At 50.7% G+C, this 70521-nt stretch overlaps 2 protein-coding genes across 7 annotated transcripts; one reads left to right on the top strand and one right to left on the bottom strand.

The window, feature by feature from the left end:
- The first annotated feature begins 12486 nt into the window (after nucleotides 1-12486).
- On the top strand, nucleotides 12487-36453 carry ZNF787 (zinc finger protein 787). 6 transcript variants are annotated; one of them, XM_073796289.1, is made up of 5 exons: nucleotides 12487-12652; nucleotides 26342-26430; nucleotides 27762-27859; nucleotides 34043-34375; nucleotides 34685-36453. In XM_073796289.1, the coding sequence occupies exons 4-5, from the start codon at nucleotides 34372-34374 to the stop codon at nucleotides 35758-35760; spliced, it is 1080 nt and encodes a 359-aa protein (XP_073652390.1). In that variant the 5' UTR covers nucleotides 12487-12652; nucleotides 26342-26430; nucleotides 27762-27859; nucleotides 34043-34371; the 3' UTR covers nucleotides 35761-36453. The 6 variants fall into 6 exon arrangements, with proteins under 6 accessions (XP_073652390.1, XP_033701867.1, XP_033701863.1 ...); XM_073796290.1 differs by lacking the exon at nucleotides 12487-12652 and adding an exon at nucleotides 19442-24351; XM_033845976.2 differs by lacking the exon at nucleotides 34043-34375 and having other exon boundaries at nucleotides 12489-12652.
- A 3437-nt stretch (nucleotides 36454-39890) lies between these two features.
- NLRP5 (NLR family pyrin domain containing 5) lies at nucleotides 39891-68994 on the bottom strand. The gene is made up of 11 exons (XM_004326224.4): nucleotides 68706-68994; nucleotides 65762-65839; nucleotides 60745-62341; nucleotides 59556-59723; nucleotides 55897-56061; nucleotides 53990-54160; nucleotides 51300-51470; nucleotides 48599-48769; nucleotides 45933-46100; nucleotides 42602-42772; nucleotides 39891-40535 (listed from the first exon to the last, which is right to left on the bottom strand). Exons 1-11 carry the CDS (start codon nucleotides 68992-68994, stop codon nucleotides 40403-40405), a joined length of 3282 nt encoding a protein of 1093 aa, XP_004326272.3. The 3' UTR covers nucleotides 39891-40402.
- Between the last annotated feature and the right edge of the window lie 1527 nt (nucleotides 68995-70521).

Below are 70521 nucleotides of genomic sequence, written 5' to 3'. Positions count from 1 at the left end.
ATACCGCATGCCGAACGGTGCAGCCAAAAACAAAAAAAACTTAAACCCTTGACTCAATCGGACCCTTTCAGACCCAGGATTCCTCTAGCTTATGTGGTGCCTTTGTGCAAATTACAAGAGGGCACCCCGCAGAAGGAGTGCAGGGGCTTGGCAAGCAAATGTTCCTCTAACAGTGGTTCTCAAAGTCCGGTCCCCAAAACAGCTGCAAAGCATCCCTTAGCAGCCCGTTAGAAATGCAAATTCTGGGATTTCACTGGTGGTGCAGTGGATAAGGCTCTGTGCTCCCGATTCAGGGTGCGTGGGTTCTATCCCCGGTCGGGGGAACTAGATCCTACATGCATGCAGCAACTAAGAGTTCGCATGCTGCAACTAAAGATCCCACGTGCCACAACTAAGACCCCAGCGCAGCCTAAATAAATAAATAAGAAATGCAAATTCTCGGCCCCCAACTCAGAACCTCAGGGGGCAGGCCAGCACTTTGTTTTAACAAGCCCTCCAGGGCATTCTTATGCTCCTCACGTGCATCCACGCCTCAGCCACACGCTAGAATAGTAACCACTCCTCAGGGTTCCTGTCGGGATTCACGAGTGAATACATGCAAAGCACTTAGGACACTGCCTGGCAGAGAGTAAGGCGTCAGTCGATAAACATTAGCTATTTTTCACTTTACCTATCATTGAGTCACTAATGAAGGCAAGCCCAACCCGGATGCAAAGTTGACCCCACCCCACCCCCAGCCCACCACCAGGTAACGAACGAAACAGCTTATTTCACCACAGACTATCCTCTACTCATCACTTGTCCGATTCCTGTGTACTGGGCACTTATCATAACGACAGCTCCTGGGCAGGCTCAGAGAATACAGGGGCAGACGGCAAACTGGGTCCATTCCGAGCTTCAGCATCACACAGTGGGTGTGTCCAGGTTCAGAACGCCCCCCAGCACCCCTCCGCGGAGATGCAACACCCTGGGTGGACCAGTTCATCAGTGTCTTCATCCGAGTTGGAAGTGACCTGGCACACAGAGTCCTGTGGGAATGATGAGGGCCCAATAAAGGGCAGTGCTTATTGGCCTAAGCCAATCAGACGCTCCCGTTCTCCTTGCCAGCAATTGGCTGAGGCTCAGGTGTGTGACACCCTCTGACCAATGAGGCATGAAGGCAGGTTTGTGGGGCACCTCAGGGAGAGGTTTCCCCAACTCTCAAACAGGAGGTAAGCAGTCAGAGTGGTCCTGCACTGTCTGGTCTGTGGGTGACACTTTAAGCGGCGGCGGCCGCCATGAGGGGTGACAGTCGGAGATCCCACTTAGGATGGAAGGGAGGAGAGGGGGGAACCTGGTCCTTTTTTCCCCCCCTATTTTTAGTTTTTTGAGGAACCTCCATACTGTTTCTTCATAGTGGCTGAACCAACTGACATTTCCACCAACAGTGTAGGATGGTCCCTTTTCTCCACACGCTCACGGCATTTGTTAAATTGTAGTTTTGATTTGCATTTCTCTAGCAATTAGTGATGATGAGCTTCTCTTCATTTGTTTATTGCCCATTTGTATGTCTTCTTTGGAGAAATGTCTATTTAGATCTCCTGCCCATGAACCTGGTCCTTCTTAGCATGGTTGAATTAACCGACCAGACTCCTCTTTACCATCACATCCCCTCAGGCCTTTTCATGCCAAGCTGTCTGCTCTCGAAAGCAAAGGTGACAAAAGTCACACACACATCCAGGGCCAGTTCCCTGGAATTGCAACCTGTATGGTTGCCCAGGGCCCCACGCTCGGTTTAATGCTCTCCTGTGGCCATCTTCAAATTCTTTTTTTTAAAAACATATTTATTTATTTATTTGGCTGTTCTGGGTCTTAGTTGTGGTATGCGGGATCTAGTTCCCTGACCAGGGATCGAACCCGGGCCCCCCTGCATTGAGAGCATGGAGTTTTAACCACTGGATGACCAAGGAAGTCCCCATCTTCAAATTCTAAATGCTTTTTTTTTTTTTTAACATGAGGCTCTGCATTTTCACTCTTCATTGGGTCCGCAAATTAAGTAGCCATTCATGTAACATCACCTGATGGTTTATGCAGTATCCACACACCACGGCTGCTTCTCCAGCATTAAAGTATACCATAGTTATTGGTGAGGAATAGAATGAAAGAAGGACTCCCTGGATGTCCTCCCTCCATTTCTTCACCTGGTAACATCGTACATCCCTCAGTGATCAATTCAGATGCTGCCTTCTCCAGGAAGTCCTCCCTGACTATGCCCACCGCAATAAACCTGGATGAAGGGCCTCATCTGAGCTTCCACGGTGCCCCTTCTCTCTCCACCTCATGCTTCAACTATGTGTGTGTGTGTGTGTGTGTGTGTGTGTGTGTGTCTGCCCTGCCGACCCTCTGGTGAGGAACTCAATAACACAGACCCAGTTGTTGCCAGCTCCCAGCTTGGGGCCTGCTCCTGAATGAGTAAATAAACATGGGAGGAAAGTGGTTGTCACCCTTCTTCCCAGGCCCGAGGGCGAGAATTCCTTTGGCAGCAAACTTAGCCATACCCTATAGAAGCTCCTCGGCTCCTTTGTAGCACCAATGTAATTATTACTCAAAATAATAATTAACGTTTTCTCTTTGTATGGTGTTTAAAGCAGGGAGATCCTCCAGGGCCGGGAGGGCGTTGGGTTCACGTCTGGGTCTCCAGCCCAGAGCACCCGGGAGGCTCCGGTAACGTTTACTGGATAAACAGGTGATGGATGAGCCTGTGAACAAAGGAGGGGAAGAGTCCTGGGATGAATGGGTGGTGTGTCTGTGTAAGACTGCACCCCCCAGTGAGGGCTCCCGGGGCGGGGGGGCGTGGTGGGGGGCTGGATTTGAGAGTGAATCATCTTCACCACGCCGCAGGTACCAGTCAAGGGTGAACAATGAAATTGTGAATGAATTGCTTAATGATGGGGTCACACTGCCCCCTTTATGTTAGCTCACCGGCACGCTCACCCAGTGAGAAGGCAGAGCAGATCAAAGCATCAGCCCATTTTACAGTCGGGATAAGTGAGGCTCTACGAGGTAAGTGCACTTTCCCCAAGTGACACAGCAGGAGAGAGGCAGGGGTGGGGCTGGACTCAGGCTTTAGGACCAGCAGTGGGTGTGGTGAGCCTCATCTGAGGCCATGGCCCAGCCCAGGGTGGGGGGCAGGTTCTCCACTGGCCTGAATACCCCCTTCCCTGGGCACGCCGACAGTGAGCAGGGCCTACAGTAGGAGGGAGTCAAACAGGCGTTTATTTTCTCACCGTTCTGGAGGCTGGAGGTCCGAGATCAGGGTGTCAGCAGGGCTGGTTTCTTGTGAGTACTGATTTTGGGTACTGGTTGGGGGTAGCACACTTTAGTGAGTCGGCGAGTTCACAGGTATGGAATCCACATGCAGTGAGGATCAACTCTTTCAAAAAATAATTTTTAGTTTCATTTGTCAAGAGAGAATCCCCACAAAAACAGGAAATAACATTCTTGTAAATATGAGATACAGGTCCCTGTGTTAAGCAGCCTTTTCCCAGTGCCACTTATTCTGGGATGCTGACTCCCCAGAGGGGACCACCGGAGAAGCGGGCTGTCTTTGTGAAGGTGAAGGGCCCGACCCTGGACTTAGATTGCCAGGTGGTAATTCTCAGCTCCTCTCTCCGGCGGCACAGGGTAGGAGGGGGGACACGGGGGCGGAGTCAGGGAGATGGGAATGAGAACAGATGCAGAGCCAGCAACCCAAAACATCTCATGTCCTGTGATATTGTCAGGAAAAACTGCCAGACAGAAATAAACGTTTATTTTTAAACGAACTCCTTCAGCAGCAAGAGAGCGTTCCTCATAACCTCATAACCATTTGAATTTATGCTGAACTTTTTATAGCTCCGGGAAACAACTCACCCCCTGAAGAGGAAAGTTTAATGGGTTTTATAGTTTGTTTACACCAACCAACGCCTCCTCCAACTCACATTAACTTTCTCCTGACGTTTTGTAATTGCCAAAGCAGGCTTCCCGTGAACTGAAATCTACAGGATCTTAATATAATTGTCCTATTCCGTAATAAGAATCATAGTATATTTCATAATTAAATGTAGTAAAAGCTCATTAGCTTTATACTTAAGGAGGTCTTTGGGGTTTTGCTTTATTTCTTTCTCTGGTCAACCTTTTTCTCCTTGGGTGTCAAGAGTTTTAGGAAGCGTGTGTATAGTCAATGTAGTCTCACTCGGGGATTTTTTTTAAATGTTTTATTTATTTATTTATTTTTGGCTGCGTTGGGTCTTCGTTGCTGCACGCGGGCTTTCTCTAGCTGCGGAGAGCGCGGGCTACTCTTCGTTGTGGTGCGAGGGCTTCACATTGTGGTGGTTTCTCTTGTTGCCGAGCATGGGCTCTAGGCACGCAGGCTTCAGTAGTTTTGGTGCACAGGCTCAGTAGATGTGGCTCGCGGGCTCTAGAGCGCAGGCTCAGTAGTTGTGGCACTCGGGCTTAGTTGCTCCGCGGCATGCGGGATCTTCCCGGACTACGGATCGAACCTGTGTCCCCTGCATTGGTAGGCGGGTTCTTAACCACTGCGCCACCAGGGAAGTCCCTTAATGTTTTATGATTCTTTTATTATTTTATTATGTTTTGGCCTAGCGTCATGCTGGGATCTTAGTTCTCTGACCAGGGATCGAACCCATGCCCCCTGCATTGGAAGCTGAAGTCCTAACCGCTGGACCACCAGGGAATTCCCCCGTCATTTGGGTATTTTTATTTTTTAACAGATGTAGTTAGAAAAGCCTTTTAATGAGACACACATTTCATTCTCAAAGAAGAAATACACAGTTACGCTTTCACACTTCCTTTACAGAGGGAGTTGCCATGGTCTGAATATCCGCGTCGCCCCAACATTCATGTTGAAATCCTAATGCTTCGCGCCTTGGCACTGGGAGGTGGGGCCCCTCAGAGGTAATTAGGTCATGAGGGTGGTGCCCTCAGATGTGGGGATCAGTGCTTTTATAAAAGCGACCCCAGAGAGCTTGCTAGCCCCTTACACCGTGTGAGGCCACATCGAGAAGGTGCTGGCTATAAACCAGGAAGAGCGGGGCCCTCACCAAGAGGCAATCATGCTGCGGCCTTGATCTTGGACTTGTAGCTTTCAGAACTGTGAACAATAAATTTCTGTTGTTGATAAGCCACCCAGTCTGCTGTGTTCTGTGATAGCAGGCGGAATGTACTGAAACAAGAGTGATACATTTATGTGTGGGTCCATATCTCTGTTTATCTTCCACGTCTAGCACCCGCTTCGTGGGATTATTGTGAGGATTAGTTGAGATCACGTAAGTGAAGAGCACACCAGTGTCCCCCTGGATAAATTTTAGTTGATGTTGTCAACTCCTTGTGTTACCAACCAGGGTTCTAGGCCTACTTAATCAATAGAAACTGATCAGAGGCCAGACAAGAAATTCAGGCAAGGCTTTATTGGGGCCCCTGCTGCAGCAAGGGGGAGCGACAACAAACAACAGGTTCCCTTGCTGGCTGGCTTGCTGGGGGGGGAATGGTGGAAGCTTGTTCCTTATCTGGGTTGAGGGTAGGGGCGTGTCCAGGGGTCAGGCCAGAGGAGTGACTTAGGTGGTTTGCCCACCCCTCTGGTAGTGTTGTGTACAGGGGGCACGCTCAATACCCTGCTTTGGGTCCCAACACCCTGTTTTTGCTCCTGGCTCTTCAGAAATGGCAGTTGGGTTTTTCGGTCTCTTTGTATCTTTTGTCCATAATTCTACCCCAACTGCACTTTCTTGCAGTTATTTTTAGTCCCATACAGTTTGATGTTTGTCCAGGTGTAAGCACTGCAGCACTGCAGCAAAGGGTCCCGGGTCCCAGCCTGTCTCACTTGCACAGTGATGAAGGTAACACGAGGAAATGCCTGTAAAGCACCCAGCACGCCCACCTGTTGCCAGCCCGGACCCTTCCTTGAGACCATCTTTATTCTCCTGGTACCCACTCCGTTGTCTCTGATAACTGCACCCAGTTTTCCTGGGGAGTCGAGTGGGCCATTTCTCCCCCACTCCCCTTCCCCCTGGTTTTGGGGAAGCTGGTTCCATTACCAGCTCTAGGAGTGATCATGTGACTCACCCCCTCCCCGGCCACTGTGATTGGTTCAGGCCACCCAGTCAGATTCAACAAAACAGAATGGAACGTTTGCCAGAACAAGTGAGAGAAAGGCAGGCACCAACTTTCCCACCTAACTTTTAGGGAAGTAAGTGTAGCTTGGAAACTGCTGGAGGCTACCTTGCCACCATGTGGATGCCTAGAGTGAAACAAAAGGGAGGGTAGCAGAGCCAAAAGTTAGATGGCAAGAGACTAGGCCTTGGTGACACTCTTTGAGCTCCTGGATCAAACCATACCTGAAGGTGTCTATATATATGGTTTTTTTGTTTTTTTTTTGTTTTTTTTGTGGTTCACGGGACTCTCACTGTTGTGGCCTCTCCCATTGCGGAGCACAGGCTCTGGACGCGCAGGCTCAGTGGCCATGGCTCACGGGCCCAGCCGCTCCACGTCATGTGGGATCTTCCCAGACCGGGGCACGAACCCGTGTCCCCTGCATCGGCAGACGGACTCTCAACCACTGCGCCACCAGGGAAGCCCCTATATGGGTTTTTTTTGATGTTATACAAGCCAACACAATTTTCTCCTTTTTTTTGCCTTAAATCTGTTTGAACTGTGTTTCAATTTCATGCAACCTGAGCCCTAACTGTCATAGTCCTCCTAGTTTATGATCCGATTCCTGGGGATTGGAATCCTTGAGATTTGTGCAGATTGCATGGAGCAGCCACACACCTGGATCATAGAATTCTAAAGTGTTAGGGCCACAAGGGGCCTTCAAGGAAACCCCAAGCAATGACCAGAGTTTCAGAGCCTGATGGGTGTGGGATCGAATCTCAGTTCTGCCCTTGCTCACTGTGGGTTCTGGACAAAAAGGGGTCATTGTAATAATGGGGATGGCACAGGGAGGTGGTGGCGGGTGGCACAGGGGAGGTACCTAACCTGGTTGAGTCGTGAAGGACGAGAAGGAATCATCGAGACAAAATGAGGGAGGGCAACAGAGGTAGAGGGAACAGCTAGAACAAACATGTAGAAGTGGAGAGATGGCAGCACAGCTGGGAAATTTTCCAGTAGCTCTCTGTGGCTATAGGTTACTGTTCCCTTGGGGGTTGGGGGCGGCTGTCAGATGTGACTCTGGACGAGTGGGCCAGAGCCACACAATGAAGGGTCTTGGAGCTCAGCCAGCTCTGACTTCCTCCGGAGGGCGTTGGGGAGCTGTAGGAGGGCTTCAGACAGGGAAGAAATCGTCATTTCGGGGTGATAGAAAGCTGTTTCTGAGGCTGATATGGGGAGAGGCCGGAGGCAGGGAGGACAGGACAGAGCCAGGGGTGGGATTGTCCCCTCCCTCCCATGCACCCCTCAGCACCTGGGATGCACGGAGTAGGTGTGGAAATCTGGGGACGGCAGTGAAGCAAAGAGGGTGGATGGATGTTGTAGGAGCACCCACCGTGTCCCCTACATGGGGCTGTCAGATTTAGCAAATAAAATTAAAGCATGCACAGTTCCATTTGCATTTCAAATAAATGACAAATAATTTTTTAGAAGTATCAAGACATTTTCTACTAAAACATTTCTCATCCAAATCTGACCGGGCATCCTGTAGTTTATGTGGCACTGGCCCGTTTCAGATTTTCACGTGGGTGAGAATCACTTGAGGATCAGGTTAAAAGGCTGATTCTGCCTCGGTAGGTCAGAGTGGGGCCTGGGATCCTGCACTTCTCAAAGGCTCCCGGGTGGGGCCGATGCTGCAGGTTGGAGACCCGCACTTTGAGGAAGTGTCCACACTACCTTGTGGGGGTGGAGAAGAGGATGACAATGTTAATCGAAACAAAGCCCTCAGCACTGTGTCCAGCCCATGACGAAACCCCAAGAGATGGTTCTCCTCAGCATGATAATTTGAATAGTGTGTGTGTGTCTCTGTGTGTGGTCTTTCTCTGTATCTCAGGGGACTTCTCAGCAGCTGTGCTGCAAACTCTCCACCTCCGGTCTGCCCAGGGCAGCTGCTCCTGTCACTTGGAGGAGAAGATATAATCAGGAGGACGTAGGAAGGGGGTTTGTAAAGGGCTCCAGCATGGGAGTGTTCCTTGAGCCCCTGCACCCAGGAATCCCTCTGGGTACAGCCCTGGGGGTTTACGTATCACTTCATTCAACACTGACCGATGCTTGCAATGCACAGAGTGCTGTGGGGGACTCGGGGCTCTTTTGGTTACAGTGACAGACACTCGAGTGGAATTTGCGGAGGCGACAAAGGGGATTTCCTGGGAGAAACTCACTGGAGGGAAGGCAGAGCTGAACAAACCAACCTCAGGAAGGTTAGGGGGTGTTGGGGGGGCACCTGAACTCAGCTGAGTCATCCTCTCTCTCCCCTCTTGCTTCTCCGTGCAGCTTCATTTTCTCCTCCTGCAGCCTGGCTTCCTGCACACGATGACAAGGCTGCCATCAGCTCCCAAGTCTCCCATACCCCACAGAGATAGACAAAAGCTTTTCTCAATTCCAAAGGGGAAAAATCCCAGGGAAGGCTGCTGATTGGCTGGCCTTGGGTCAGGTGACCACTGCTTGCTTCTTTCTTCGATCTCAGACTCCATTCTCTTCCCAGCCCCCGTGATCTTATCTGGTCCCACGGCTTTCATTTCCATCTAGATGCTGACGAATCCCTGAAGGGGAGCATTGGAACTGTTTTTTGAGCCTAGCATCCAAAAACCCTGAATTAGTTGGGGTGCGGGAAGCTTCCATAACTAGGAAACCCACACTTCTTAATCCATTAGGGCTGCTATACTAAAATACCACAGACTGGGAGGTTTATGAACAACAGAAGTCTATTTCTCACGGTTCCGGAAGCTGGAAGTCCAAGATTAAGGTGCCAGCATGGTTGTGTTCTGGTGAATGCCGTCTTCAGGGGTGTAAATGGTGGGCTTCTTGCTGTGTCCTCACATGGTGGAAGGGGCAAGGGAGCTCTCTGGGTCTCTTTTATAAGGGCACTAGTTACAATTATGAGGGCTCCACCCTCTTGACCAAAGACCCTCACCTTGTCTTGTTCCAAAGACCCTCACCTTCTAATACTATCACCTTAGGGGCTAGGTTTCAACACATGAATTTTGTGGGGACACATATGCAGACCACAACACCATACATTATAATGGTAAATCACAAGCTTTTTTCTCTTAAAACTTTTAATGATTGTAAATACACATAACATAAAACTTACCACCTTAACCATTTTAAAGTGTGCAGTTCAGTAGCATTAAGTACATTCACATTGTTGTGTGACCATCGCCACCATCCATCTCCAGAGCTGTTTTCATCTTGCAAAACTGAAACTCTGTCCCCATTAAACTTTAACTCTCCATTCCCCCTCCCCTAACTCCTGGAAATCTCCATTCTACTTGACCTGTGAACTTGTCTCTGTGAATGTGACTACTCTAAGTACCTCATATAAGTGGAATCATACAGGATTTGTCTTTTTGTGGCTTATTTCACTGAGTATAATATCCTCAAGGCTCATCCATGCCATAGCATGTGTCAGAATAGTCTTCCTTTTTTTAAGGCTGAATAGGGACTTCCCTGGTGGTCCAGGGGTTAAGACTCCTCGCTTTCAGTGCAGGGGGCGTGGATTTGATCCCTGGTCAGGGAACGAAGGTCCCACATGCCACGTGGCAAAAAAAAAAAAGGCTGAATAATATTTCATTATATGTATATACCACATTTTGTTTATTCATTCATCAATGGACACTTAAGTGGTTTCCATCTTTTGGACTAATGCTGCTGTAACATGGGTGTACAAATTAGAGATTTATTTATTTATTGATCATGTAACAATTTGGATGGATATTGGGTATTGGGTGATGGAGATTGTCTCCATGAGATGGTTGTTAAAGGACCCTGAGTTTTGGGGCTACACCATTGCCTAGGGTTTTGTTATCCTCTCTATCCAGCTAACAAGAGGGGAAAGAATATGGAGCAGGCATGCTTGTTTTTTTTTTTTTTTTTTGTCTTGTTTTGTTTTTGCCGTACGCGGGCCTCTCACTGTTGGGGCCCCTCCCGTTGCGGAGCACAGGCTCCGGACGCGCAGGCTCAGCGGCCATGGCTCAAGGGCCCAGCCAGCCGCTCCGCGGCATGTGGGATCTTCCCGAACCGGGGCACGAACTCGTGTCCCCTGCATCAACAGGCGGATTCTCAACCACTGCGCCACCAGGGAAGCCCGGGATGCTTGTTTTTAAGCACCTTGGTGTGCAAATGGCCACTGTCACTTCCATTCCAGTCCTATTGGTGGTAACCGCTCACAAGTCCACACTTAGATGCCAAGAGGACTAGTAAATATAGTCCCTGTATGGGAAGGCATTCCAGGAATAATTCCATACATTGGAAGGGAAGAGCAGGTTTTGTGGTGAATTAGCCATCTCTACTGCAACTCCATCCTGTGTTTGGGAAATAGCTCAATACTATTGCTTTGGCTGTCTTAAGAGAGACTCATAATTACCAATAGTTTAAATCAGATAGAAAGCAATTTCTCTCCTGTAACATCTCAGCCAGCACAGAGCTTCTTTTCCACAAAGCCATCAAGTGTCTATCTTACCCGTTCTAGATTGTTGCTCCACTATCCTCCATTTATGGCTTCCATCTGGTGATGCAAAAGAGCTGCTCTGGATCTTGCCATTGGGTCCTTAATTTAGTCAGCTGTTTCCCCCACCAACCAGAGAAGTTCCGAATGATCTGATTCAGAGGAGCACAAACGTGTGACCTTTCTTATACACAGGTATCGTGGGGGTGAAGTTCATACCCATATAAATAATTTGTATTATTGTTAATGTCATAGCCCTTTCCCTCCATTCTAAGATGCATTCAAAATTTTACCTATGTAGTATTTCTGAAGGTGAGACACAGGCATACCTTACTATTTACACTTAATACAGGACTTTTTTTTTGTTTTTTCCTGAAAGGATATTATTAAATCAACAATGCACATTTTATGATTGATGCTGGCTGAGCCTTGAAGGCATACAGCAACCACAGTAGTAGAAATAATACTACTAGTAAGTAATATTAATCACTACCATTTCCATTGAGAGCTTACTATGAGCCAGGTATTGAATTAAGCAAATGTACACAGATCATCTCGTTAAATTGAGGCTGTGAAAGGTGTTATTCAACAAGCTAATGACTTCCAAGCTTATGACTGTTTTGGTGATGACGATAAGAAAATAATTATAAATAACATCGATAAATCATCTGTTGCTTAGGTGACAGCCAGCCAACTACAGACCCGGGAAAGGACGAGAGGGTCCCAGCCTGCAAGGACACTGTGGTGTAAAGAGGAATTTGAAAAGCATATATTTACTAACAGAAACAGCTAACTAAGCTTACAAAGCACCCTCCTCACAAGAGGGGAGGTGGATCCCTAGCTGCTATGATCAATATTCTGTGACAGATACACTATTGATACTATGTATAAAATAGATAACTAATGAGAACCTACTGTATAGCTCAGGGAACTCTACTCAATGCTCTGTGGTGACCTAAATGGGAAGGAAATCCAAAAAAGAGGGGATATATCTATACGTATAGCTGATTTACTTTGCGGTACAGCAGAAACTAACACAACATTGTAAAGCAACTATACTCCAGCAAAAATTAATTAAAAAAAAATTGTTACAGGAGGTAGTTTGCACAGGCACGGGTCAGTGCAAGAATTTGGAGCCAGACTCCACGGGTTCGAGCCCAGGCTCTGCATTCTCGGTTGTGTGACTTTCGCCAAGAGCCTTGATCTCTCTGTTCCTCGTATCTGCAAAACTGGACTGGGTACTCAATAGGACTTAATGTATCTAAAAGCCCTTGGAGGCAGGCGTGCAATGTTACTTTAGAAAGGAGGACACAGGCTCAAGAGATGGACGTCGACGCCGGGCGGCGCCTGAAGTGCTCAGTCCAGTAAAGAAAGGACCAGCGTGGCAGACGAGGGACCGCTCCGGGCACGCGGGCTCCAACCGCTGAGAGCGGCGTCGGCAGGGAAGGGGTTACAACAATAGAGACGACAGGAGGACCATGGGTGGCATGAGCCGCCCTAGCTGCCGTCCTCACGAACGCCTCCCGTCCCGGGCTAGCGCCGGGAGCCGAATGCGCAGGCGCGAGAGCCCGGCGTGGGGGCGGGGGGCACCTCCCTAGACACCCGGAAGTCTCCGCCTAACGGGCCGAGCCCGGGCCTCCTGTCCTGGAAGGGGGCGGGGCCCGAAGCCCCTCAGAGCGCGGCGCCATAGAGCGTGGACGGAGGACCCTTGTCCTAGACGCATCCGGAAGTGGCTCCCTGGGGCGCCCGCTTCGCACCATTTAGCTGGGGGGGGGGGGGGGGGGTCGGCAGCTAGGGGTTGCCGGGCTCGCCTTCCTAGAGCGGCGAGGACGGGGTGGAGGCTGGAGGTGGGGTGGGAAGGGGAGGGGGGAGCGGCGCGGGCGGAAGCGGCCAGGAAGGTCACTTCCGGCCTGGGCGCCCGTCCCCCTGACCCCAGGGTCTGAGTCGCCGCTGCCGCCGCTGCCACCATCCGCGAGGGAGGAGAGAGGAGGAGGAGTGCGGCGCGGCGGCCCCGGGACCGAGGAGGTGAGGGGAGGGCGCGGGGGCGGGGGGCATGCGCCGGGGGCCGGGTGGGCGCGCGCCTCAGGGCGCCGGGCTGCGGCCGGGGGGGCGGGCGGGGAGGCGGGAGGCGAGCGCGACTGGGCGGGCGAGTGCGCGTGCGCGCCGCTGGGGGGGGGCGTGAGTGGGCGCGCGGCCGGTGACGCGGGGCGGGGCGGGGGCACCGGGAGGGGCTGCGGGGAACGCGCTTGGGGAGTGCGCGTGCGCCGCTCCCAGGAGCGCGCCCGAGGCGGGAGCGCGCGCCGGGCCGGAGGCTCGGGCGAACGCGTCCTCCCTGGCTTCCCTGGCCGGTCGTGGCCGGAAGCGGTGGCGACTCCCGGGGGAAGTTGAGGCCCCGGTGGGGGAGGAGGCCGCGCGGGCCCAGCCTGCCTGACCGGAAACGGCGGCCCCGGGGGGCCCGTCGTGGCCCCGGGCCTGCCCCCATTCCTTCCCCCTTTCAAAGGAACTCGGTCCCGCTGTCGTCCCGGGCGGGCTGCGTGCGGCCTTTGATCCGGCCGATAATTACGGGCTTTCCGGCCGGCGGGAGGCTCATTCATTCGCCCCTGCGCGGGCGGCGGGCAGGAAGCGCGTGCGCCAGAGGGGAAGTGATGGGCCAAGGTCAGGCACCGCGTGGCCCGCGGGGCAGGGCAAGGACGGTGGCCAGGCCCGATGGCCATCCCGAGGCCTCCCGGGCGCCGAACCGCGCCCCTGAACCCCAGCTCCCAGTCTCCGCCGTAAAGGGGGACACCCCAGTTCGTGGAAATGAGTGCCCTTCGGTCCCGCGGGGTCGGGCAAGCTTGGGATGGCGTGATCAGTCGGAAAAGTGAGCCACAGCGAGTGTGGACAGAGGCTGTTACAGAGCCGTTACCAATGCTTGGCACCAAGGACAGGGAGATGAACAAGGTCCCTGAGGGAGCGGGTAGAGACCTGGACAGAGGTCCGTGCCCCTCTCCCCTCTCCACCCCCGTCCTCATCCAGGGGGCCGAGGGAGCCAGGGAAGACACCCCACCCAGCCCAATCCAGAGGGGCAGTCAGCGTTTTAGGAAAGGACTGACTTGGTTTGGGTTTTCCGTGTGGTTCCTGGTGCCCGGCCCTGCGTTGGGCAATGCTGAGGATCCAGCTAGGAGCTGGGTCTGGCCTCGCTTCTGGGGAAGCACAGTTGCTGTTGATCCTGGCTTATCTCCTAAGACTGTAAGCCTCTTTGGCTAAATGCAGCTGGCATTCACCTACCTGTCTCTGCTGTAGTCTCCTTTGTCCTCCTGCCTCAGCCACAGAGAACATTGAGATCAGATTCCTTCTAATGTTATCTCTTGTATTAGCCCTTTTCCTCCTGGAAGTCATCCAGGTCTGACCACCACCCAGCAGAGCTAGAGAACAGGGAGGGCTTAGCACCATGCTGGGCCCAGGAGCAGCACTGTAGTGTGTTAGCCCGGGGCTCTGGGGTCAGACTGACTTGCTTTCAAGTCCTAATTTCACCGTTCATCACCTTTGTGACCTTGCGGCACAAGTAATTTCTCAGTTTCTACTTGAGTGAAACAGGGATAATAATAATAGTATTGATCTTGGCAGGAAGATTCTTAACGCTTTCCTCTTAGAGCCAAAGCAAATCTCATAAAAGTGGGTGTAAAGCATGTGGACAGGCCTCTGGGGCCAGGCATTCCTAGGCCAGGCTCTGGCTCCGTCTCTTCCAGCCCTGTGACCTTGGACATGCCACTTCCCCTTTCCCAGGCTCAGTTTCCTCCTCAGTCCCTTAAGATGGAGAGCACAGTCGACCGTTCGCTGGATAAGCCTGGTCCATCAAAGCTGCTGCCCAGGCCCCGCCCTGTGCTGGGCCCTTGGACACAGCGGTGGTCCTGGTGCAGTGCTCTGCGGTGGGGTGGGAGAGGAGGGTCACTCGGCTGGGCAGCACTTCCTGTCCTGGAGCAGCTCAGAGCCCTGGCGGGGAGGCACGTGCATGGAAGCCCAAGGCTCGGGAATTTGCCAGGATGGCCCTGGGAGGTAGAGGAACCCAGAGGGAGGGCATTCTGGTCAGGGAAGGATGTCTGGGGAGATGGCGTGTTCCGAGTCTTGAAAGACAGAGGAATTGGCCAAGAGGACTCTGGGACTGCGGGGAGGAGGATGGTGAGTTCTGGGCAGGCAGAGGTAATCTTGCTCCATGGCCTCCAGCGACTGCCTGGCTGCCCTGTGCTCTTTGGTGGTCACTCCTGGGCACACAGATCTCTGGGCACCTGTGCTCAGATGAGGCCCATAGCCCCCTAACCCTGGCTGGCTGTCCCACAGTGCTGCTTGAGGTCTCCTGCCTGCCGAGGCACGTGCCGGGCACTGCCCCCAGGGACTCAGCTCTGGCCCTGGCCTCCTGGTGGAGACAGACTGCAGATCTGACGACACTCTGGCTGAGCCCTAGGCAGGCGGCTGGCCCTGTGCCCGGTACTCAGTGTCCTGAGCCCTCGGAGGCCCTGGGATGGGGTGGTCACCCCACTCTGGGGGGGACTGAGTCCCAGGCGCCACGGCAGCACCGGAGCATGGGTCTGTGTGAATCCAGAGCCTGGCCCTTTCCCATGATGCCACCGCCTGCGTCAGCTTCTTTTGGCCAGGCTTGGGGCCTGGGGGAGACAAAGGCTGTTCTGAAGGAGGTCTCTTAGGTGTCATTAGTTGGTTTGGGGACTCGGGGATCCCCTTCCGGTGGGGCAGCTATCGTGAAGATTCGTACAGGCGGGGCCGCTGGCTCAGGGGATTCTGAGACCCAGCCCCTCATTTCAGGTGTGCCTTTCACAGGTGGTGAGGACACGGGCAGTGTGTGCTGAGATGCAGGTGTCAGGAGGCCTCACTAACCTATGAGGCAGGTAGGGGAGTTCTGTTGTCACGCTAGTAGGGTCAGCAGCCCTGTCGTAGGAGCAGAGAGAGCCGTTGCCTCACCCCACTGTACAGCCAGCCAGCAGAGCTTGGGGTGAGGGGCTGGCGGGGAGGGCCCTGGGCTGCTCCTGGGCCTGCCTTGGCGGGCTTTCCCTGGCTCCGTCTGCCTGGTCTCTGGGCTCTCTCATGCCGAATGAGGAGTCCCGTGTGGGCAGCCTGGTAATGAATGTTTCTGGGGACCTAAAGACGCATCAGACGTGGCCCCAGCCTTGAGGCTCAGGGTCAGGCCGGCCAGAAAGTTGTGGCCCCGTGGGGCTCTGTGTGCAGGGTCTGCTGGGAGGTCGCAGTCCTCCAGGGCTGCGTGGGGGACACGCAGGGGTGAGTAAGCCGGGGAGATCCTCCCAGGGACATAGGCTGCATCTGTACTCGTGGAAATAAGGGGAGCAGGTGCCCCTGTCCTCGGTGGAAGGGGAAGAAGTGCCTTGGAGTCTGGCCCACTGGTTTCACCTTGGCCCTTCTGCCCTGTGGCTCTGTGGCGTTGGGTCAGCCAGTGAACTTGTCTGAACTGGGCTTTAGACTCCTGGTTCACACTTACTAGGCAGTACCGGGCACCTGGCTCCTTGTGGAGCGCGTCATCTCGTCTGATCTTGACGCCAAGCCCACGAAGAGGAGACACGGGGTGAAGCAGCTGCCCTAGGCGGTGGGTGGTGAGGCCGATCCCAACCCCGGCAGCCTGCCCTCCTGCCCGGAGAGGACGGCCTCTCGTCTCTTGGTGGTGGTGGGGGATCAAGATTATGTACCTGCTGCACCCTGTGCGCGGTCTGCAGTGTGTAGCCTGTGCTTGATGAGTGCGAGCTGGCCATTTTTTTGAAAAAATTAATTATTTATTTTTGGCTGCATTGGGTCTTTGTTGCTGCGCGCGGGCCTTCTCTAGTTGCGGTGAGCGGAGGTTACTCTTCGTTGTGGTGCGCGGGCTTCTCATTGTGGTGGCTTCTCTTGTTGCAGAGCACAGGCTCTAGGCACACGGGCTTCAGTAGTTGTGCCACGTGGGCTCAATAGTTGTGGCTCACGGGCTCTAGAGTGCAGGCTCAGTAGTTATCGCGCACAGGCTTAGTTGCTCCGCGGCATGTGGGATCTTCCCGGACCAGGGCTTGAACCTGTGTCCCCTGCACTGGCAGGCAGATTCTTAACCACCGCACCACCAGGGAAGTCCTGCGAATTGGTCTTATTTGATAAGAGGGGACAGTTGAGCTGAGGGAAGGGAGAAGTCTGGGAAGGATTTCTGGAGGAGGTGCTGTTTTTGCTGGGCTCTGGTAGCAGATCTACAGGGGGAAGGCGGGTGGGCAAGGTGGAAGGAAGCACCGTGCAGATCGCACAGATTGCCAGGTTGGGAGAGTCCATGCTCACCTGGAGGATGGGGAGTCTGGCCCGTTGGCCTGATTGATGGGTGACAGAACATGAGATGCCCCATAGGTGCAGTTCTGGTTTTTGTTTTTTGTTTTTTGCTTTTGTCCTGAAGAGTATTTTGTTTGTTTAAACAATTTTCAGTTGCTAACCAACATTTAAGAATCAGGAGTGGTCACAAATGTTTCGGAAGCTCTAGAAGCACTAGGTGGTGGCCGGTGGCTGGGACTGGGCAGAGGCTGCAGTGCTCCCCTCTACTCCTGGGTGGGCCTGCGGCCGTAACAGTAGGTCAGGGTTCTAGGAGTTCCAGAAACTTCTGTCTCTCGTGGAGCAGATGGGGAGTGGTGACTGGGGCTGTGCATGTCTACCCTGAGCTCACTCTTTTCTGAGCCAGCCCGGCCCTGCTGGGCCCCTGGGAAGGGCTTCAAAGGACCTGAGAGAGGCCAGGTGTGGGAAATAAAGCAGTGTAATAGACTTAGCAGGAGGCAGCCTAATTGAAGGAAAGGGGGAGGAAGCAGAGAGACAGAAGGAAACTGGAGGGGGAGCCTCAGGACCTCGCTCAACCCTGTGTGTCTAAGCATGCTGGAATCCTTGTAGGGAAGAGTGGTCTGCCCAGCTGGCCCCAGACCAGACAGAAAACATCTAAATGGTCAATCCATGGAGGAAACATGGACAGTTGCCACCCAAAAAGGGGTGCAAGATCCTGATGGCATCACAGAGACATTCCCCCAACATTCAAACCACAGGTCTGACGTGGGGAGGGCTCCCGGATCACCTTGGGGGTCCGGGGGGCCCAGACAGATGCAGAGGAGGGAACAGACTGGGTCTTCAGGCCTGGAGTGAGGGGTGAAGAAGCCTACAGAACAGGGAAGTGAGGAAGGAGCTGGATGGGAGATGTAGGGGTGTGCCTGCAGCCCTGGGGGTACTGGGGGGCACCTACCATCCAGGGAGGGCTGAAGAGGGGCTGAGGGTCCGAGGCGGCCCTGTTGAGTCGGTGGTCTGAGAGCTCCAGCCCACTCACCTGCAGGGAGCTGGCGTGCACAGGAGCGGATGCTGGAGATGAGGAGGGCCATCCCAAACAGTGGTGGGTGGTGGCAGCCTTGGAGGGAAGTAGGCCCTGCGCTGGGATGTCGGCGGGGCTTGTTGGGCTAGGGATTTGACATTTGAGCAGACCCTTGAAAGGTGAGAAGGGGCCAGGCAGGTGGAGGACTGGGCCAGGCTCTCTGGCGGGAAAGAGGAGGCCTGGGCGGGAGGTGGGAGTGAGGGGCTGGAGGAGGAAGTGAGTTTGCAAGGGTGACTGGGGCCGATGGGGCCCTGCAGGACCTGCAGAGGAGTCTGGATTTTGGACTGAGTGCAGCGGACACATGTTGGAGGTGGTTCAGGCAGGGGAGTGATGTGAACTGAGCTACCTGAAAAAAAAAAAGTAACAGTTTCATTGTGATGTAATTCCCATGTTGTACAGTTCACTTACTTAAAGTATACAGTTAACGTATTCACAGGGATGTGCAACCATCACCACGCTGATTTTAGGACTTTCTCATCATCCCCTAAAAGGCTGTGTACCCACTCGTGTCCCCCGGCCCGGAGCCTCTGAGAACCCCTGGTCTGTGTTCTGACTGGATTTGCCTGTCCTGGACTTTTCACGTGAGTGGAATCACACACCACGTGGTCTGTGTCTGCCGAGGTCCATCTGTGACGCAGCACTGGTCAGTGCTTCCTTTTCCTGGCTGAGTAATACTCAAGCTACAGATGGACCACGTTTGTGCGTCCATTCACCCGGTGATGGGGGTTTGGGTTGTCTCCACTTTCTGGCTGTTGTGATTTATGCTTCTGTGAACACGTGTGTATAAATTTGGGGGCGGACATGTTTTCATTTCTCTTGGGTACGTGGCCAGAAGTGGAGTTGCTGGATTATACTGTAATTCTGTGTTTAACCTTTTGAGGAGCTGCTAATCTCTTTTCCACAGTGGCTGCACCATTTCACAGTCTCAGCAGCAATGCACGAGGGTTCCAACTTCTCCACACCCTCTCCAACACTTGTGTTTTCTGTTTTTATTATGTCCGTCCCAGTGGGTGTACAGTGGGGTCCCTCTGTGGTTTTGATGAGCGTTTCCCTGAGGGCTGATGATGTTGAGCATCTTTTCATGTACTTAACAGCATGCTGTCTTTGGAGAAACCTCTCTTCTGATCCTTTGCCCGTTTTTAGTTGCTTATTTGAACTGAGTGCCTTGAAAAGATGAATTGGTCCGTGGTGTGGGGAATGGACTCTGGAGGGGTGTTTGGCAGGAGTGCGGGGGGTGGGGTGGGGGGGTGGGAGTTGGGAGTTGGGAGAGGAGGGTGGTGAGGATGGCAGGCAGGGGAGAGGGAGCGGGGAGGGAGCTCCGGGAAGGGAGGGAGCGTGTGTGCACACGATGGTGCTGCCTACTGCCCCCGGGGTCAAGGCTGAGAAGTAGCCACTGGATTTGGTGACCAGAAGGTTGTGGGAGTGGCGGTTGGAGGATGGCGGGGGAGGAGGTGGGGGTCACAGCTCAGCCCGACAGTGGAGGGAAAGCAGCTGGAGAGGAGAGAGAGGCACGCGGGGTGAGGGGACAAGTGAGTGGGCCCTCGGGAGGGTCTGGGGCGGAGAGCGAGGACGGGGGAGCAGGGAGCCGCCGGCAAGCAGAGCTGGGGGAGGAGGACGAGGTGAGATTGGCAGCAGAAGAAAGAGCTGGGTAATTGGTGGGCAGGCATCCAGAGGAGGTGGGCGGGATCTAATAACAACAATAATAACGATAATTTGTCTTACACTTAATAGCCAGCGCTAATTGAATCGCTCAAGGCCGCAGCAGCGGCGTGCCTTCGTCTCTGCAGAGCGGGGGTCCGAGCAGGGTGAGGCTGGGCCGGTACTGTTGAGCGTTTGGGGGGCCGGGGGAGAGTAGGACCCTCTGCTTTTGGCCTCCGGGGCTATCAGAGTCCACAGTCAGGCTGGCTGCGGGAATTGCCCCTTCTCCCCCAGAGAGCCGCCCGGGTCCTGAGAGCAGCTAGCTTAGGGGCTGCCTGAGGCCCTCAGCTCTGGCCGCTCCCCTCTGAGGTCCTGGGGCAGGACCCCAAGCCCCCCGGATCAGGACAAGAGGGCCCAACAGCTGCGTGAGTGGATGAGCGCATGAGTGACTGGCTGGACGGGGGAGGGAGGGACCTGGGTAGGATGGTTTAGTGAACGCCCTCGGCTCTTCACCAGGATTGCAGTTGGCCCCCCAGCACGCGCTTCCTGACCTCTCACTCAGCTCCAGGGGTACCTGCTGGTCCCTGTTGCACGGGGGCGGCAGCCGAGGCCCAGAGAGGCTGAGCCGCATGTGCAGGGTCACAGAGTGGAGTGGCCGAGGCACCAGGCTCCAGCCTCCGTGCCAGAAGCCAGGGCAGCACCGCCACCGGGGCCTTTTCCGTGGAGACAGAGGAGATGCCGGGGTGTTCTCACCTCGTGGCTGGTTTTCAGTCTCCCTGGTGGGTGGTGTAACCTCCCTCTGCTCAGGGCTGAAACCGAAATGCAGAGCGGACTGTCCCCGAGTCCCCAGGTGTGCCCTGCGCCAGGCACCCCTGACCAGCAGCGCCAGTGGGAGCCCCTGCCGAACCCCCAGAAGTCAGCGAGAGAAGCTCCCTCTTTCTAGGGCCTCGTAGTAGAGTTCTGCCTAGTCAGGGCTTCCTGCCGTGTCTGGAGTACCATGCAGACGCCTGGCTGGGCCTGCACGGCCCTGCTCTGGCCCCTCTGCCTCTAGTGCCTCATCTACTACCCCAGGGCAGGGCTGGCTCCGTCGTTTTCAGGGCCTGGCATGAAATGAAGAGGTGAGCCCCTTGGGCAAAAAGCAAGAAAAAAGCTTTTCCCTTTCTTCCGAGGTCTCTCAGCCTGTCAGGGTGTTTTTAACGTGGTATTTCGTGTCACACTCCCCCAGGTACAGGGTTGCCCTCGGGCAGGCCTGGCTCCTGCCCGGGCCCCCGTAGGACCTCCTGTGCAAAACGCGGATCCCGAGATAAGATTAGCAGTAGTCTCAGGGCGGCGACCACAGAGTATTGACCCCCATGCGCTGGGCTCCCTCACCACTGGTGGCCCTGCTGTGGCCCCTGCAGGCACCCCACCTGCCCCTTCCCGCCCTCCATTCCACCATCCAGGACTCAGCCTCCCTCAGGCCCACCTATCCTGTCCGCGCCAGGCCTTTCCTGTGTGTCTGCTTGGCCTGGGACGCTTTCCCCTAAATCCTGGCATCCGTCATTCCTTCGCATCTGGGTCGGCAAACTCTCCTTAATGAGCCAGAGAGTAAACGTTTGAGGGCTTACAGACCAAGAGGCCATGTTGAGGGTATATGTTGACACCTACATACCAGTTAACATGTGACCATTTAAACCCCATGAGAACCGTTCTTGGTTGGAGGGCAGCTCCCAGGAGGGTCATTGTGTACAGACCCTCCCTTACGTTATCCTGTCTTGGCTCCAGTCTGGCCCATGGAGGGGCCTTTGGCAGTCTGTAGGGGGTGTAGGATTTTCCTCTGCCCTCCTAGGGCTTCCGGCTGGACTGACTAAGGCGGATTAACAGGAGAAAAGCATACGAATTTTATTTCCGTGAGCTTGGGAGCCCTCAGGAGAAAATCGCCGGAGTGCTCCTTATACACCAGGGTGAGCAGGTGCCATGGTGGGGAGTAACCGCGGGACCCGGGGGGATGCAGGAAGGAAGGTCATTTTAGCAGGTCTCTCTCGGGATGTTTCTTCTTCCTGGAGCCGGGAGGGCACTTTCACGTGCCCCCTGCTTTCAGGGGAGAAGGTGCGTTCAGAGCGTCCTTGTTGCACCTGCTGTTTTCCGACTGCCCTGAATTCGGGGTCATCAGTGTGGTAAAGCAGCCTATCAAGGTGGAAGTTCTGCATCTCACGTCCTGGTTCAAGAGTAGCCCCTTCCCCTCCATGCCCAGCCTCACTTTCCTGCTGGCTCTTCCCACCATGGAAATCGGGGTGTTGGTTCCCTCACTGCCTTGTTCTGGGCAGCGTGGCTCCCGGTGCTCAGTAAGCACCTCTGGGTGCAGGGAAATCTCTGGTGCAGGGCTGGCCGCTGTCACCTCCCTGTCCTCCATCCCTTCCCCCAGAGCCTGTGGGTTCCCTGGAAGGAGGATGGAGGCCAGCCCAGGCCTTGTCGCTGCAGGAAGCTGGCCTGAGGTGGACGCTCGAGGCCGGGAAGTCCCTGCTTTATTGACTTATATGTGATTGTTCCAGTGGCAGCACATGATAACCGCCTGGCAAACGAGTTTCAACCCAGAAGCCACAGAGGAGCGGCCTCTGTCCGTCCCACCTCCTCAGCCCCCGAGCCCTTGGCCTCTCTTCCTTTTCTTTCTCTTGTGTGTTTCTGTTGTTGCTGGGGTTTGAATAAGAGGGCCCCGTACGAATTCTTAGCTCTTTTTACTTTTTAATTGAGATATAAGTCGCATGTTGCAAAGTTCGCCCTCGTAAAGTGTACAGTTTAGTGGTTTTTTAATATAGTCACAGAGTTGTGCAACCATCACCACTGTTTCCAGAACATTTTCATCGCTCCAAAAACCCCGTGCCAGTGCGCGATCCCTCCCCATCCCACCCCCAGGCTGGCAGCCGCTTATCTTGGCCTGGACGGTTCGCATCCCGGAGCCGCGCTCTGAGTGGCCTTGTGTGCTGGCGGCTTCCCGGGGCGTTGGAGTTGTCACCCCGTGTTGGCTGTCACGCACAGCACTGCTGTGAATAACACTTAGGAGTGGGGTCCTGGGGTCACACAGTGACTTCGTCATTATCAGGACGTGCCAGGCTCTCTTCACAGCGGCTGCCCCACTGGCACACCCGCCCGCCATGCAGTTTTCACGTTTACCTGTGATCTGAGGGCCCGCACAGTTCTCTCTCCCCAACACCCCGATTTCCCTGTTGTGATACATAGGCCTTGTCACCAGAAAGAAGCCAACCTTTAGTCTTTTCCCCTCGTTACACAAGTAATTATCCATTAATGTAAAAAAAAATTGAGAAGGTGAAGGTAAAGGAGAAGAAAATGTTAAGATGGCTCTTCCTGTTATTGGCGGGGCGGCGGGGGCGGGGCGGCCACTTTACAGCGTTGTTTCAGAGGCTGTGAGATGTCCGTAGACCCGCTTCCCATAGTCTGTGATCTTATTACACTTTCTCCCACCACGGGGCTGGCGGGTTCTTTCCGGTTCTTACCCTGTTCTAAATCTTGCTGTGGCAGACCCTGCAGGAAGCATTTTCCGAGGTTTGGGTTTTCCCCGCAGATTAGTTTATGAAGTGGGCTTCCCCGGGCAGGGGCCGTGAGCTCTGCAGCGGCATCACCTGACTGGGCCCTCGTCACCCGGATTGTGCATGTCGTACCCGGCTCTCGGCCCGCTAGGGGCTGGGGCCCGATGGGCCCGAGGGCCGGTCTGTCCTTCCGGTATGGGTCTCACCACTTCCTGCAGTGGGTCCTAGAAGGGGGGTGGTCGTGGGGGTCGGATTTGGGGTGCACTGCGTTCCGTCCCTCGAACCTCTGCTCTGTTAGTTGGCCTGTCACCCACCCGTTGGCAGCACATGTCTGTGCCTGGCGCTGTCGTGGGGCCCCCGGAGGGTGTCGGCAGGGCCCTGGAGGCCGGGTACATGCCCTGCCCCGTGACCTGCAGCGAGGCCGTGGGCCCGGGAGGGAGGCAGGGCAGCGTCCTCCTTTGTCCCCCGGCTGCCAGGGTCCTGGGAGTCGTCTCAGCCCTGAGTCCTGCACCACCAGCGCTGAGTAACTCCTGGCTGCTGTCCAGGTGCTCCCTGCTGTTGCTGCAGGGGACCCGGGATCGGGCCCCGCTGCGTCCCAGATACAGTGACGGGAAGCTGCCTTGGTTTCGTCATCAACCCTGCCGTGGCCTCCAACCAGAGCTTGTCCGCCTCACCACCGGCCTCACCTCTCCCCACTGGCTCCATTCCCGTGAGCTGCCTGGTTCAGGCTCCCACCTTCTCGTCAGATTTCGGCAATTCTTGCGTGCTTGGGGGTGGTGTCTCCCTCTTCGTGTCCCGACGGTCTGCTCACTGCCGGGTCCAGGGGGTGCTTGGGCAGCTCCGCCCAGAGGTGGCCCAGGCCCCGACAGGCCTCTTTGAGGGGCGTCTCCCTCCCTGGCCTCCTGGCTTGTCTTGCCCTTGGATTGCGCCCCTGCTCTTAAGAGTCCTTGTGACCATTTGTTGAGCGTCAGGATGGCGGAGCGGGTGAGCCACGCGGTCTGTGTCCCTCCTCTGCTCCTGGGCGCTTCCACCTCTGTGCCCTGACCCGGGGTGTGGGGGTGGTGGTCACGTGGGGCACTTGGGCGCAGGTTAACGTAGGGCTGCGTCTGACTGTGGGACCTGGGCCCGCCTTCTCTCCTGGCCCGCGAGCTCTGCGGCAGGCCTGGCCTCTCCGGTTACTGCCCGTCTCCTGGTCTCAGGACTCCGTGAGTGAGCGCTCGGGAGAGCCAGGCCCAGACCCTGAGCGGCAGCTCCGCTGGTTCTGGGCACAGACTTGGAGCCGGGACAGTCTGCCTTCACGTCCCGGCTCTGCCGCCCCTGCCTCGGAATCCTCACGGCTGGGGGCACGGCTGGGGGTGACGGTCGCATCTGCCCAGAGGGTTGCATCAACCACTGAGAACAGTACCTGGGGGCTTGTGAGCGACTGCGTGTGTTTATTACTTAACTAAACAGGCCGGTTAAACAGGCCAGTTCTCTGAGCTTCTGGCAGATGTCAGCAGAGGTTACTGAGGGGCGGGCCATGGAACGGGCTCCTTTCCGTGCCTGGATGGTGGTGAGCCCCTTGTTACTGGGGGATTCAAGAGAAATGGGTCAGGCTTGTTGTGCCAGGGTGTGTGATGCTTGGGGCTGGATGGCTCCGTTCCCAGATGCCAGTTCCCCCAACTGGAGTGGGGGACAGAAGGACTGTGTGGGGAGAGGTTCTCTGAGCTGTGTGCATGCAGACAGACGGGCCTTGGTTTGCACCTGAAGGGGCCTGAACACGAGAGGAGGAACCGAGGCGCCGCCCCGGGTCCCAGTCGGTGTGCCCCTTCTTGTCAGAAGGCCTGCCTGCCTGCCAGCGTCCTGCTGGACAGGGATGTCACACCAAGGAGCAGGGCCCAGAGGGGACCAGAATGCCGTGGCCCCAGTACCAGGCTCCGCTGCCGGGGCTGGGTGCCTGCCCACACCTCCCCGCCCTGCACACTGAGTCCAAGATGCCGGCAGACCCCTGCCGGCTCCACACCTCTGCGCAGCCTGGAGCCCAGGCCTGGCAGCTCCTGCCCTGCCTGCCCTGCCCACCCTGCAGGGGCCAGAGAGGGAAGGGGAGGAATGCTGAGCTGTGCGCCCCGAGGGCCAAGCTCTGCTGTGGCATTGCCCCGGGCAGCGGCGGGGAGTGGAAGTGTGGGCTCTGGAGGCAGGCCACACAGTATGTGAGGGACGTGCACGCCAGTGTCCACAGCAGCCGTGCTCACTTTAGCCAAAGGGGAAACACGCAGGCTCTGTCTGTCACCCAAAGAACAGAGAAACAAACAACACGTGGTCTGTCCCTGCAGGGGAGCATTACTCAGCCGTGAAAACGAAGGAAATTTTGACACGCTGCTCCGTGGGTAAGCCTTGAGAGCGTGCCACTCAGCGAGAGAAGCCAGACGCCAGAGGCCACGTGCTGTGTGATGCCATTCATAAGAAACGTCCAGGGTTAGGGCGAGTGGTGGCCAGGGGCTGGGACCAGAGCGGCCGGCGCTCCTCCCGTGCAGGTCCCCGGAGGGTCCATCGTCGCTGTGTCCAGGCCTGGTGTGGAGTTTTGCTTGGCTGGCCCACGTCTGGAAGCAGACCTCAGACTGTGAGCTGCTCAGACGCTCAGTGCCCGCGTCACCTGTCTCCCTGTCACACACTGTCACGTCTCAGTGGGGTTTGCCTCATCCTGGTCCAGGGAGAGGCCTTAGGACGGGCCTGGCAGGGGAGCCCTTCTGGCCTTGATTGGTGGGATGGGCCCTGGCCTGGAGTGGATTTAGGGTTCCCTTGCTTGGGGTGAGAGCCCCGTCTGTACTTGTCTCGCGTAGACTTCACGACCCATGTGTCGGGCTGTCTTCCATCTTCCTGGTGAGGAAACCGAGTGGGGGGGTGGAGGGGGTCTCTTGCCCTGGCCCCAGCTGGTCAGCGGTGGAGCTGGGATGCTAGCCCCGGCCAGCTGGCCGCAGCCGGAGCACTTCCTCCTCACCCAGGTTGCGTGTGGCCTCGGGCTGGACCCCTGTCCAGTGCGGGAGCAGAGGGCCATCTCTCCCTTGGCCCTTAAGTCCCCGCCGCCACTCACCTCCTGTCTGCTGGGCCTGAGCTGGGCGCTTGGAGCCCACATAGCACCTTTCCCCCCACCCCGGGGCCCTCTGTCCAGTCTGGCGTCCTGTAAACTCTGTCCTCTGTCTCGTCCCCTTCTAACAGGGACCCAGACATGGAGCTGCGGGAAGAGGCGTGGTCTCCGGGGCCGTTGGATTCTGAGGACCAGCAGATGGCCAGCCATGAGAACCCAGGTGAGGCGGCCTTGAGGAGTTCTTCCCAGCTGGTCCCTCACCCTTCCCTGGACCCTCGCTTCCTTTGTCTCCCCTTCCCCTCCCGTGGCTCGGGGCTCACCATCCTTCCTCTGGGGGCTCAGCCAGGCTGCCTCCCGGGCCTGTGTGGAGTCTGCGAGTTCCCTCCCAGCTGGGAGCCCCTGGGGGCTGCCCCCTCCCCTCGCTGGGTGCTCGGCACCGTTTCTAGGTGGCCCCTTGGACCTCCTGGGCGGGATGCTCTTTAGACCAGAGTGGCAGGCCCACATACCGGTGGGCCAGGACGTGGAGAGCTGGGGACAGACTGTGATGTGTGGGGAGCGGCAGGCTCACAGAGCAGGGCCAGTGACCATCCTGAGGGACAGCTGGGTGTCTGGGTTTTTATGGGGCTTGTATCTTTCTGGGGTTTTATCTGTCACTCTTTAAATATTGGCCACATGTTTTGTTTGACAAAGCGTTATTTGGGTTGAATAAAACTCATCTTGGAGCCCTCGGGGACTAGGCTTTGCTTGCTGAGACCCCACCTGGCCCCGCTGGCCCCTTCACGGCCTCACCCCTTGCCCTCTGGTGAAGATGTGCTCCCCGTTTCCTGGGGTTTTCATGCAGGGCACCTGAGAAATAAAGTATGAGCTCTTTTTCATGCTGCTTTTGATGCGTCTTCGTGCGGGCATCCCGTCCTCGTGCGTTTTGGACGGGGTCAGCCAGCATTTCTTGCTGTGAGGGGGCAGAGGGGAGGTGTTTTCAGCATTGTAGGCCTTGTGCCCCTGCAGCGTGGAAGTGAATGGGCGCGACCACCTTATTTATAGAACAGGCTCTGAGGTCGTGATCCCGGTGCCAGCGTGTCATAGTTGTCCAAGAGAGGTTACGAGGGCCTGGGCGGGCTGGGGATAGATTGCATAAAGCACTCGAGCCCCTTCGCCTGATCTAGTTCTAAGATCCACTGAGGGGGTGAGGGAAGCTCCTTGGGCTGGCTCTGGGCAGCCGTGGTTACACAGGAGGAAACAGATTTCAGGGCACATGGCACGTGGGGCGCAGACCCTCCACCACCCAGCAGGAGGGTGCACGGCCCATCCTTCCCCATTTCATGCTGCCGGGCCTGCCCCTTCCTCCTTTCCCTGTCTTTTAGCCTTTTTAAAATTAATTTTACAGTCTGTTTCATGCTGGAAATTGCAAACATCGATAGTGTGGTGATTGCACTTCCCACTGCCTAGCCTTAGCGGTGAGCAGTACTTTGCGGTCTTTTCCCTGGTTGTGCCTGCTTTTTCTTCTGGAGAATTTTAAAGAAAATCCCAGATATTGTATCATTTCACCTACAGATTCTCCAGCAATAACAAACGCTCATCTCACCTGACGAAGCGTTGCCCAGTGTGTGAAGGTGTCCCCAGCTGTCTCCAAAATGCATGTTTGCCTTGAAGTAAGGTGGTTTTAATTTTACACTCCGTCCACTAACTCATTCTCTTGAGGAAACCTCTACAAAGCACAAGTGGGTTCTCATATCCCCTTTGTCCGGCCTGCTGTCCCTGACCCAACCCCGCACTGGAGTCTGTTGCAAGTCTGCTCCGGCCCCTCCCTGCGTGGTACCCCCAACCGCGTGACACCCCTTCGCTCAGCTTGTAAGCCGTGTGGCCCGGATGCCTCCAAGCTGCCGTGCGTCCCCTGGTTCTGGGCCTGCCCTGTTGGGTCCTACCTCTGTGGCAGCCTCCTGTGATGGGACAGGGCCGGACCCCTGCACTGAGACCCCACCCCCACCCCCGGCTGATGCCTGGACGCAGGAGCAGGAGGCTTGGGCTGGCGGTAGCCCCTGTAAGCTGTTTCCCTGTTGGGTCGGGACGAGGGGTCCGTAAGCAGGGCTGTGAGCGCTTCCTGTGTGCCCCGAGCTTGAGGCCAGCCACCTCGGGCAGGCCCTCTCATGGAATCCTCACACCCTTCGAGCTCGGGGTGCTGATCAGAGGGTGCTGGGCAGAGAGAGGCCAGGCCACCGCCCAGGGTGAGGCAGCCGGGAGCCAGTGGAAGGGGCCTGGGGCCTGGACTGTCCATAGGCTGCAGCCAGAGTCTGTTGCGCTGCCTCGCTGGCGCACTGACCCCGACCCACCACCTGCAGGTGCGAGAGCTGTCCAGGCTCGGCCTGGGGCCTTAGCTACAGGGTGTTCAGAAAGAGAAGCCATCCAAAAATGAATAATAAAGAGACATCCCAATTCTGAGGCGGGAAAGAGTCTTCAGCTGGTGTGTTGGAAATCACCCACCAGGGACAGGGTCCCAGCCTCCCGCTCTCACGCCCGCCTCTCACATCTCAGTGCCCTCCAGAATGACCCCGCAGAGTTCACCGCAAATGCCACGTCTGAGCCGGATGACAGCAGACCCACGTAAAAACACAGCAACTCCCTGTGGGCAAAACCCATGTTCCCGGGTCACACTGGCAGCACACCTTAGGTGCAAAGCCCCAAAATACAGCTGGATGGGGACAAGCCAGCAGCCGGGGCAGTGTGGTGTTAGCAGGGGCAGGAGGGGAGGACGCCCCGGGTAGCCCTCGGGGGTTCACCGGAGGACTTGGGGCTGGTCACGCTGCGGCCAGCAACTGAAGCTGGAGGGGTTCTGTCCAGACCAGGAGCAGGGAGCGCGGGGCTGCTGGGGCCCATGGCTTCCTTTACCCAGGTAAAGTGCCCTGCCTGGGCAGGACCCACGCAGAGCAGAGCCCGTCAGGAGGGGGTTCAGGATCGAGTGGGACCCCTGTCATTGGCCACAAGGGAGAAGGGAAGGTCCAGATAAAGTCAGGGGTGGCCGCAGAGCAGGCAGCCCTGCACTCGGAAGAGGGAGCCCTGAGGAGCCAGAAACGCTGTCCAGACTGTAGCCTCCCAGAAGTTCAGGGAGACTGACCACAGAAATGAGCGAAACTGGAAAATGGTGAGTTCAGTCCTCTTGCTTCCACGTGGGCCCCAGGAAGCTATTAGAATAAAAAAGAAGAGGGGCAAATAGTATCTCCACAGACAGGGAGGGTGGTCAGAGATACACCTGCAGACAGGTCAGGATTGTTCAGAGTGGCCAGGAGATGACGGCCCCTGGAAGTGCAAGATCAGAACAGCTCAGCCCAGGGGGCAGAACTCAGCAGAGAATTGGAAACAGAGTCAAATTAATTTCAAAGTGAAGTAGGAGGAATTCGAGACTGAATAAAAATAACACATTGTTCCTTAAGAAAAATCGAAGGTGAAAAAGAGGGCCATTTTAAAATCAAAAAGAAATGAGTAAAGATTAAGGCAGAGTAAAAAAAAAACAGGTACTGAAGTTAGGTAAAGAAAGCCCTTTGAAGAAGAAATCCAAAGGAATATAATGGTAAAAACTACGAGTCCAGAAAACATTCCTGAAATGTCAAAGTTAGGTATTGAAGGAGCAAATCACAGATCTGAGAATATCAACTCGGATGAACAAGACATATTCTATTCAAGTCACTGGGCTTTAAAGGAAGAAGCAAATCCTTTGGGGCATCTAGGCAAAAAGAGCAAATGACTTACAAGGCAAAGTAGATGGGATTGCTGTCAGACTTTGCCAGCAATGCTTTATGCCAGGAGAAAATGGAGTCATATTTATGATTCTCAGGGGAAGAAAAGGTAGAGCCTAAGGATCATATTCAGGAAGACTGCCTTCCACGTTGGAAGGGCGCAGATGACCTCAGCCAGCAGGAGCTGAGGAAACAGGGTTGTCGTGGGGCCTTCCCGAGGAGTGTGCGGGCAAGTGAGCCTTGCGCAGCCGCCGTGGCCAGAGAGATGGGCGCTGAGCCGGGGCAGGCTCCACGAGGGCTCAGGCGGCGGAGGTCTGGCTGTGAAATCAGTGAGGGGAACAGGAATAGTTCACCTGATTTCTCAGGAATGGTACTTGGCAGTGGTGGGGGTGATTCTAACCATTCACGTTAGAATGCTTATCGTGAAGCTGTGTGATGTGGGTTCAGCAAATAAGCAATTATGGGCTAGTCAAGTCCTCTCCTCCCCTAGTGAGGAACAGAGATGCAGACGTCCTAGAAAAGACCGCATAAAAGCCTTTTGGCCTGAATTTGTATGGGAAGTATCAGAAGTCACAGGAATTTTATCTTAAAAAAAAAAAAAGTGAAGATCATTTCCACATTTTGGTTTTGAAATTGTTTCCCACGAAAAGAAACCAGAGTCCCTTGGAGAAACGGCCAGTTGCAGGTTTGGGGTGGGAAGTATGGATGACCCTGTAGCCCCTTGTTAGGCTGGATGGCAGAGAATCTGTCAAAGACCACCTGGGTCCCGTACAGAGGACTCGGAGCTCACTTGAGGCTCCCACGCGCTGAAGATGGCAGGCAGTGCAGCCTACCGGATATATTTAAATCCGTGATCTCCTAATGCTGTTAAGAAAGGAAAGACTATGTGGTTACCTTGGAGGGTGGTAGGGAACCAGTTCGTAACCTGGAAAACTGGGCAGGTAAGGGGAAATGAGATTCATCCTGCCATAACCACATGAAATTTACCACTGGATACCAACCAACAGATGATGTAGAGTCTCTAAAAGCTATTCCAGCTCCTAAACGCAGGAGAAACCACAGGGCAGCCCCATTTTGCACCCCTCGACGAATCAGCAGACCTAAGCGTTGAGCGTCGGTGGCCCTTGATATCACAAAAAGAGAAACACGAGATATCGGGTGCCTTCAGTGAAAGAACAGGATTGCACCTTCAGAATGACTTCAGGGGCCGGCGGGGCTCGGTGAGCCAGCTGCTAACCGGCAGCAGATGCAGGGCACCAGGAGCATGCAGTCAGCAAGGGTCCAACGGGCCTTAGGGCTCCGCTTCTTAAAAGGAAAATCGTAAGGAAAAGCAAGAGATGGAGGAAGTCGTGTCTTACAGGAGACTTAAAGACATACTGAAGTAGGGCTTCCCTGGTGGCGCAGTGGTTGAGAGTCCGCCTGCGGATACAGGGGACGTGGGTTCATGCCCCGGTCCGGGAGGATCCCACATGCCGCAGAGTGGCTGGGCCCGTGAGCCATGGCCGCTGAGCCTGCGCGTCCGGAGCCTGTGCTCCGCGCAACGAGAGAGGCCGCGGCGGTGAGAGGCCCGCATACCGCAAAAAAAAAAAGACATACTGAAAAAGTAACGGACCGAACTGTAATGTCTGGGATGTTGCACTTGGGTGACAACCGTACAGAAATGCAAGGGAACGATTACTGCACAGGTCAGGATGGTGGTTATATTTGGGGTTGAGAGGGGGTGAGCTTGGGAAGGGCACGGAGGGACTCCCGGTGGGTGGCCAAGACCTGTATCTTGACGGGGCATTTGTCTTTCTGCATTGATTGTGGTCAGCTCTGCATTCCGGGCTCTCTGCATGTCGTGTGTTTTAGGGGAAAAAGGTTAACATCCGGTAAAGCCGCAGGTCCTGCCCTTCTCCAGAAGGTACGCTTGGGAGGATCCACCCTGGGGCGGGAAGCTGCGTGGGCGGCAGGACCCCGCCTGGGCCCAGAGCGCAGGAGCCGGAGCTGAGCCCTCCTTCAGCGAGAAGGACCCTGACAGTTGCTGTGGGATGACGGGACCTGAAGCCTGGGACACCCCTCCCCTTCCCTTCGGGAATGGCGATCACTCGTCATTTCTGTGCTTTTGATTGAGTGAGCCCTTTGTGCTGGTCGCTGTCCTCTCCGCTTTCCGGGAATTCTTGCATCCTTTTAAAGATGACGTTTGTGCGGCAGTGAAGTTGCCCCCATGAGGAAGGCGGCCCAGAGGGAAGCCACTGACTTCCAGCCTGACCTGGAGGGGTGCAGACTCAGACTCTGGTGTGCCTGAGAGCCGCCCGCTGCTTGGAGAGCGCCGGTCCCTGCACGCACTCGCAGGGGGGGCCAGGAATCCGAAGGTTGAGAGAGAACCCCAACTCCCGAAATGATTAGACCCTTTTCCATTTAACAGCTTAACACCTGCTTAAAAAGTAGTGAGTGGGGGAAACAGAACGCAGCAGCGGAGAGAAGAGTCACGTAGCCCAAGGCTACAGAGGAAGCCTGCACCCGCTGCACGCACCTCACTGCCCAGCCGGCTCCTCGGGCCTTCTCTCCCTGTTTCTGGACCTGGACGGGTGGTCGGCCCCTCGCCAACCGCCCCCCCCCCAACCCGCATCCAGGGCCCCGGATTGAGTTACAGGTGTTTCACAAGTTCAGATGGGCTGTGTTCAGTTCCTGTCATCATGATTGTAAATACTCTTCATCGCTGAGTCAGGCGGCATATTGTCAAACTTTCTTGACAACTTTGAAAACAAGACGTTTATTTCAATCAAAGGAGTGCAGAATACTTGCTATGGGTCAGGTGGTGCGGCTCATTTCCTGCAAAGAGCAAGTCTCCTTTCCAGCCCAGCCCAGTCCACCCCTGCTGCCCGGACACACTGCTCAGAGGCAGACAGCTCCCCAAGGTTCACTTTTTTATTCTTGAATATCTCCACATAATGTGCTTATGACTCTATTGCTTTTTCTTTCTTTTGGCTGTGCCTGGTGGCTTGCGGGATCTTAGTTCCCTAACCAGGGATCGAACTGGGGCCCGTGGCAGTGGACGCCTGGAGTCCTAACCACTGGATGGCCAGGGAATCCCCATGATGCCACTTCTTGATTTATGTTGACACCAAAGTGGGCCCTGTGTCATCTCTTGAAAAGCGGCCCCCACCCGGCCCAGACTTCCTACCTGGATTTTTTTTTTTTCCTGCTCCATATATGATTCTATATCCCATTACCCTTTCCAGTACAGGCGGTCTTGGGACCCAGACTACCCGTGCAGATACTGCTTTGCTGCTCCCAGGCCGTGTAGCCTTGGGCGGTGGTTCATCTTCCTGGTGCCTTGGTGTTCTCACCTGTAAAGACCCGAGTTCCATGGAGCCCACGTTACAAGACTTAAACGCATGGATGCTTATGAAGTGCATGGGACCACTGTCTCAGGACAGTTGGAGCACTTTGTTCCCGGCCAGGTGCTGGAACACAGGGATCGGGCCGCTGTCCTTGTGGGCTTGCAGGCTAGTGAGAGGGAGAGGGAAAACAATGTTTGGTAGGTTATAATAGGATTCACCTTTGAAAGACACCTTCGCGGTGCACCTAGGGGCGGGGCCAGGGGCGGGAGGGCGGGGCTGTGATCAGGGGGCGGGGCCGGAACCCAGGCACGAGTCCGCGCTCGAGCACGTGCCCCACCTCCATTCTGTAACTCAGGCCCAAGCCGGACAGGGAAGGCAAATGTCGCCAAGGGTGCACACAGAGCAGGCCAAGCGTGCACACACAACAGTCTCGGAGAGCTGGGCAGGCTGCGGGGAGGGGCAGGCTCTCGTCTCTCCCGGGAGGCCGGCCGCTCAGGCCAGGCGCGGCGTAATTGTGTTAGAGGCTTTGTTGGGCAGATGGCCCGTGGTGGTGTCCTCAGTTTGCAGACGCCAGGACCAAGGCCCCACGCTCCTGTATTGTTTGCACTGGGCATACAGTACCTACAAACCCAGGGACCAGGGTGAGGAAGTCTGTAATAGAGGCTGCAGTGTTTGGAGGTTGCACTCCCAGTTAATGGAGGGTCAGGACTTCCATGCGGCCTGTGATCCCATTAACCAGTCCGGTGACCCCTTGCTCTTCTCTCTTCTCCACCCGCAGCCAGGATTATCTTCCGAGAGCCCAGATGTGACACCATCATTTCCCGCTTGTACACCCACAGGGTGCTGCAACCCCTTGTCCCTGGGCAAAGGTGGAAACCGCGCTGCGGCTGCCTTCCGGTCTGGCGGGGACGCACTCTGCTGGCCCCCAGCCTGGGGCCTGGGCTTCGGGAGGCATTATTTACTAGGAGCCTTCCCTAGACCTCCATCCCGTACCCCCGTTGGTTTCTGTTGTTTCCTTTAGCAGACATTTCTGGCATCCCTACTAAGTCCCGGGCATTGTTCTAGATGCTGGGGAAACGGCCGTGAAGGAAGGAAGAGTCCTAAGGGATGGGTAATGAATGTTTAGTAAAATGCCGGGGCGTGTTCGATGCCCTGAGGACAGACACTAGGAGGGGTGAGGGGAAGGGGACCGATGGGAGGGACGTCTGACCAGGGCCGGGTCCGTGAGGAGGGCTCCGCACTGGCAGGGCCCAATTGCCCTCTGAGGGAGGTTCTGCCACCGCCCCCGTTACAGGGAAGCCTGGGAGGGCGCACAGGTGAGCGAGGTTCCCGGGGGCACGCAGAGCAGCAGGTGGAGGGGCCCCAGGCCGCCCTCGCACGTAGCCTCTCTGACTCCCTCCTCTCCCCTCTTGCCTTCCAGTGGACATCCTCATCATGGATGACGACGACGTCCCCAGCTGGCCCCCAACCAAGCTGTCCCCGCCCCAGTCGGCGCCCCCGGCTGGTCCCCCGCCCCGGCCGCGGCCGCCCGCCCCCTACATCTGCAACGAATGCGGCAAGAGCTTCAGCCACTGGTCCAAGCTGACGCGGCACCAGCGCACGCACACGGGCGAGCGGCCCAATGCCTGCAGCGACTGCGGCAAGACCTTCTCGCAGAGCTCGCACCTGGTGCAGCACCGGCGCATCCACACGGGCGAGAAGCCCTACGCCTGCTCCGAGTGCGGCAAGCGCTTCAGCTGGAGCTCCAACCTCATGCAGCACCAGCGCATCCACACGGGGGAGAAGCCCTACGCCTGCCCCGACTGCGGCCGCAGCTTCACGCAGAGCAAGAGCCTGGCCAAGCACCGGCGCTCGCACAGCGGCCTCAAGCCCTTCGTGTGCCCGCGCTGCGGCCGCGGCTTCAGCCAGCCCAAGAGCCTGGCGCGCCACCTGCGGCTGCACCCGGAGCTGTCGGGGCCTGGCGTGGCGGCCAAGGTGCTGGCGGCCAGCGTGCGCCGGGCCAAGGCACCCGAGGAGGCGGCGGCGGCGGACGGCGAGATCGCCATCCCGGTGGGCGACGGCGAGGGGATCATCGTGGTGGGCGCGCCGGGCGAGGGGGCCGCGGCGGCCGCAGCCATGGCGGGCACGGGGACCAAGGCGCCGGGACCCCGCTCGCGGCGCGCCCCGGCCCCCAAGCCGTACGTGTGCGTGGAGTGCGGGAAGGGCTTCGGGCACGGGGCCGGGCTCCTGGCCCACCAGCGCGCCCAGCACGGGGACGGGCTCGGGGCGGCGGGGGGAGAGGAGCCCGCGCACATCTGCGTGGAGTGCGGCGAGGGCTTCGTGCAGGGCGCGGCGCTGCGGAGACACAAGAAGGTCCACGCCGTGGGCGCGCCCTCCGTCTGCAGCCGCTGCGGACAGAGCTACTACCGGGCAGGCGGGGAGGACGACGACGACGACGACGACGAGGAGGCGGCGGGCGGGCGGTGCAGCGAGTGCCGTGGCGGGGAGGGCCGGTAGGGGCGGGGGCCCGGGGGGGCAGGGCCCCTCGGGCTTGGCGGGGACGACGGCGCAGGACCCAGAGACCCGGGGAGAAACGGACAGAGGGCTGCCCCGGACCGGCGGCGCGCTCTACCCCCTCCCCTCCCGCGGCCTGTGCGGCCTGAGAGGTGCGGCGGGCCTGGGGCGGGACACTGGGGACGCTCACCGGGCCGCCTGGCCCCTCCCCGCGCCCGGCCCTCGGCCTGGCCCGACCCTTGTAGGTTCTCGGCCGAGCCCGAATCAAGACGTGTGAGAACTAGAGAGACCAAGATACGACAAAACCCACGAGCGAAAGACCATTTTCCCTCTTTCTCTTCCCCACCAACGGGGGGTGTTGAGAAGATGGCGAACATTGGGACCTTTCCACTCGGAGGGGCCCCAGAGAGGGAAGGGAAAGAGGGGTCCTTTTCCCTTTTAGAATTTTCTTTATAATCATATCCCCTTTCTGACCCCGCCTACCTATTATTTTCTCTCTTCTTCGCGGGTCCCATCCTCTTTCCTCGCCCTAGTCCTTCCTCCCCCTCCTGGATCTGGGGTAGCAGAGAAGTGCTGGAGCGGAACTAGCCCCTGTCCCAGGCGCACCCCGCAGAAAACGGGTTCCCGTCTCATCCCAGGCCTGGGCACGGTTGGAGGAGGGGTGCGGGGGGCAATAAAGCGCACTATCCAATTGTCCCTGCTGTGCGTGTTTCTTGAGTTCGGGTAAACGGAGGGCTCCGCACCGGGCACTTGCTGCTGAGGGGGTACTGACCACGGGCCAGGCCCATGGAGAGGCTGCCGGCTCGGCCCGCACTCGCGCCCGGGTGCAGACTGGGCGGTTGTCCTGGAAGAGTGACCAGCCAGGTCACTGGCAGCGGGTTCTGGGCCCCAGCGGAGTGGCCGTCAAGTATCCAGGCTGGAGGATGGGCAGGCCTGTGAGGAACTGGGGCGGTTGTTCAGAGTAAGGCCCACCCACTGCTGCTTTTGAAAGGAATCTCACCGTCTGGAGGTGCAGGTGGGAGTTGCACAGGCCGTGCCTCACCTCACAGTGGAGGGCAGCCTCCCCCCACGCAGTAAATGAGCCCATGCTCCCGTCTGGGCGTCCTCCCCCAGCCCCTGCAGCCCCTTCCTGCATCCAGCTTCTTGGAAGACTTGGCCTGGACGTTGCACCTGTGTCCCCCTGCTCAGATCCCATCGGGGGAGCAGGGGACAGTCACGGGGTCACATGTCACTGCAGAGGAGGCTGGAAGTGTCCCTGGCCTGCCACTGCTTCCTAGCAACAAAACTATCCTAGAGGCGGGAGATGGACTCTGGTGGGTGGGTGGATACCTGCCTGCCCCCAGGGCCCCACTGGAGAAGCCAGCCAGGGGTCTGGCGGGAAGACAAGGGTGGGCAGTTGCTTTCTGGTGTTTCTTGTGTTCTAGGCGCTGTGCTACTTGCCAGATGGACCTGGTCCTGCAGCAGCATCGCAGCAGTCCTGGGACGTTGAGGACTGCTAGCAGGTCAGTCCTCAGGGTGGGGCCCAATGATGCCAATTCCAGTGTCCTGGGACCCTCAGCTGGAGTCCTGGGGACCACGTCCCCGGGATCTTCAGGGGTTATTTCCAGCCTGGCCAAACGCCGTGGCTGGACTCAACGTTCCTTTTACCTCTGCAGAAAGAGAGAGGAGTTTACCAGCAGAAGGGGAGCTAAAGGAGGAAGGGGGGTTTCTACCTTGAGCCCTGAATCTCCCCCTGGTGCTTTGCTGCCCTTGAGCAGATCCTGCCCCCACCCACCTCAGGGCCTCAGGTTCTCACCTGGTGAACCAGGGGCTCAAAACCAAGGTCACGGATGGCCATCTGGTGGGCAGAGACGTGACTCCCCAGGATATATTAGAACATCTTGGGTGCGATCGTAGGTCAGAGAACCCTGTTCTCAAGTGGCCAGCGCCTCACTTGGAAGTTGGTTGAGGCCGTTCAGTTTGAGATCTCAGACCCCTCCAGAGGAGGGAGGGGTGACGCTGTTGTTTGTCCAGAGCGGGCTTGGGTAAACAAAGGCTGAGAACGCATTGCCCGTTGCCCGCAGTCCCTTCCCTCTCATCCAGCGCTGCCCTTGGGCGCTTCCGGAGGTGGGGGAGGGAGGGAGGGAGGAGTCGTGCCTGGTGGGTGGAAGGCACGTGCCCCGTCACTTGGGTTGAAGTAAGGGCTTGGGTTGAGTCATTCTCTCCCTACCCCTGGGGCAAGAAAGATTCTGGGCCAGTTTCCACGGTGCTGCATATAGGCTGTGTGACTCTGGGCAAGTGAGCTAGTCCCTCTCACCCTCGGCTTCCTCCTCTGTGCAGAGAAGATCTTGCCTGTCTCGACTGTCTCAAGGGATCCCTGGGAGTGTCTGTAAGTGTCTGGTCCTTGGTCACTGACAGCTAATTCCTGTCCCGGGAAGGCACCTAATGCAGGGGTGAGGAACCAGGGTTCAAGTCCCTGTTCTGCCAGCAGGTGCCGCTTACCCTCTCCAGGCCCTGTATGCACTCACCTCCTGAAGGACATCTTGGTTGCTTCCAAGTTTTGGCAGCTATACCTTTGGGTCTACGAAACAGCTGTCCTCCTACGAGGGAAACGAGAAGTGGCCACACCCTCAGCATTACACGCCGATGTGGGCTTGCCAGGGAAGCAGTTCTGTCCCGCGGGGTGTGGCGGTGCTTCCGAGGGAGGTTTCTCTGTTTAACGTAGAGTGGCAGTTCTCGGATGGTGGTGAGTGTGCCCCATAGGTAGCGTCTGGCGATGTCTGGAGCCGTTTTTAGTTCTCAGGACCGGGGGTGGGTTGCACCTGGCATCTAGTTGGTAAACGCCAGGGATGCTGCTCGATGCCCTACCGTGCACAGGACAGCCCCCTTGCCCACCACAAAGGATTATCCTGCCCCAAAGTTCGACAGTGCTGAGGATGAAACACCTGCCCTGGGGACGTGTGAGCCGTCCTTTCTGGGTGACGCTCTACCGCCACCTAGTGAGCTCCAGGGGAGGTTCAAGGGAATGGCAGGGAGGTGGGTTGAGATCCTGCTCTCCCGGTGCTGCTGAATTCACTAAACTCACCAGTCGGGGAACTTCTACTCAGTGACCTCAGGTCAGGAATTCTGTGACTTGTAGCTTAGAGGATCAGACCTGACATGGCTTCACACCACACACACCCCCAACATTACCCACCTGCAGAGTGTGAGGAGTGGGTAGAAGGGAGTGCTCCATCACATGACACGGGGAAAGGATCCAACTGGAGAAAATGACAACGGAAGAGCCCAGAGTCATCCAGGAGGCAGCATGTGCCCACCCTGGGTCCCCACCCCGTGGCCAGACGTACTAGGTCAGGGCGATGTCCCTGGATTTGCCAACGGTTGCCTTCCAGGAGATGCTCCCTGTCCTCTTGCTCTGCCTTCCGGGGGGCGCAAATATAAAAAGAAATGTGCATGCAACTATGCATCATACTTTAGATCCCACATATAAGTGATGCCACATGGTATTTGTCTTTCTCCTGATTTACTTCATTTAGTATGATCACCCATGTAGCTGCAAATGACATTATTTCATTCTTTCTTATGGCTGAGTAATACTCCAGTGTATACGCGTACCACATCTTTATCCTCTCCTCTGTTGATGGACATTTAGATTGTTTCCCTGTCTTGGCTATTGTTAATAGTGCTGCTGTGAACATTGGGGTGCACATGTCTTTTCCAATTAGAGTTTTCTCTGGATTACTAATTGACTTTGTGACACCAGACAGACAAATGTCAACATCCATCGGCCTCTGTTTCCTTATCTGTAAAATAGGGAAACTATTACCTACCTCTTGGGGTTGGTTTGAGGGAGAGACTGTGGTAGACCAGTTGTTCTTTACTACACTAAGCAATAAATTCAGCTTTGTGTTTATATCTCAGATGTTGAATGATAGTCACATCCTCCTTTGAAATTCAGATATGTGCTTTAAAAAACCAGCAGATCTGTGTTATCAAAATTTGGGGGCACTTTTAAGGACCTAAGTCCTCCCTCCTCTGCTCTGGAATCACACCCACATTGATCAAGAAGGCCACCGGAGGGACTTCCCTGGTGGTGCAGTATTTAAGAATCCGCCTGTCAACGCAGGGGACATGGGTTCGATCTGTGGTCCAGGAATATCCCACATGCCGTGGAGCAACTAAGCCCGTGTACCACAACTACTGAGCCCACGTGCCACAACTACTGAAGCCTGCACGCCTAGAGCCCGTGCTCTGCAGCAAGAGAAGCCACCACAATGAGAAGCCCGCGCACCACAATGAAGAGTAGCCCCCGCTCGCCACAAGAGAAACCCCACATGCAGCAATGAAGACCCAACGCAGCCAAAAAAAAAAAAAAGGCCACTGGATGCTTTTTCCAAATGCTCAGTGTTTATTTGATTCTCTCTCCATGCCCTCTGGTAGGACAGACATTTCACAGATACTGAGGTCCTATGACATGAAGTTCACAAGCCTACCTCAGGCAAATGCAATGACCAAGTTAAAGTGGACACACAAGAATCACTACCTATGAGGGCTTTATGAGAATCAGAAATCATTATCCATCTTTGAAAAGGAACCCCTGGGCACAGCTGGACCCTAGAAGTTTCCTCCATCAGAGTGAGTGTGGGTGGGGAGGGTTTTTACGTCTTCAGTTTTTCCACCAGTACCGGTCATCTTCCGCAAAAGAATACCAACCGTCACCAATTACAATGTGCGGCTTGAGTCGCTCTAGCTCCTCCAGAAGCCTTCTTATTCGAGCAGGATATTGCCATTTCCACAGCCTGGGGAGCAAAAAGGGGACTTACTACTCTGAGAATTTGCTTCTGACGCTTCTCCCTTCCTCAGAATTCCTGGACACCCCACCAAGGGGCTGAAACCTCCTCTTGCACTTTTTTTTTTAATTTTTGGCCACACCACACGGCATGTGGGATATTAGGTCCCTGGCCAGATATCAAACCCCCATCCCCAGCACTGGAAGCACGGAGTCTTAACCACTGGATCGCCAGGGAAGTCCCTCCTCTTGTATTCTTGAGGAGAAACAGCGTGTTCCCCATAGAACGAAAGTCAGTCCCTCCTTGTAAAGGAACCCTTTACAGGGCAGACGCTACACTGAGTTTTTACAGGCACCTGTCCCTCATAGCTATCTGAAGAGACAGACAAGGTTATTTCATCCATTCACGAACTCCTTCCTGAGAACTGACTTTGTGCCAGGTCCTGTTACAGGGTTTAGAGGCACAGTGATGAACAAGGCAAAATCCCCACCATCATGAAGCTTATATTCTGGGAGAGAGAAACAGGTATCCAAATAGACACATGGTATTGTCCCCATTTGACAGATGAGGAAACAGCCTCCTGAAAGGTCCATTAGTAAAATCTAGGTCTGCCTCTTCTCATCTTTACCTGCTAAGTCCCCTAAGTCACAACCTTATCTCATCAAAGGCTCCATTGCCTCGTGAGTCACCGACACAAATATGCCCCTTTTCAACACAGCCTTCTGCCTTTTCAGCTCACTCGCTGAAGTGATCGCTGAAACCGTTCTCTTTGGCTGCATCAAGATCTCCAAATCCACTGAGCCATGCTTTCCAATCCACCCTCCCCCTCGGATTTCACACCACAACCATCGTGTTCTTTCTGGTGGCGTCCATCAGTCAAAACTTGACCCCTGGATAAATCCACCTGCTGTACGCTGGACCATACAGGAGAAACCAGTTAGTCAACCGGGAAGTTTGCTACTGATATAAATACATCACAATCGACCACAAGGGGCCTTCTGTGCTGCCACAAGTTTTATGTTTCTCCAGTCAGGTCTTTACTTCCCTCAATCACAGCTGTACTTCTTCACCTCCAGGGGTGCCCTGAGCTTCTATTTTGTCTACAAACATGAGGTGCTAAGCAGCAAATACTTTTTCTATCGTCAAAATTAATTCCACACCGGGTCACTCTCTCTTACTCTTTTGTTTCCTTCTTGGTGTTTACCACCTGCAGTAATCCTGAACATTAAAAACATTTAATGGTGGGAAAATACACATAACCTTTACCATCTGAACCATTTTTCATCGTACAGGTCAGTGGCACTCAGTCCATCCACCCTGTTGAGCAACCATCAGCACTGTCCATCCTTATAACTCTTTTCATCTCCACCAGCTGAAACTATGTCCCCGTTAAACGCTAACTCCCCGTCTCCCGCTCCCCAGGCCCCCACCATTCCACTTTCTGTCTCTGTGGATCTGATGAGTCTAGGGACCTCACCTAAGTAGTATCATGTAGTATTTGTCTTTCTGTTACTGGCTTATTTCACCAAGCATAATGTCCTCAAGGTTCTTCCACGTTGTAGCATGTGTCAATTTCCTTCCTTTTTAGGCCGAATAATATTTTATGGTATGGACAGACCACACGTCATTTATCCATTCACCCATCAGTAGATACCTGGGTTGCTTCCACCTCTTGGCTATTGTGAATAATGCTGCTACGGACACAGATGTGCAAATATCTCTTCGAAAACCTGCTTTCAATTTTGTTGGGTGTATACCCACAAGTGGGATGGCTGGATCCTATGGTAATTCCAGTTTTAGGGGTTTTTTTGGAAGATAAACATTTTATTTGTATGTCATCCCTCCACGCTCCCCAAACCCATCCCCAGAGGAAACCCCAGGGTACCAGGCACTGTACCCACCCTGTATCCACAGCACCCCAGGCGGTGCCTGGAACACGGTGGGCACTTAGCGGTTGGATAAAGATCTGGTTGATGACACAAGGTCTCAGCTTCTCAGATCCACTGCTTCTCCGCCAATTAGTGTGCCTTAGCAGAAGGAGGTTCGTATTTCAGAAGACATCGCCGGGGACTTACCCGATGGTTTGTAGATTAGATGTGGGTTGTGCAAAGGCCGAACACAGCTTTGTCATCCCTCTGGGACCGAAATTGTTCTGCATCAGGTTTAGGCTGGTCAGGTGCTGATTGCAGGAGAGGGCAGAGGAGAGGGCCTCACAGCCATTGGAGGTCAGTCCACATGTCTCCAACCTTTAGAGAGCACAGCACAGCCAAGGAATGACCCCAAGATCCAGATCCCTCCTTCAACACGTTTGACTTCCACCACAACTTTAAAATCACAGCGGGGGGCTTCCCTGGTGGCACAGTGGTTGAGAATCCGCCAGCCAATACAGGGGACATGGGTTCGAGCCCTAGTCCAGGAAGATCCCACATGCCATGGAGCAACTAAGCCCGTGCACCACAACTACTGAGCCTGTGCTCTAGAGCCCGCGAGCCACAACTACTGAAACCCGCGAGCCACAACTACTGAAACCCGCGAGCTACGACTACTGAGCCCACGTGCCTAGAGCCCATGCTCCGCAACAAAAGAAGCCACCGCAATGAGAAGCCTGCACACCACAAAGAGTAGCCCCCACTTGCCACAACTAGAGAAAGCCTGCACACAGCAACAAAGACCCAATGCAGCCAAAAATAAATACCACAACGGAATACTACTCAGCCATGAAAAAGAACAAAATCTTGCCACTTGCAGCAACATGGGTGGACCTGGAGTGTATTATGCATAGTGAAGTAAGTCAGACAGAGAACAACAAACACTGTATGTTTTCACTTAAATGTGGAATCTAAAAAATAAAATGAATGAATGAAGAAAACAAATAGAGTCATAGGCACAGAGAAAAAAACCAGTGGTGGGGGAGGGGCAATAGAGAAGTAGGGGATTAAGAGGTACAACTAGGTATAAAATAAATCAGCAGCAGGACTTCCCTGGTGGTCCCCTGGTTAAGAATCTACCTTCCCAATTTTTTCAGATTCCACATGTATGCGTTAATATATGATATTTGGTTTTCTCTTTATGACTTACTTCAGTCTGTAGGACAGTCTCTAGGTCCATCCACATCTCTACAAATGACCCAATTTCATTTCTTTTTATGGCTGAGTAATATTCCACTGTATATATGTGCCACGTCTTCTTTATCCATTCATCTGTTGATGGACACTTAGGTTGCTTCCACGTCCTGGCTATTGTAAATAGTGCTGCAATGAACATTGGGGTGCATGTGTCTTTGAATTACAGTTTTCTCTGGGTATATGCCCAGGAGTGGGATTGCTGGGTCATATGGTAGCTCTATTTTTAGTTTTTTAAGGAACCTCCATACTGTTCTCCATACTGGCTGTATCAATTTACATTCCCATCAGCAGTGCAAGAGGGTTCATTTTACTCCACACCCTCTCCAGCATTTATTGTTTGTAGAAACAATGTAGTTTTAAAAAAATATTTATTTATTTATTTTTGGCTGCATTGTGTCTTCGTTGCTATGCGTGGGCTTCCTCTAGTTGCGGTGAGCGGGGGCTGCTCTTTGTTGCTGTGCGTGTGCTTCTCATTGTGGTGGCTTCTCTTGTTGCAGAGCATGGGCTCTAGGTGTGCGGGCTTCAGTAGATGTGGCATGCAGGCTTAGGTGCTCCACGGCATGTGGGATCTTCCCGGACCAGGGATTGAACCCATGTCTCCTGCATTGGCAGGCAGATTCTTAACCACTGCACCACCAGGGAAGTCCCAAAACAGTGTACTTTAATTAAAAAATACTTTATTGCTAAAAAATGTTAATCTTCTGAGCCTTCATCAAGTCATCAAAGTTCACCAATCTGGAATTAACAGATACAAGCTACTGTATATAAAATAGGTAACCAACAAGGACCTACTGTATAGCGCAGGGAATATGCTCAATATCCTGTAATAACCTATAAGGGAAAAGAATCTGAAAAATAGTTATATGTATAATGTATAACTGACTCACTTTGCTGTATACCTGAAACTAACACAACATTGTAAATGAACTATATTTCAGTTAAAAAATTAGAAAGTGAAAAAAAAGCTCATTGCTCACAGATCACCATCACAAATATAATAAAAATGAAAAAGTTTGAAACATTGGGAGAATCACCAAAATGTGACAGAGACACAAAGTGAGAAAATGTTGGAAAAATGGCACTGATAGACTTGTTTGATGCAGGGTTGCCACAAACCTTCCATTTGTGAAAAACACAGTATCTGGGAAGAACAATAAAATGAGGTCTGCCTGTAGTCTACTTTCTGTCTTTATGGATTTGCCCATTCTGGATATTTCATAGAAATGGAATCATACAACATGTGACCTTTTGTATTTGGCTTATTTCACTTTAGCCTAATGTCTTCAACGTTCATCCACATTGTAGCATGTGTCAGTGCTTCAGTTCTTTTTTTAAAAAATTTTTTATTTTACATTATATTGTTGATTTATTGACACAATGTTGTGTTAGTTTCAGGTGTACAGCAGTGATTCAATTGTGTATATATATATATATATTATATATATATATCCATTCTTTTTCAGATTCTTTTCCCATATAGGTTATTATAGAATATTGAGTAGCATTCCCTGTGCTGTACAGTAGGTCCTTGTTGGATATTATATATATATATATATATATATATATATATTAGTGTGTATATGTTAATCCCAAACTTGTAATTTATCCCTGCCCGCCATGTTTCCCCTTTAGTAACGATGTTTGTTTTCTATGTGAGTCTGTTTCTTTTTCATAAGTTCATTTGTATCCTTTTTTTTAGATTCCACATATAAGCCATATCATATGGTATTTGTCTGTCTCTGTCTGAATTCCTTCACTTAGTATGACCATCTCTAGGTCCATCCATGTTGCAGCAAATGGCACTATTTCATTCTTGTTTTATGGCTGAGTAATATTCCATTGTATGTACTGGCACACTGTTTTAAACAAGCCTCTGGGGTGATTCTGATGCTTACTAGGGTTTGAGAACCAGCCATGTCATCATTTGCTCTTTGGTCCACCTTTCTCACTAGACCATAATTGCAGCCACTCCATGGTCCATATATGTCCATACCTCCACCATTTGGCACTGTGCTCAGCACACATGGGTTTTCCAGTAAACATGCATCTATTTAGTTCTCACTACCTCCAGACCCTGTTCTCAAGCGTTGGCTATTTAATTCATCCACATAAAGGAGCCCAGTTGGAATTTGTGCCTCAGTCTGTTACTCTGCCGTGGTTGTATGCTGTCTAATTTGATGGAATTGTGAAAATCAGAACACGGTCTTTGTTCAAGCGACTTAACGTTTGGGTCCCCTTCACTCTGTGCCCAGCCCTCAAAGAGGTGATCCCAGGAACGTACCCAAGTCTCCTCAGAGAATTCTTCTGTTTCAATCCCTCACACAGCGCTGCAATCCCGTGGTCACCCAGGGCATTGGCGGCTAGATCCAGGCTCTTCAGGTGTTGACTTCTTGTGATGACATAGGACAGATTCTTGCAGCAAGCGGCAGTGAGACGGCACTTTACCAATCTGCAAGAGGAAGGAAGTGGGGGTCGGTGGGGGAGAGAGAGCGTGAGAGAGAGAGAGATGGAGAGAGAGAGAGAGAGAGATGAAGAGAGAGAGATGAAGACAGAAAGAGATGAATAGATATAGAGAGATGGAGAGAGAGAGGGAGAGAGAGGTTGAGATGAAGAGGAGAGAGATGGAGATTATTGAGCGAGATTTAGAGAGAGACAATATCTCTCCTTTTGAGGAGAGCGCCACAGTGGGATAAGGTTCAGAAACATTAGTAGAGATTCCCCTTGTTCCTTCCTAACTGGGGATCTTTCTGTCCATCCCTGTGAACAGCTTAGGACAGTTTATCATCTCAAGAGACAGATAATAGCAGAGGGTGGGGAAAGTTTTTGAAGAGACTGGAGGCGTCTTCAGACAAAGAAATGAGCTATCAGAGCATTCTTTTCACCTGAAAATGAGATAAACATTCTCCCTGGTGGAGGGCAGGGAGAGAGATGGAAAAAAACGCCAGTAGAAATTGGTAGAGCCTCTGACAAAGGGACAGAGTCCTGAGAGGGACAGAAAAGATGATAGAAGTCACTGAAACATTAGGTAGGGTTTGGGATCCAAAAGGAGAAGGGGTCTTGTGTGTCTGTTCCCAGGAGGAGTGGGAGAGGGTGGAAATGGCCCCTTCAGTAGTGACTATATGAGTCATCTGAGTAGACATGACAGAAACAGCTCCAGAGTCTCACATCATCAACTTAGTGTGCTCAGCACAGAATGATCCCACTGGGTCCATCTCCATGAGGCATTCACATCAAGAACGAGGAAGGAGGGCTTCCCTGGTGGTGCAGTGGTTAAGAATCCACCTGCCAATGCAGGGGACATGGGTTTGATCCCTGGTCTGGGAGGATCCCACATGCCATGGAGCAACTAAGCCTATGAGCCACAACTACTGAAGCCTGCACGCCACAACTACTGAAGCCCGTGCACCACAACTACTGAAGCCCATGTGCCTAGAGCCCGTGTTCTGCAACAAGAGAAGCCACCGCAATGAGAAGCCTGCACAAAGCAAAGAAGAGTAGCCCCCACTCGCAACAACTAGAGGAAGCCCGCATGCGGCAACGAAGACCCAACGCAGCCAAAAATAAATTTAAAAAAAGAAAAAGAAAAAAGAACGAGGAAGGACTCACTTGTGAAGACCAGGTGGGAATGAACAAGTCTTAGAGGCCAGTATGGACCAATGGTGATGGTGAGGACCAGAAAATCTCCCAGCACTTAAGTGCAACCCCAAAGAAATGGCGTCTCCAATGGACTAAGCTGAATTTTCTATACCATGCAGCATTAGGGCTCAAAATGCCAATTCCATGAAAAGAAATAGAAGAATTAATACTTGGGGGCTACTCAGAGGTTTGTGTACTATGATCTCTATCCGATTCCTTTCGTTTACTTATTTTTGGGGAGGGAGAGCTCTCAAAGTGGTCCCACATTTTGGTCCACTAACTCTACCTTTGTAATCGATCATAAGAAAAGGCTATCAAGCACACAGAGTTTGATAAGGGACACATGACTAAAACACTGGACATAAGCCCAGTGTCCAGCTTTTGGGGATTTTATTTATTAAAATTTTATTTTTTGGCCACACCACTTGGCATGTGGGATCCTAGTTCCCTGACCAGGGATTGAACCCGTACTCCCTGCAGTGGAAGCACAAAGTCGTAACCACTGGATCGCCAGGGAAGTCCCAGCTCTGGGGGGTTTTAAAAGTTATTATGCACCATTAAATGGAATACCATATCGTGCTTCATTTATTATTATGATTTGCTTATCCTCAAGGACAGAACGTGAGACCCAAGCAAGGTTTATGGTCCTTGGGAGTTTTAGTTCCCCCTGGTGTATGATTGGTGGGGGAACTGCAGAAATATTGAGAACCACATGCCTGCCACATGGTAAGAATACCTGAAGTGGAAACTGCTAGGATCCTTTCTTTGTGACACATTCAATACTGCTTATGCATCCGGGAGACATTAACTGAAATATTGAGTGATTATTGCTTGGTTTCAAGCTTAGAGATTTATTTCTGTTCGTTGAGGTCCTTTAATTTTTTCTAGTTGGTTTAGTGATGGAATACTCCTAGTATATAAAAATGTTCCAATAGGGGTGAAGAAATTTGAGCCCCAGAGAGAAAAGGGATTGAGAGGTAGACAGCTGCCCCCCTCCCCCTCCACCCCACAAACAGAATGAATAGCTGAAGATTAACCTGGTGCAAGATGTTCTAAAAAGTAAAGAGGTTTTAGAGATCAAGCATGTCCTAGAATCCCACAGATCCTTCCACGGGGCTCCCGTTCAGAATACTTTCTCTTTCCTTCCCATACTCACTGCAGTGTCAACACATCAACTTACGCAGAGTGTCCACTGGAAAGAATGAGCCTCAGTCGACCCTAGAACTCATTTGTGGTACCATCGCTCTTGACATTCTAGAACCTCAGGCCCCCCCATGGTAGAGTTGATCCCCAACAACCAGGGAAACTTACTCAAGGTCCTGGAGGAGACAAGACGGCTCCATCATGACCTCACACAGAAGGTTCATCCCGTCATCTTCCAAGGGGTTCATGCTAAGGCTCAGATGCGTCAGATGTCTGTTGCCCATGAGTGCAAACGCAAGAAAGCCACAGCCAGCCACATCCAGGTTGCACGCGTTTAATCTGCAGGGCACACACAGGGAAAGAGGACGGTCATACGTGTTCCTCAGTGTGACCTCATGTGAGCAACTCCCCTCGGCCTCAGTTTTCTCCTCCTGTGGGTGTCAGGGATGGGATGACCTTGGAACACCTGGCACAGTGCACGTGCTGGATGCTACTCAAAATCCATCTTTTTAAAATTTTCCTCCATACTCAATGCATTCGCTTCCTGTGGCTGCTGTAACAAGTGGCCACAAACTTAGTGTTTTAAAAACACACCTATGTTATCTCACGGTTTTGGAGGTCAGGGTCTCACTGGTCTGGAAATCAAGGTGTCAGCAGGGCTGTGTTCCTTCTGGGGAGAATCTGTTCCCTTGCCTTTTCCAGCTGTTAGAAGCTGCCCCCATGCCTTAGATCTCGATCTCCAGCCAGCAACTGTATCACTCTGTTATCACCCCTCCACCTGTGAGTCTCCTACCTCCTTCTTTCCTCTGAAGGACATGTGTGATTACATGGGGACCACCCAGATAATCTAGGAGAATCTTCCCATCTCAAGATTATTTTTAAAATTTTTTTCTTTTGCTCTTTTATTCTATTCTATTTTATTTTTACTTTGGCTGCACCGCACGTCTTGAGGGATCTTAGTTCCCTGACCGGGGATCAAATCTCCGCCCCCTGCAGTGGAAGCATGGAGTCCTGACCACTGGACCGCCAGGGAAGTCCCTCAGGATTCTTAACTTAATCACACTGCAAAGTCCTTTTTACCACGTAAGGTAACATATTCATAGGTTCCGGGGATTAGGACACGGACATCTTGGCGAGGGGGTGGTGCCCACTAGTCTCTCTACACTGCTATCTCCCCATACTTACTCACTGGGGAACCTTAGAACTCGTCGTAAGGTAGACATATGAATCAAAGTTATATGCTTCAACAGAATTTCTGGCTACAGGTACACCATTAATGCACGAATATTTTCCCCTCACGTGACGTTGTTGGTGGACTAATGGGTCAAAGAGGTGAAACGGCAGAGCTGGTTGTCGGCCCTGAGCAGGGCTGACAGTCTCACATTCTTACCGTCAAACCAAAGATTTCTGATGGAAGAGTCTGGCAACACGAGGAGGCAGTATTTAAAACAGTGACAGGGACACCTACACCTACTGTAAAATAGCTAGGGTATGCAGCACCCCCAGATATGTGTGGGTGTCACACACACTTTCTGGCTAATAATCCTACATCACCAGTACCCTCGTCTAAAAATCTCATCTGTCTCTTTTTTTTTTTTTGGCCACACGTCACGTGGGATCTTAGTTCCTTGACTGGGGATCAAACCAGTGCACCCTGCATTGGAAGTACAGAGTCTTAACCACTGGACCACCAGGGAAGTACTGAAAAATCTCATTATTCATGGACTCTGCATTCCTGAATCCGCCTCCTTGCGAACACTGGTGTCCCCAAAAACCGATATTTTCAAATCAATAATGTGCAGAGCAGAGAAAAATTTGAGTTGTCGGTTGCACATGCTCCTAGCTGAGGTTGGAATTTTTCAGCTGTCCCACCATAAACAGGCATCCTTTTCACGGTCCAGTTAACGCCATGATTTTTTGCATTTTTGTGGTTTTTTTGGTTGTTGGTGGTGACTTCATTGTTTAAAATGGCCCCCAAGGGTAGTGCTAAGGTGCTGTCTAGTGTCCTAAGGGTAAGAAGGCTGGGATGTGCTTTATGGAGAAAACATATGTATCACATAAGCTTCCTTCAGGGATGAGATCTAGTGCTGTGGGCTGTGAGTTCAATGTTAACGAATCAATAATATGCATTAAATAAAGTATCTTTAAAAAGAAACACACAAAACAAGGTTATGTATTGATTGGTTGAAGAAAATGTGACACAAGTGAACTTACCTATGAAACAGAGACAGACACACAGACATAGAGAACAGACTTGTGCTTGCCAAGGGGGAGGGAGGCTGGGGGAGGGATGGATTGGGAGCTTGGGATTAGCAGATGTAAGCTATTATCTATAGGATGGATAAACAACAAGGTCCTACTGTATAGCACAGGGAACTATATTCAATATCCTGTGATAAACCATAATGAAAAAGAATATATATATGTATAACTGAATCACTTTGCTATACAGCAGATATTAACACAACAATATAAATCAACTATACTTGAATAAAATAAATTTTAAAAAATGTGACCAGCGGCTCCCAGGAACCTAACCCTGTATTCCCTCCCCCCCCCCCAGGAGCAATGGTTCAGTATTCGCTAATTCAGCATTTACTAATTCAGTATTCACGGCAACTTTACAGAACACAACTGCCACCAGTAATGAGAATCAGCTGTATTTGGATAAATGAGGACTTCCCACTGTAAGAAAACACAGAGGCAGAGGTGGAATTTTCCACGGAAGGATGAAATATAGACGCTCTCAGGAGGAGCAGGATGTGGCACTTATCAGGTCCCTTCGTCCTGACAATTTCCACATTCCCCACTGCTTTCTGCTCTTTGTAATAAAGCTATGAATCCTCGCAGGGCAGCGAGTTGGACTCACATCAGCCTCTGTAGACCACAGTTGGGAAGTTTCACGGCTCGACACAGCAGATTCATGCCTTCACTCCCCAGGCTGTTTCCTGACAGGTACAGGTGTGTCAAGCTCTGGTTCTTGGTGAGAGCCGAGGCCAGATCCTGGCAGTCAGTGGCTGTGAGGCCGCAGTTCCCCAGTCTGCAAGGAGAGAGTCCCAGAAAGGCAATGATATCTATTCTTAGATTTCCATCTCTCCCTCCCTTGCAAGGAAGGGAGAGAAAGGTCACCCCCATAGCCGACACGCCCTGGCAGATATCTGGTGATGTCACATCATGTCCGTGTTTAACTTGCAAGCTCAGCTCCAGTGATTCAGTCCCCAAATTGCACTCTGAAAGAATGAAATAATGCCACTTGCAGCAACAAGGATGGACCTAGAGATGGTCATACTGAGTGAAGTAAGACAGAGAGAGACAAATATCATATGATATCGCTTATATGTGGAATCTTAAAAGAAAAGATACAAGTGAATTTACAAAACAGCAATGACTCACAGACATAGAAAACAAACTTATGGTTACCAAAGGGGAAAGGTGGCGGAGAGGGATAAATTAGGAGTTTGGGATTAACAGATACGGACTACTGTATATAAAATAGATAACAAATAAGGACCTACTGTACAGCACAGGGAACTCTACTCAATGTCTTGTAATAATCTACAAGGGAAAAGAATCTGAAAAAGAATATATATATGTGTATATACATACGTATATATACCTAGACATATATATACATATATACATGTACATTTTTATCTGAATCACTTTGTTGTACACCCAAAACTAACACAACATTGTAAATCAACTATACTTCAAATCAAAACAAAACAGAACAAAGTAAAACAAAAATACTACTCTAAATATCGTGGGTGATTAAATCTTCCATCAACCACCATGGGCAGCGCCTGGGCAAAGCAAATCTCTCTATCTGGCTGTTTTACTGTGGTGTGAGGTTTTGCAGAGATGGGTGACTTCCCTATTTAGAAGGACTTAACATTTAATACACTATGACCCACAGATACAAACTAGATAGTCCACCACTTTAGCAAAGCTTAAGAAGCAACAGTACTTGAAAATGAGAGTTTAATAGTACTTCTCTCATGGGATTGTGACAAAATTAGATGAATTGACACATCTGACGTGCTTAGAGCAGTGCAATGCCCATAGCAAGCACTTCCGCTGTATTATTGGTGGTGGTTCCTTTCGATGAAGGAAGAAATGCTTGCTGGGTTGGACTTGAAAGGGATCAGGACAGGCCACCTCAAAAATATGCTACTTTGACTTAAACAGTATTTTGAGCTGGAGGCAATTAAGAAAAACCAGACACAGGAGGAGCTCTCTGCCCTCCACCTATCTGCCTGAAAGCAGGGCACACATTTCCCCCACTTCCTGTACCAGGGAAAGAACAACCTTTATCACAGAGATAGAGGTGGCACTGAGGCAAGTCTTCCTAGAACCCTTACTTTCTATTAGTTTCCCCCATTTACTTCCTAGTCACCTTCCCATAAGTTATCAGCCCATAGAAGCCCCAAACCCCTTTCCTTTGTCTAGTCACTTCTCCGCAATTCATTACCTTTTGTTAAAATGATATGTAAGCTCCCGAGTCTAACTGCTTCTTCGGGATTTTCACTTTCTTTCCGTGAAGGCCCCACGCGCGTTAAAAAAAATTAACATCAATAAAATTTGTATACCTTTTCTCCTGCAAATCTGTCCATTGTCTGTTTAATTTGCAGGCCCCAGATACTGATCATAAGAGTGCAGAATAAAGTTTTTCTCCCCCACCCCTCCACAGGTTGATGGCTAGAAGGTATGTTGGCTTCCACTGTGATTTTTTTTCCCCCTTCTGGGCTTGAAAGGGTAATTAGTGCCACTTGGTTTTCAACTTTTGCTCGGATTCAGAACCAAACTCCCACTGAAGGAGGATGCTCCTGCCATGGCACGCTTTGGGAATGGTGGGGAGAAACAACCTTGTCCGAATTGTGGGATGTCAAGGAGGAAATTCCCAGGTAACAGAGCAGTTCCCTAGGTATCAAACGGGAGCTCAGAGTTTAGTTGTGCCTTTTATTCCCTGTGTGACCTGAGACAAGAGACTTCCCTTCTTCTGGATTCTGTTTTCCTTACCAGCAAGTGGGAGGAAAAAATTCCCAGCTGGTAGGTTTCTTGTGAAAATGATGTTAACGGGAGAGAACACTTAGCACAGAGCCTGGCACTTAAGGATGCCATAGATGGCAGCTGAACCACAATCCTACGTCTCTTTGGGATTTGGGCATTGGAGAAAGTTTCAAGTATATAGTACAGTGTTGTTAACTGTAATCTGAATGCTGTATGTTAGATCCCCAGAACTTATTCCTCTTATAACTGGAAGTTTATACCCTTTGACACATAGCTCCCCATTTCCCCACTCCCAGCCTCTGGCAACCTCCATTCTACTCTGTTTCTGCAAGTTCAGCTTCTGCTCTGGTCTTTTATATCCGTTTGGAGTCAGTAGCAAAGACACAGATGTTAGTTTTTGGGTCTTTCTCCAACCTCCACATTGGGCTCTCCCACGAGGTCCCATCTCCCATTCTAACCCTCGGCTTACTCAGCCAATTCCCCTCCCTTTTCCCACAGACTTGGATGATCTCAAGAGAAGATAACTCTGGTGAACAGAGTTCAACTCACATAAGCTTCTGCAGGGTGCACTGTGTGACCTTCAAGGCATCACAGAGAGACTTTATGCTCTGGTCCGTCACCTTATTTCCTGCCAGGCTCAGGGATTTCAGGCTGATGGACGTAACAAGCATTTGGGCGATCACCTGACAACAGGTGTGGGTTAATTCACAGTGATCCAACCTGCAGAGACAGGCAACGGGAGACACATCCTCACCTCTTCCCAGAAGCAAGCCATTTCCCCTCCTTCCCTGCACGGCAGCCACTCTGTCCATTTGGCTGGTTCCTGGATGCTGTTTGCTCCGGCCTGAGGGTCTGAGCATTTGCTGTTTCTGTTTGCAACACCCCTTCTCAGCCCAGCCCCAGGTCTTTTTGTGGTTCAATTTTCCATTCACTCTCCGGAGTGTCATTTCTTCTGAGTAAGCGAGTCTCACTACCTTCCTTAACTATGCCTGCCCTTCCCTACCCAACCCCATCCTCTTGCTTCAGTATTATTTTATTCATAGCAATTATCAAAAGCTGACATCTCATATATTTATCTGACATATAACATTGTGTATCAGGTGTAACTTGATATATTTATACATTGCAATATGTATACATTGATTTGATACATTCCTATATTGCAATATGATTGCCAATGTAGCAGTAGCGATAACCTTTATCACATCACGCGTTATCATTTCTTTTTTTTTGTTTTTGGTGGGAATAATTAAGATCTAGTCTCCTGGCAATTTTGATGTTTATAATACAATACTGGGGCATCTATAATCATTATACTGTGCATTAGATCTCCAGGACCTATCTATCTATTGGCAAGTTGGTACCCTTAAATAGTATATCCTCTAGGCCTGATGTGTCACGTAATCTGCCGTTTTGCAAGTAGCTTTACCATCTGAAACATGGAGATAACCGCTACCAATCACAGTGGTGCTTGTGAGGATTAAAAGAGTAAATACCGCAGCCAGGCATTGCTCTAATTGTGCAAACCTGTTCTTGCTTTTACCTGGATGCAGAGTTGGACTACATTTCACAGCCTGCCTTGCAGTGAGTATGATCACAGAACTGAGTTCCTGCTAAGAGAAATATGAGGGGAAGTGATTTGAACCACTTCTGGGTCAGGTCCATAAGACCTCCAGGTTTCCCCAAGCTCCCTCTGCTTCTATAAGCAGACTGCCTGTGCCCAGCAGGGTCTTGGAAGCTGTGTGTTAACAGTAGGACCTGGGCTTCCCTGGTGGTGCAGTGGTTAGGAATCCGCCTGCCAATGCAGGGGACACAGGTTTGAGCCCTGGTCCACGAAGATCCCACATGCCGCAGAGCAACTAAGCCCGTGCACCACAACTACTGAGCCTGCGCTCTAGAGCCCGAGAGCCACAACTGCTGAGCCCGTGTGCCACAACTGCTGAAGCTCGCACGCCTAGAGCCCGTGCTCCACAACAAGAGAAGCCACCTCAAGAAGCCTATGCACCGCAGCAAAGAGTAGCCCCCGCTCGCCGCAACTAGAGAAAGCCTATGCGCAGCAAAGAGGACCCAACACAGCCAAAAATTAATTAATTAATTAATCAAAAAGAAATATAATGTTATGTAAGTTTCATATATACAAGTCAATGTACCACAATAAAAAAATGTTTTAACAGCCTAAATAAAATTGGTTTTTGCCAGAAAAAAAAAATTGAAAGTTACTTTTTTCTTGTGGTAAAATATACGTAACACACAATTTACCATCTTAACTTTTCAGTGTACAATTCAGTGGCATTAATTATATACACACTGTTGTGCAGCCATCGCCACCAACTTTATCCAGACTCCTGATTCTCTATAATATTTTAGCAGCTTTCTGTGAATGATTATTTCAAAATAAAAAGTAAAAACAATAAAGCCCTGAAATCCGCCAAGCAAAAACCATACCCAGGACTTACCTCAGAGACTCCAGCAAACAGCTTGGGTGCTTTACTGCTTCACATGCCATCATAACATCTCTATCCTTCAGGTGAGTGCTTTCCAAGTCCAGGTATTTAATATTTCTGTTGATAAGCGTTAGCCAGAGGTGACGGAGACCAGGGGTAATCTGGGCACCTGTAAATCTACAGAAGAGGAAAGAAAACACTAGTTAGACATTTGGGTGACATTTGGTTGTATCCTAATGTTTCCATCTTGCTCTTTCTTCCATTTCAACTCTGACCTCTCATTATTTGCATTTACAATTGCCCCTCAAATAACATGGATTTAAACTGCACAAGTCCACTCATACATGGATTTTTTTCAATAAAAATATATATGTAGAACATTGTGTGCAAAACTTGTATTGAAGTGGATAGCCTATCATTACACAGGAATAAGGTGAGTGATATTCAGTATAAAATTAATGTGTTTGTTTTCTCACTGTTTTAAAACTTTGCTTTCAAAGAATTGCATTACTGTACAGTCTGCCTTTCTCTCTCATAATTGTAGACACTGTATCAGCTGATCGTCACAGGTGTTTTTTTTAAAAAATGTAACAATGTTTCCAATACTGTATTATGAGTATGACTGTAATATGGATGCCATAAAAACGTTATAATGGGGCTTCCCTGGTGGCGCAGTGGTTGAGAGTCCGCCTGCCGATGCAGGGGACACGGGTTCGTGCCCCGGTCCGGGAAGATCCCACATGCTGCGGAGCGGCTGGGCCCGTGAGCCATGGCCGCTGAGCCTGCATGTCCGGAGCCTGTGCTCCGCAACGGGAGAGGCCACAGCAGTGAGAGGCCCACGTACCGCAAAAAAAAAAAAAGAAAAAAAAAATTATAATGATTCATTCATTAGTGTACAGGCTAGGCTACCATAAAGCAATCTTATTGCTGCTTCCTCATTATCTATGCATGAATCATTACACCTGTAAATAAATATGAATTTCTTTCACATTATATTTTCATTTTTGATGTCCACTGTAACACGTATGTATCTACACATATGTATGTTATACATATAACATCTAAAGTATTTTGTATCATATAATATTGATGGAGATACTGACAAATGATTCCCCTTATAAACAGACAACGTCAATTTATGGTATCAATACAGTACTGTAAAAATATACTTTCTCTTCCTTATGATTTTCTTAATAACATCTTTTCTCTAGCTTACTTTATTGTAAGACTAAGTATATAATACATATATAAATATGTATTAATTGACTATGTTATTGGTAAGGCCTCTGGTCAACAGTAGACTATTAGTGGTTAAGTTTTTGGGGAGTCAAAAGTTATGTTTGGATTTTTGACTGCGTGGGGCCAGGGCTTGGCATTGTTCAAGGGTCAAAACAATTCCTGCACTGTTCAAAGGTCAAAAGTATTTTATTTTAAAGCAGCAAACACTTGAGTACCTATGATGCATCAGGCACTGGGAAGAGTGTATTAAACAAATGCTAATATTCTGTGCCTTATGGAGCTTAACCTATCAGGGAAGACATTCAACAGAGGCAAAAGAGTTATGCATAAGAAAGCTAAAAATAGAGCTACTATAGGATCCAGCAATCCCACTCCTGGGCATATATCCAGAGAAAACCACAATTCAAAAAGATACATGTACCCCGATGTTCACTGCAGCACTACTTACAATAGCCAGGACATGGAAGCAACCTAAGTGTCCATCAACAGATGAATGGATAAAGAAGACATGGTACATATATACAATGGAATACTACTCGGCCATATAAAGAACAAACGAATGCCATTTTCAGCAATGTGGATGGACCTAGAGATTATCATCCTAAGTGAAGTAAGTCAGACAGAGAAAGACAAATATATGATATCACTATGTGGAATCTAAAAAAAAATGGTACAAATGAACCTATCTACAAAACAGAAATAGAATCACGATGTAGAAAACAAACTTATGATGACCAAGGGGGAAAGGGTGGGGGAGGGCTAAATTGGGAGATTGGGATTGACACATACACACTACTATGTATAAAATAGATAACTAACAAGGACCTACTGTATAGCACAGGGAACTCTACTCAATACTCTGTAATGACCTATATGGGAGTAGAATCTAAAAAAGAGTGGATGTATGTATATGTATAGCTAATTCACTTTGCTATGCTGCAGAAACTAACACAACATTGTAAATCAACTATATTCCAAAAAAATTATAAAAAAAGAATGAAATATGTTATAGTTCATTAAGAATAGAGCTACAGATATCTAGCCAAGTTCAAGTGGAAGAAAAAAGTCAAATGTCAGACTGTGCAATGTGATATCATTTGGATTAAGAACTTCATATGCCACTAAATATTTATAATTGCATGGAAAATTTATGAGAATATGTGAAAGTAATTAGGCAAACAGGAAGCAGAAGAGGCATCAGGGGACTTACTGAAAATCCTTTGGACTACCTGAATCTCTTTACGATGATCATGTATTAGGGCTGAATGACAAATATTGATGACATGGATTTTTTTTTTTTAGAGTTACTGTTTTTTCTTTTAACATCTTTGTTGGAGTATAATTGCTCTACAATGGTGTGTTAGTTTCTGCTGTATAACAAAGTGAATCAGCTATGCATATACATATATCCCCATATCTCCTCCCTCTTGCATCTCCCTCCCACCCTCCCTATCCCACCCCTCTACGTGGTCACAAAGCACGGAGCTGACCTCCCTGTGCTATGCGGCTGCTTCCCACTAGCTATCTATTTTACACTTGGTAGTGTATATATGGATGACACGGATTAAAGCAAGTGACAGGGTGTAACAAGAGCTTAACATAGGGGCGGCTAGTGGGGAGGGATTCCCAAGGGAAAAACAGTTAAGATAACAGCTGACAGAGCAATCAAGTTTGGTGTAGGACTTAAGGTGAACAAGGCATTATTCCTTATTCTGGGATCACCAAGTTCCTTGGCTCAGCCCAGTTTAAGGAAACTAATTCGGGAAGAGATAGAAGTGGCCACAGGAGAGGAAAATGTTTGCAGCCAAGAACTTGACTTGGTCTAGTCTTGAGTGTCACATGTGCTTCACTTGGTCCTGGAGGGAAAAGTAGAAATAGAACCTTTGTTGAAGTAGAACAAGCCCTTCATTTCCTGTTCTAGGTATCTGGTAAGTACCCTGGCATCTCCAACAGACCCAGGAACTTATTGGGTTGGCCCAAAAAGTTCATTTGGGTTTTTCCATAAGATGTTATGGAAAAACCCAAATGAACTTTTTGGGCCAACCCAATATATTGGATATTTAAATATTTGTTACCTTATTAGCCTAAAAGCATTAAGGACTGAGTTAAAGGCTCTCACAGATCATGCACTTTGATCTTGCTATTGCCTCATGCTCTACCATTTATTGAAATGAGCCTCCCTCACTTTTCCCTCACTAACAAACTCCTATTCATCCTTCAAGACCCCGAGTAAATGAAGCCACCTTAGTAATCCCTTCACAAGGTCTTTAGTCATTCCCCATCCTGTGCTTTTGGGAACTTGGTTCCTATACCTTCCATGGCACTTATTCCCTCCAAATACATTTTATAGATTGGTCTTCCTCAGTAGGTGGGAGAGGAGAGCCATGACACAGCCAGGCAAAGGGGCATGTACAAGGGCTGGGAAGCCTTACATCAGATTCTGTATTTTACAGGTTGGCTGCCTCAGCTTGATGCAGAGGGTCTTCATGGCCTCTTCACTCAAGATGCTGCCACTCAGGTCGAGCTGTCGTAGGTTTGGGTGGGTGCTGAGCACAGAGCAGAGGTGTTCCCAATGCTCATCATGGGTCTTGATCTGCAGGCTATGTTGGAGAAGGAAATAAGCATTTGCTTCCACAGGATGGATTTTGACATGAACAACTGCCCCAGAAATGCCCGGGGAGAGAAACCAGTGTATTAGGGCGGGACAGGGATGGTTTTAGAGACTCTGAGGCTAGTGTAGCAGATCTCGCCTCATGCTCTGGAGAAGTGCTCTCATAACCACCTGCCTCCTGAATATTTCGACACCCACGGGGCACACCTCCAGCTCTCGAGTAAGATTTGTGCTTAAATTCTAGCTCCCCCTTGAATGTCAGAGGGTGCAGCCACTACTGAAAACAGTATGGAGTTTCCCCCCCAGATTAAAAATAGAACTACCACATGATCCAGCAATCCCACTTCTGGGGGTATATCAGAGAATTGAAATCAGGATCCCAAAGAGATATTTGTACTCTATTATTCACAATAGCCAAGACATGGAAACAACCTAAGTGTCCGTCAGTGGATAAGTGGATAAAGAAAATGTGGTATACACACAAAATGGAATATCATTCAGCCTTAAAAGAGAAGGAAGTCCTGCCATTTGCAACAACTGGGATGAAGCTAGAGGGTATTATGCTAAAAAAAGCAGTAACAGAGAGACATGCATGATCTCACTTACACGGAGATTCTAAAAGAGTCGAATTCATAGAAGCAGAATGTAGAGTGGTGGTTGCCTGGGGCTGGGGGTGGGGGAAATGGGGAGATGTTGGCCAAAGGGTACAAAGTTTCAGTTGTGCAGGATAAATACATGCTGGAGAGCTAATGTACAACGATGTGCCTAGGGATAGTAGGTAGTCTTAAGTGTTTTCACCACACACACGCTGGCTCTCACACACACACACAAAGAAAATGATAACTATAAGAGGTAATGGGTATGTTAATTCGCTTGACGGTGATGATTATTTCAGGTATATCAAAACACCAAGGCATACATCTTAAATATATGCAATTTTCGTTTGTCAATTATAGCCCCCCTCCCAAAGATGGAAAGAAAAAAACGAATTGCAGAGATAAGGTACTCACCCTTGGGGAATGCTGGGCCATGACTCAGCAAATTCATGCTTTGGGACCTCTCTGACATCCAACCGAATTTTCCGTAAATACTGGCAATGCCGGAAACAGAAAGAAGACACTATTAAGTCCATTGGCCGGTTCAGCGGAAGCCACACTTCTTGGAAGCTGTTCAATGCTGAGCGAACAAACTCGTCATCCTGTGTCTCAAAAAGACAGTAGAAGGCGTCAAGGAAGTCTAGCGGGGCAGTGGTGTTGGTGTGTTGACCCAACAAAGAGATCCAGTGCAGAAGCCTCTGCTTTGCCACCAGGGGGACAGGAGATCCCAGGAGGGTTCCCAGCGCCCCCATCACCTCTTTGCTCATGAGGCCAAACAAGAACCTCTTCATCTGGACCAAGTGGACGTTGAAGTCGATTTGCTTGAGTTCCATCAAACTCTTTACATTCTCAGTGAACAGAGGGTAGGGGTCCCCCTCTCCTTCCCATCCTTCCAGGACATAGTACAAGGCAGCAAAGAACTCCTGGAGGCTGAGGTGTAAGAACATGTAACACTCTTCACAGCGGCTGCCTTGGAGAAGGATGCTTGTGTGAAACAGAGCGGAGAGCTCAGGTTCCTTCAGTCCGTGAATGCCCAGGTCATCGCTGTAAAACACGAACTTCGTATTCCACACGCCTTCCACAGCCATCTGGCACAAGCCCTTCAAGGTGACTCTTTCCTCCTGACGCAGACAGCTCCTGACTGCATCTTTTGGAGCGAGCTGATGGAACACGAATGAGGCATACAAGCCCGTGAGAGTCTGGCAAGTGATGGAAAGGCTCTTTCCTGGTGCCTCTTGCAGGTTGAGAGCCTCACAGACCAGGGAGCACACGACGGACACCTGGCACTTGTCAAACACCTCATGGTTGCCCACTACTGAACGCAAGGTTTGCATCTTTTGATGTTCATGCTTCATATGCTCAAGAAGCAACTGCATCCTTTTTTCCACTGAGAGTCCCCCAACCAACAGGTAATGGGGAGACAGGAGCACGGACTGGAGCTTTTCTATGCCCGAGTCTCGGACGGTGATGATCAGGGAAGACTCGGGAAGTAAGACTTTCTTCAGAAGACTGTGCATCAAGACGGACACGGGCTGCTTCTCCGCCCAGTCTCCAGAGAGATTTGAGTCATCGTCTTTGAAGGCGAGGTCCAGGTCCTCAAATCCGTCAACCACAAACAAGAGCCTTTCTGGTTGGGACAGGATTTCCTCCACCTGGACCTGGGTGTCTGGCCACTGCCTGGAGATTAACTCTGCAAAGCTGCACTCCCTCGTCCGCTGTACCTCTCTGGCGTGGAGGAAAAAGACATAGGAGAACATGCCCTGGTAGAGCTCACCTTGTGCCCAGAACAGCAGGATCCTTCTGGCCAGAGCTGATTTCCCGATCCCCGCCTTTCCGTGTAGAACCACAGTGAGAGGCCGGAAGCCCCCCTGGTCTGGATTAAAAGCCCCCAACAACACGTGCACATCTGGACAGTCAGAGGCAAATTTTTCAAAGCTGTGGTGTGCATCCAGCTTCGTGGAGAATTTCCTCATCACGTGACTCTTATAGTCTTGTTGGTCATCTCTGTGGCCTGAGTCGGACAGGAGAGAAGAAGAACGAGACAGAGTTTGAAGAAAGTCTGGATTTCAGCCAAAAAAAACTAGCAGAAAAGCAAAACAAAAACCGCAGACCGAGTGGATCCTAAGTCACACAGCCTACAGCTGTGGGTCTTTTGTTTCTTCCTAGCAACGTACATATAACAAGCTCTGTCCCTGTATGAAGATCACTTCCTCAAAGTTTACTGATGCTCTGCAAAATAGCTCTGTGTCCCTTTAACCTGATTTCTCTTTCCAGGACTTCATACCTGATAGGTTACATTTTTGTTTGCTTATTGTCTGTCTCTGGCAATGGATTCTGTGCAGGGACTTTGCTACTTGCTACTGTTTCTTCAGTATTGTAACAGCGCCTGGTGCCCTGTGGACACACAACTACGTATTCACTGAATAATCTACATTGAACATGCCTATGTGGTCTCTGAAAGACAGAGAAGCTTGGGGGAGCTGAGGATGCGTGCCTGGCCCTGCGTTCCAGACCTCGGGGTGGGCGTGCACATTCAGTTCCAGCCCAGGAATCCCGGGCTACTGTGGAGAAACAGCTCCATGTGACGGGATACTGCTGTTTACGGGGAGGTAAGCACAGCCTTTGAAGTTAGACCGGTACTGCCTGCAACTCGAAGCTCTATAGTGTCTGTGATTTGGAACAAGTTGCCTCATTTTCTGGACCTCCATTTCCTCACCCATAAGATGAGATGGACATCCTCTTCAAGGGCTGCGACAAATATTTAAGGAACAGAAAGTGCATTCGATATTTATCGGCACGGGGCTTGGCAAAGATGAGCAATGGCCAGTATTAGCATTAAAAAGTGTAATTCTTTCAACCTTACCCTCTTTATTTTATTCCCAACACTTGTCATAAATGGCAATTCTTTTATGTGTTTAATCATCTAGCTCCCAGCTTCCAAGGTGAGCTCCATGAGAAAAATACCTTGTCATTTTACCTCCATCCCTGTAGCCTCTTTAACCGTCTCTGACATCCAATAGGTATGCACTAACATAAAAAATTAGATGATCATACTACGTGAAGTAAGTGGGACAGAGAAAGACAAGTATCATAGATATCACTTATAAGTGGAATCGAAGAATGGATACAAATGAACTTCCTTACAAAACAGGAGACTCACAGACCTAGAAAAGAAACTTATGGTTACCAAAATGGGAAATGGCGGGGGCGGGGAGGGAGAAAAGTATACACACTACTATATATAAAATAGGTAACCGACAAGGACCTACTGTATAGCACAGGGAACACAATATTCTGTGTTGGGAAAAGAATATGAAAAAGAAGAGATATATATGTGTTACTGAATCACTTTGCTCTAAACCTGAAATGAACACAACACTGTAAATCGACCATACACCAATATAAAATAAAAATTAAAAAAAATTTAAAAATTCCTATCCGGTCCCTTACATTTGCTGGTACTACCATTATCTTTAAAAAAAAGAGAGAGAGAGTAAGACTCTCTCTATACAAGTGCATGAGACAGTGACTAGCCCTACATAAAATCTCTACACAAAAGTTCCAAATCTTAAACTTCATTGTTCTGCATCAGGAAGGTCATGAACAGATCTGTATTGAACCCACAAGCAGCAGACCCTCTGAGATCTGAACAAGGTCCATTTGCTGAGGTCACACTGATGTATTATCTTCCGTCAAAAGGACAGACTGTGCTCCTGGGTTGTAGGTTTTTGCAGAGGTAGAGGAACCCCAGAAAGAGAGGCTGCAGTTGAATTCAACCCTTCTTTGCCTCTTCCTCAGCCGCTTTTTCTTTTTCTTCTTTTTTTTTTAAATTGAAGTACAGTTAATTTACAATGTTGTGTTATTTTCAACTATATAGCAATGTGATTCAGTTTATATATATTTATATTAATATTTGTATATATATTTATTTATATATATTTATGAGTATATATAAACACATATTCTTTTTCAGATTATTTTCCATTATGGTTTATTATAAGATATTGAATATAGTTCCCTGTGCTATACAGTAGGTACCTGTTTTATATATGTTTTAAATATACCTATTTTATATGCAGTGTTGTGTATATATACAATGGAATATTACTCAGCCATAAAAAATGAAATAATGCCATTTGCAGCAACATGAATGGACCTAGAGTTTATCATATTAAGTGAGGTAAGTCAAAGACAAATATCATATGATATCACTTATATGTGGGATCTAAAAAATGATACAAATGAACTTATTTACAAAACGAACAGACTCACAGACATAGACAACAAACTTAGGGTTACCAAAGGGGATACTAGGGGTCGGGGGGAGACACCTTTTCTTCTTCCATGGATTTAGTGATCATGTCTGTACTTAAGTACAGTCCAAATAGTGCTCTCTAGTGCTGATTTCTTCCCTAAAAATCCAGGATCATATGTCTAACTCACTACCTTAAAGGGACCTCAAATTCAATGCACCAAAAACTCATTTCAGCTTTTACCTCTAACCAAAAACTTACTCCTTCTGGTAAGTGTCCCGTAAATGATAATTAGAAAGAAGCTTCTCTTTCTGAACTTACCTTGGAACAGATATTTGGCTCATTCCCTTATACAGAAATCTAATTTTAGCCCCACACCATCACTCTATGGTAGTTTTTCATCAATAAAATGGGGATATTAATACCTCCCTTATGAGACAGGTGTAGGATCCCACAACATAATCCCAAAATGTGAGAACAGCGCCCGGCCCACGGCAAGTATTCTAGAAATGTCGTCATTGTTGGTATTTGTTACTACCCATTCCAACTGAAAACAGACAATACTGGCCGCTATTAGGTTTTCAAGTATTTGTCCAAGGAATGATTAAAGTAACCCACACCTGCCAACATACGTTATGTTGTACGGATGGAATAAAAGCCCAGCTTGAAGTGATTTCAGAGTTTGAAATTTACTTCATGGACTTTCGGGACTTCCCTGGTGGTCCAATGGCTGAGACTCCGCGCTCCCAAATGCAGGGGGCCCAGGTTCAATCCCTGGTCCGGGAACTAAGATGCCACATGCCATGCCACAATGAAGAGTTCACAGGCTGCAACTAAGATCCTGAATGTGGCAACGAAGATCCCGTGTGCCACAACTAAGACCCTGTGCAGCCAAATCGGTCAATCCATCAATCAATATTTTTGAAAAAAATCATTGACTTTCCACATCACCATCCACCAGGTTGTCTGAACAGAAAGGTGGGAGCAATTTCTGAACCTCTGTTTTTCTGAAACCCTCAACGCCAAATTCTACTAGATATATCTACCCCATATCTTACTGAGATATTACTATCTTAGATCGCAATAAATATTTTTCTGTGATAATTTCCTTATACATAAATGTTAATAGCAGCATCATTCATACACATCCATTTTCCACCCCCCTCTCCCCCACTAACTTGGTACTTCTTCCATGCTTAGACCTTGGTCCGTCTTTGTTGGTGTAGAATGTTCTGGTATTTCAGCCAGTAAATATTCTGCAATAGAGAGTAGATGAGATAATGTCTCAATAAAGTCATGGCAATTCCCCAAATCAGGGATGAGCACATCCTCTGCCCAAATTACTGAGGGCAACAAAGACTAGTCTCAGGATCTCACAGTTTATTCCATGACTAGTCTGAAATGAGAAAAATGGAGACAGACCCTCAAATACCACCAGCACGGTGAAGCAGCAGAGATTTATAGTAAAGACTGTCTAATTTTGAGCACGTAAATGTACATTTCAGTCCCATTTTTGCTGTGTGATCCTGGGTAGGTCATATAATAAGACAGTATATTATGGTTATTAAGAGTTAATTGTCAAGGGCTTCCCTGGTGGCTCAGTGGTTAAGAATCCGCCTGCCAATGCAGGGACACGGGTTCGAGCCCTGGTCCGGAAAATCCCACATGCCGCGGAGCAACTAAGCCCATGTGCCACAACTACTGAGCCTGCACTCTAGAGCCTGCGAGCCACAACTACTGAGCCCACGTGCCACAACTACTGAAGCCCACGTGCCTAGAGCCCGTGCTCTGCAACAAGAGAAGCCACTGTGATGAGAAGCCCGCACACCACAACGAAGAGTGGCCCCCACTCGCTGAAACTAGAGAAAGCCCGCGTGCAGCAATGAAAACCCAAGGCAGCCAAAATAAATTAATTAATTAATAAATTTTAAAAAAGAGTTAATCGTCAAGAGTCATCTTAAACACCTCTCTCGAACATCAGAATAGTTCGTTAACTACTCAGATGCCTGTGAGTTCTTCAAATAGAGGTACCTTCAACTCATAAGCTCTAACATTGACCAATCCTCCCTCCCCCTCCCCCTCCCCCATCTACTTGCTGCAAAAATCTCTTCCAGTATTTCCTGGGATGAGGCAATGGAACCCCATCCACCCCGTAACTCATGCCAGAAACTTGGGTACCATGCTTGATTCCATATTCTCCATCTGCATTTAGTCCTCAAAAACTGTTGTGTCTGTTTCCAAAATATCTTCCAATTCCATTTCTACTTTTTCTTTAACTGCCATCATCACCCTAGTCCAAGCCGCCTTTATTTCTCCCATGGGATGCTAGAATGGACCCCTAACTGGTCTCCCCATATCCACTCATGACTCTTTCCAGACCACTCATGACTTCAGCAACAATGGTGAAATGCCAGTTTGATTATTTCTACCCCTACCCCTTTAAAACTATTTAATTGCTTGTGCTTTGCTATTAAAATTATTTTCAAGATGCTGTCTGACTTCTAGACCATCTTTTTTTTTTTTGCGGTACGCAGGCCTCTCACCGTTGTGGCCTCTCCCGTTGCGGAGCACAGGCTCCGGACGTGCAGGCTCAACGGCCATGGCTCACGGGCCCAGCTGCTCCGCGGCATGTGGGATCCTCCCAGACCAGGGCATGAACCCGTGTCCCCTGCATCGGCAGGCGGACCCTCAACCACTGCGCCGCCAGGGAAGCCCCTAGACCATCTTTTTATCTTCATCTCCTGCCATATTCTCTCCAATGCTTCATGGTCTATCCAACCTCTTTCTTTGTTAAAGACTTCATAATGTTGCTCTCTTTTGCTCAGAATGTTCTCCTCTACCCAATTAGCTCGGCTAATTCCTTTTCTTCATTTTTGTCTCAGTCTAAACCTTACTTCTTCTAGGAAGTGATTCTAGTCTTCACATATTTTTCTACACCATCCATTTAAAAAATTGCCCATTTATCCCTCTTCCCTATTGCATTGCAAGCTATAAATCTCTGGCACACGATACACGAGAGTATGCAAAATGAATGTTAAAGATACGCAAAATGAATGTTAAGTAATTTTTGTCACATATTAGGTCATGAACCTGGTCAACTTGTGTAACTTGGTAGAATCTCTATTTTAGCTTCTGTCATGGGGAACCTATTTTTTGGGTGAGTTTGAAAATCAATAGCAGAGCACATGACAACTTCAACATGGTATTTAGACTGGGGTACTGACTGGTAAACACCAACAATTATTTTAATTTTATAACCCTTATTTCCTGTGAATAATACTAATATGTTTTCCACCCAGGGCTTTTTTGAGGCTCCGAAGGAATAGCTTCTGTTCAAGTCCTTTGCAGCTACAGCTGATGAGCTACATATAGGCATGTAATACCTGTAAGTCTTTAGGGCCAATCTGATTGCTTACACTTGGGGCTCTTCGTTAAGTTTTTGTCCACAGTTGAGGAGACAATTCCTCCTGATGAAGGAGAGCTATTATTTTTTTCTACTACCTTTCTCCTAAATACCTTAAGATAACTACACAATTTGATCTAAGTACGTTGCTATAATATGGGCACCAACATTCTGAGGAAGGTCAGTCCTTAGAGAAGTTCCTTGAACCTTAGTCCCTCAGTCTGGGGCAAGAAATAAGGGAGATGCCCATTGTACAGCCATTAGTGTTCTCAAAAAATGAGTGAAGCTTTGTTAAGGACTTTCTATACATTATCTTATGGAACCTCTGCAACAGCACAGATAAGCATCACAGTTACTGTTCCCAGTTGTGGAATCCAAGGGTCAGAGTAGGAGAAAATTTGCCATAAGTCATACTTGTGGTGGCACCAGAGCTATGCACTTCTGACTACAAATCCCATCTACTAACTTTGACCAAATTCTGTCCAGATAGAGGGCTTATCTACCCCTGTCTTCTCCTTCATTGTTTCACAGGCTGGAGATGACTCTAGCTTCCAGCCAGGGAGGTGGACCAATGAGTGAGTTAGCTCTCCTAGTTCAGACTCATGCTGTAGAGGTGGACTCCCTGAGAGAACAATGATCCCTTTCCCATTCCCATGGGAACCTGAGGTCACCTCCCTTTTCTCCTACCCCTAGATCTGCCCCAAATCTGTCTTACTCACTTTTCATCTCATCCCTGGCCATCTCTGAGAGGGCCGACAGGCTCATCTTTTCAAAGATGTCAATGGATATCTTCCAGGCAAGAGATTCTTTATAATGCTCATGCAAGAGGGAGGTGAGCTGTTCCGAATCGGCATTATCCACTTCAACCAGTGGAAAAGAGCAGGCTGCTGGTTCCGAAGCGCTTTCCTTCAGTAATGCCTTAAATATCTGAAACTCTTCTTTGTGTAGCTGCTTGAAACACCACTGCAGTCCATAGCTGGAAAAGGAGGATAATTTGGCTTCTCCCATCTTAACGCAAGGCTGAGAGCTCAGGTTTTGTTGGAGAAGTAGATTCTTCGGTAAACGAAGCAAATGGGACCTGTTGGAAAAGTGACACGATTCAAAAGAGAACCTTGCATCCAATTCTCAAGTTTGTACAACCAGCCTCAATGGACTCACCAGATGGAATGACATTCTCTATTCCTTTTGTGAAAGATACTGAGAGAAGCCCAATTAACAGGTAACAATTCTTCATAGACTTAGAATTACTTGACGCCATTATCTATCTTGTTACCAGAATATAAGCTCTGGGATATTTTACTGCCTGTATCCCTAGTTCCTGAAATAGCATCTGGCACAGAGTAAGACTGAAAACACTTGCCAGTGAATGATCTTGGCTCACAGGCCAGACTCAGGGAATTGGCACATAGGTTCCCATCACTTACTGAAAATCAGTCACACAGTTTTTAGATCAGTTGATTCCGGTTGTGCCTGTTAATATAACATTCAGTTATACACACACAGTAAAGATTTTTGGTATAAAAGTATACTGATAGGGCTTCCCTGGTGGCACAGTGGTTAAGAATCCACCTGGCAATGCAGGGGACACGGGTTCAAGCCCTGGTCCGGGAAGATCCCACATGCTGCAGAGCAACTGAGTCCATGTGCCACAACCACTGAGCCTGCGCTCTAGAGCCAGCGAGCCACAACTACTGAGCCCACGTGCCGCAACTACTGAAGCCTGCGTGCCTAGAGCCCCTGCTCCACAACAAGAGAAGCCACCACAATGAGAAGCCCGTGCACCGCAACTAAGAGTAGCCCCTGTTCATCGCAACTAGAGAAAGCCCACGTGCAGCAACAAAGACCCAACACAGCCAAAAATAAATAAAATAAATAAATTTAAAGGTAGATGAAGGAAGGTACTACTTAAAAAAAAGTATACTAATAAGTATCTGAAAATATCTGATCTGGAACTTGTATCTAGAAAATATAAAACTGCTCTCAAGTCCAAGCTCTCTCTGCTCGCCAAACGACAGGCCAATAAATTGGAGACGAGTTGTTCGGAAAGCCGGCAGACTGAGAAGGTGGCAGACTAAAGTCTCCAAATAACCATCTTATCAGGGTTTGGATGCCAGCTTCTTTTATAGCACAGAGAGGGGGAGGAGATGAGGAAGTAAAGTAAAAAAGGCCATAAGATTTGCAAATATCTCCTGGAATGGCCAGCCTCCGGGAGCGGATGTGTTAATTTCTTCTTTCTTGCAGCCATTCACAGGTCGAACAGGGTCCAGATGTTTCCCTGAACAAAGGCACTTTGGTTTAACCTTCAGGCAGAGGGCAGGTTTCCCCAAGGCAGGCCATTATGTATAGACAGTATCCTTTTAGTGAACAAAGGCAACAGGAAGCAAAGGTTAAAGTAAAAGAAACAGATCCAACACGTAGTCGGTTTTGGCTCTTCCCTGTAAAAAAACCTCCTAATAAAAGGATAAATAGGGCTTCCCTGGTGGCGCAGTGGTTGGGAGTCCGCCTGCCGATGCGGGGAACGCGGGTTCGTGCCCC

Source organism: Tursiops truncatus, chromosome 19 (genome assembly GCF_011762595.2).
Source record: "Tursiops truncatus isolate mTurTru1 chromosome 19, mTurTru1.mat.Y, whole genome shotgun sequence".
Lineage (NCBI taxonomy): Eukaryota > Metazoa > Chordata > Mammalia > Artiodactyla > Delphinidae > Tursiops > Tursiops truncatus.
The sequence above is the reverse complement of the archived record's forward strand: the minus strand, read 5'-3'. Positions and strand labels throughout refer to the sequence as shown.

Coding starts and splice junctions, on each gene's coding strand:
- NLRP5 (XM_004326224.4), bottom strand. CDS start 68,994: ATGGGAGAAGCCAAATTATCCTCCTTTTCCAGCTATGGACTGCAGTGG. Junction 65,840..68,705: donor GGCCAGGGATGAGATGAAAA/GTGAGTAAGACA, acceptor TCTCTATTGCAG/AATATTTACTGGCTGAAATA. Junction 62,342..65,761: donor AAGCATGGAAGAAGTACCAA/GTTAGTGGGGGA, acceptor TGTCCGACTCAG/GCCACAGAGATGACCAACAA.
- ZNF787 (XM_033845972.2), top strand. CDS start 26,352: ATGGAGCTGCGGGAAGAGGCGTGGTCTCCGGGGCCGTTGGATTCTGAG. Junction 26,431..34,684: donor GGCCAGCCATGAGAACCCAG/GTGAGGCGGCCT, acceptor CTTGCCTTCCAG/TGGACATCCTCATCATGGAT.